General features: G+C 50.1%; 1 protein-coding gene across 1 annotated transcript; it reads right to left on the bottom strand.

Moving 5' to 3' along the window:
- Positions 1-22,914: 22,914 nt before the first annotated feature.
- Positions 22,915-48,515, bottom strand: RIPK4 (receptor interacting serine/threonine kinase 4). The gene is made up of 8 exons (XM_068972433.1): positions 48,334-48,515; positions 38,392-38,683; positions 33,416-33,564; positions 31,514-31,563; positions 29,100-29,258; positions 28,245-28,348; positions 25,782-26,043; positions 22,915-24,074 (listed from the first exon to the last, which is right to left on the bottom strand). The coding sequence occupies exons 1-8, from the start codon at positions 48,513-48,515 to the stop codon at positions 22,915-22,917; spliced, it is 2,358 nt and encodes a 785-aa protein (XP_068828534.1).
- Between the last annotated feature and the right edge of the window lie 23,153 nt (positions 48,516-71,668).

Consider the following 71,668-nt stretch of genomic DNA (forward strand, 5'->3'; position numbering starts at 1 on the left):
ATGATGAAAACATCCATTTATTCCATACCTGTTACGAGGCTGGGACTCCTTCTGTAGTATTTTATTGACTGTCTGGGATCTTGCAGGGCAAGCATGTGTGGGCCCCATTTTTGAGGAGGACCCCAGGGCTCAGGGGGGTTGGCATCAGCAAAATCCACACAGCAGGCGTGAGGGTCGGAATGCAGGGCTGTCCACACCCTCGTTAGCCAGGCCTAGGTCACCTTGCTCTGTCGACACCTGGCCAGGACCCCAGGAGAGGGAGTGCCCTTCAGGAAGACTTGCAGGGGGCCCTGCCATGGTGTGCGAGTGTGTGCACATGTGCATATGCACACAGTGGGACGAGGAAGAGCCACACACCCTCAGAACTGCCTGCTTTGGTTTTCATTCAAACCTACGCAGGGGAAAAAACAAAACCAGGATGCCCAGTTAAACTTGCATTTGGATGTCAGATAAACAGATACTGCATACAATATACTTAAACCAATAAATTATTTGTGTTTATCTCGAATTCACATTTAACTGGGTGTTCTGAATCTTACCACTGGCTCTCATGGGCTGTCAGCTGGTCTATTCCTTGCATTAAATACCATTAAATACCATGTTTTAAACATTTAGAGGGGTTTCTGTATACCTAGTGGGTTGCTGAGTTATACTCAGGGAAAATAATCTGGACAGAAATACACTAAATTGTTAATAGCCCTTGTCTCTGGTTAGTGGGCTTACAGATGGTTTTATTTCCTTATTTATACTTTTCTATGTTTTCTAAATTTTTCAGCTCACATCTACTTCACAGAAAATATTTTAATGACTCCAGTAACAATTACTCTCTCCTCCTTGGCACCTGAGTCCAAAGGGCAGCTTCTGCCAGCATGGAGGAGGGGACGGAGTGGACTTTGGCAGCTGTGGGTCCCAGGCCATGTGAATAATTGACCCTCAAGAGGGAGTCTTGAGGAGCTGATGAGGGTCTGAGTGCCTGGAGAAATGGGGCTGTGATGAGAGCAGTGATTGGAAAGAGTGGTTCAAAGGCAGTTCACGAATTGGCCACTTTGGATGAGAGGACTGTACAGGGGGCCGCCCTGCCAGGTGCAAAGGCTGCTACCCACCTGGAAACAAGGAAGATTCAGGATGCTCTCTGGTGGAGAAGCTGAACTGCACCCAACAAGGGGCACACGTGCAGTAGGAACGCCACTAACATCGGCTACAGAAGCATACTCCCTGACAAAACTTCCACTTCTTCCTAAAAGAAAAACGAAGATCACAAGACCAGGTGTGGATTACAACCTCTTTTTTTTTTTTTTAAGGAAAGGGCGTGCATCCATCCCCTTAGAAAAGAGTCGCAAGGCTATAAGCAAAATGAGAACTTGTCCTCTCTGGGTGCCTCTGCAGACTGTCTGCAGGAAATCAGGAGCTGAGAGGTCCCACACGCAAGCCACGGGGTTGGGGGGCGGGGGTAGGCATCCTTCTAGGGGGCTGTCTTCATGCAAAGCCCATCCCTCTGCATCTCCTGGCAAAATACTCCTTCTGCCATTTGAGACATCCATCATTGTAATCAGTGCTTCTGCTGTAAATCTGTCAGTCTGTAATCTGATACATTCTTTATTGCCTACACACATCCCATAGCAGTCATCTAAAACAATGATGTATTTTTCGCTTGTTGGCCAAAGTCAGCCAATAAAATGAAAATTGCTCGTTTGTTATTCACTTCACAAATTCAGGTAGTTGATCCAGGCATCATAGAGTTCGTTTTTCACTTATTTCCATGTTAACCTTAAAATTACAAACAAAACATTAACTCTCTGTACTTGTGATATAATTCAATAAAAGACTTCAGAGTGGGTATCCTGAAGCTCCAGCTAGGTCCTGGCCCCTGGCTAAATGCAGTGGGCACCTCCTTCCAGATTGTGCCAGGTGGTCTGGTGGCAAAGCCTCCACGCTCCCAGTACAGGGGGCCTGGGTTCTTCCCTGATCAGGGAACTAGATCCCGCACGCCACAACTAAATATCTCACATGCCTCAACGAAGATCGAAGATGCCATGTGCCAAAACTAAGACCTGGCACAGCTGAATAAATAAATATTTTTAAAAGAAAAGTGTGGGGCAGGATCGCAGAGCCCACCCCTCGCTCATTCCCCAGGGCCTGGGGAAGAGGAAGCCCTGATTGATTCAGTTCTTGCTGGGGTGTCCACTCCTGAGAAGGGGTTAACCTCACCCCTTCAGAACTGCTTGGGCCAAATGTGAGTGTGTATGTATGCACGTGAGTGTGGTAGGGGAGGCAGGCCATCCACCGCAGAAAGAAGACACTTCAGGAAGCTCCCTGAGCCTGTTTCTTTTCTTTAAAGTGCTTGAGTGAGTGTCAGACAGTGGCTGTGTGACTCTGTTTTGTCAGTGATCAGGAAGGTGAAGTCACCCATGGCTTCTGGGCAAGGCGATACAAGAGCTGTGAGAATAGAAGCCCTTTGCCACTTGCCCCTCCCTGCACTGGGTGTTGCCCTAGGAGTATGTGATTCCTGGAACCCCTGCAGCCATCTTGCCACTGTGGGGAAAGCCAAGAAAATCTCACCAACCCAGTGCCCTCCCTCCATAGCTCATGAAATGATCGAAGGCATTGCTATCAACTACACTTCCATTTTTAAAATGCAAAAAAGCAAAAAATGCAAAACCAATATTTTTTAAAATTAAAAAAAATAAATAAAATGCAAAAAAAAGAAAGAAATTTTTTAAAGAAAGTTTTGCTTTAGCTTCTGAGAGTTAGAGATTCTATTATTTATGACCAAAAGCACCCTATAACTACAGCCATTCTGTTGACAGACAAATAAATGGTCAGGAGGCCAGCTTAGTCATCTGCGTAGAATTTGGCTGAGACCTGTTCTGACACCTTTCTACTCAGGTACTATAAATGAAAACTTTGCCCCTTGACATCTCCCCAGCTCCCCGTTATCACACGACGATAACCTTCTGTGTGTGAAATGATTCCCGGTTGCCATGGGGACCGGGACACCTGCAATGGAAACAGACTGCACAGTAGGGTTGAAGGTCAGTCTAGGAGTAGGGCGTGGGAAGGCAGATTCTCCTGGCCCTTCTCTTTAATGGCCTAATTGTTATTTCGCACACAATAGTCTACTTATTTCCCTAAGGTTGGGGACAAGGGCTTGCCTGGAACGACTTGCTGAGCTGTCACACAGGTCCCGTCCTTCGGACTCCTACTGTGCCTAGCAGGGGCTGGCAGCCCCCATAGCAGAGGTGGACGCTGGCTTAGCACCCCTGGAACAGCAAGGGGGGCCAAAGGGGAAGCTGCCCTTGATCTCACCCTCCACAGGACTGGACCTGGGCAGCATGGCTGGAGGTGTAAAGGTTCTATTTCTAGAACTCTGCAACCTGCCTGCCAACCTCCAGGTCTCACTGTAGGCAGGCAGGCAAGTGGGCAAGAACACTTAGGAGATGCCCACTGACTTCATCGTCCACCCCACTGCTCTCAAAGCAGGAAAGGCTCTTATAACACTTCCAGGACCAACAATCAAGCCTGATTTGGTTTCATCTGACCCCTATTCTTTCATTCAGCATATATTTATGGAGCATATTTCTCGGCTTTCAGGTGGGGATGCCTATGGTGGGCAGAATAAACCCCTCCTCCACCCCTCTCCACCCAGGGTTGATGATGATCCTGGCCCTGAGACCTGTGTCATTTCTTCTGGCAGCAGGGACCCTGCAGCTGTGGTTCAGGTAAGGATTGTGAGCTGGGAGATTATTCTGGATTATCCACGTGGGCCCAACGTCATCCCAGGGGAAGAGAGTCAGTGAAGGAGACCTTCAGGGAAGCAGAGAGGGAGGGATGTGATGGCTGGCTTTGAGGCTAGAGGAAGGGGCCAGAGAGCCAGGAAGGTGAGCAGCTTCTAGAAGCTGGGAAAGGATTCTTCCCCAGGATTTACAGAAGGAACCTCCCTGCTGCCACTTGACTTTATCTCAGCCAGGCCCCCATCAGACCTCTGACCTCCAGCACTGAGAGCTGATAAATGCAAGCTGTCTTAAGCCAAGTGTAACAGCAGCCGCGGGGAACCAGCCCAGTGGCCTCTCATTGACCTCCAACCCCAGACCCCACTTCCTCCCTGTGCTTCACACCTTCCTCCTGCCACCTTTAAATCCAGACTTTTCTCTCCCAATACAGCCTCTGATCAAACCAGTCCTAAAGGAAATCAACCCTGAATATTTATTGGAAGGACTGATGCTGAAGCTCCAGTACTTTGGCCACCTGATGTGAAGAGCTGACTCATTGGAAAAGACCCTGATGCTGGGAAAGACTGAGGGCAGGAGGAGAAGGGGGAGACAGAGGATGAGATGGTTGGGTGGTATCATGGACTCAATGGACATGAGTTTGAGCAAACTCCAGGAGATGGTGAAGGACAGGGAAGCCTGGCGTGCTGCAGTCCCTAGGGTCACAAAGAGCTGGACATGACTTAGCAACTGAACAACAACTCAAATACCACATAATTCACTCGTTTAAGGTGTTCAATGCAATGGCTTTCAGTACATTCACAGAGTTGTACAACCATCTCCCAGCCATCTCCACGGTCAATTTTAGAACCTTCATCACCTTCAAAAGAAACACTCTACCCTTTCAGTAACACCCTGCAATTCCCCTCAGCCCCCAGGCCCTGGAAAGCAAAACACTTACTGTTTTTCTATGTCTGTGCCTGTTCTGGACATTTCATATGAGTGGAGTCGTGTAACACATGTTCTCACCCTTCCTTTTCCTCCTCGCCACCTCCAACCCCCCACCACTTCCTGCACCCACCTGCCTGGCACTGTCTTCTCTCGATGGGGCAGTGGGGGGAGGGCGTGTCACCTGTTATGAGTGTTATTGTTGCCTGTTTTGGTGGTTAAGGGAGAGGTGTTGGGGAGATACTTTCACCGTTTCCTTCAATCCAGACACTCGGGAGAGTCCCACAAGTGAGGCAGGGCATTGTCCTATTGGCCCCAGTCACACCTGCATGTGGGGAGGACTTCCTGGAGAATGTGGCCAGGACTGTGTGGAGGAGGGGGGGGAGCAGGCCAGCCAGGAAGCTCCAGGAGGAGGGGCACGGATGTGTAAGAGGGGGTGCCAGCCCTTCAGGGGGCAGGACGGAGGCCCAGAATGGTAACTGGAAGTGGGGCTGGACACAGGCTAGAGGGAGCGGCCTTCATGGGGGCAAAAGGAGCACTGAAGGGCCTGGGGGCGTCAGGCCTGGGAAGGAGAGTCAGGTTCCTTTAGAGGCCGCTGGCCCCTGAAGGGAGAGAAGACAGAAGGTAAGATGGAAGGAGGCCGGGAGCCTCCCAGAGGGACATTCCTGGCTGCTGTCCTGAATTAACCTCATGAGTTAATTCATGCTCAGAGCACGGAAGAGGCCAAAGTTCCTGTCAGGTGCCCTGGTGAGCACTCACAGCCACCTCACAGAGTCCTCTGCACTTTGCACCCGGGACCTCAGGGACTCCAGCCAGCACACCCCCGGCAGCCCACACTCTCCCAGCTCCCTCCTGGGCGCTTTCTGGGTTCTGGCTCCACCCCAGGTGCTTTACCACTGAGTGCCGCACCCACTGGGGGTACCTGCAGATGGACCCAGGAGCCCCCACACCTCCCCCAACATCCTTGGTCCCGAAGTGGTGCCCAGAGACAAGAACAAGATAGCAAAGCACATTGTCTTTGTAATGAAAGAAACGTCAGCTCTTTGTTAATGGTCATGACCCTGATGCTGGGAAAGATCGAGGGCAGGAGGAGAAGGGGCAACAGAAGATGAGATGGTTGGATGGCATCACCAACTCAATGGACACGAGTCTGAGCAAACTCCAGGAGACAGTGAAGGACAGGGAAGCCTGACAGACTGCAATCCATGGGGTCCCAAAGAGTCAGACACAACTGAGCAACTGAACAACAATAATGACATCTGTGGGTTGCAGTAAAACCTATACAGTAAACTTACTGGAGAGAAATTCAAAAATTGAACTATTTAAAAACAAACCTTTTGGGGGGGATAAGTTAAGAGTTTGAAATTAGCAGAAATATATGTATGCTAATATATAAATTACAATATACAAAATAGAAAAACAACAACTGTACAGCACAGGAAACTATATTCAATATCCTATAATAACCTTTAATGGAAAAGAATCTGAAAAAGAAATATATATATATACAAGAAAAAATTTATATATAATATAAAACTGAATCGCTGTGCTATACACCTGAAACTAACACATTGTAAATCAACTATACTTGAATAAAACAAAAAACAAGAAAAAATTCAAAATTTAAAAGATAGAAACAAAATTTTATACTCTTTAAAGAACCAAGAATTACTAAGAGGATGTTATGTAAGTAAGGTTGCCAGATAAAATGCAGGGCACCCAGTTAAATGTGAAATTCAGATCAGCAACAATTTTTTAGTATGACTAGTCCCTGATAGCTCAGTTGGTAAAGAATCCACCTGCAATGCAGGAGACCCCAGTTCGATTCCTGAGTCGGGAAGATTCACTGGAGAAGGGATAGGCTTACCCACTCCAGTATTCTTGGGCTTCCCTGGTGGCTCAAGTGGTAAAGAATCTGCCTGCCATGTGGGAGATCTGGGTTCGATCCCTGGGTTGGGAAGATCCCCTTGAGAAGGGAAAGGCTACCCACTCCAGTATTCTGGCCTGGCGAATTCCATGGACTGTATAGTATATGGGGTCACAAAGAGTTGGACATGACTGAGTGACTTTCACACATACACACAGTCATAAGTAATAAAGTATAAAATTATAAACATTTTTGAGCTATTCGTCATTTTTTGTAAGTCCCATGCAATATTTAGGGTATACTTGTGCTAAATATTATGAATCATTTTAAAAATTTCAAATAGAACATTAGTAAAATTGAGAATTGTACATTTTAATAAAAAATTAATAAACGATATTATGGCCAACTTTTTATTGTAAGTATGTCTTGTGCAATATTGGGGTATTAAAAAGTGATCTTGGGCAATAGCTCCACCACTCTGGGGCCTCAATCGTTTTATATCCAAGGTCGCAGTCCAGCATACACACTCCCATCCCCACTTAATCAGGATTCTTCTTGTCCCCTGGGAGTGATGACACTGACCTTGGTTTTAACCAACATGGTCAGGGAAGTTGGCCCCTGGCTGTGATGCTCTGACTCAGGTCATCCTGGAAGCCCCCTTCTAAGGGGACTTGGGACCACAGGGAGTCATTCCCAGGGCTGAAGGTCAAGGGAGAACTGGGTTGTGAGAGAGGACGATGGGGAGGCCACCCCAGGAAGGTGTGTTCAGGTAGGTAGAAGTGATGATTTCCTGTGGCAGGTCCTGGCAGGCCGTTGCTGCCTTTGATGAATGAAGGAAGAATGTGGCCAGATCAGCAGAAGCGGTTTCCTGTGACTTGGCCTCCTCGGCGGCGCTGTGGTTGTCTACATTAACCTTTTCCCTCCTGTTGTTTCATCTCCAGAGAGGATGCGTGGTCCAGGTCTCTAGTGGGACTGCCAGGCCACCCTGCATCCCTGGGGAAGCCAATACCTTCAGTCTTATTAGTTTACCTGGATACAGATGGGGACAGTGACATTCACCCAAATGAACAGGGTTCCATGGGAACCTGGTGATGCTGAGGGGGCTCCAGCACTCAGGGCTGCTGGTAAGGGTGAGGAGAATGTGATGTTTCATTCTATGCATCAGCTGGGCTGGACCATGGTGCCCAGACATATGGCCAACATTTTTCTAGATGTTACTGTGAGAATGCTTTTGGATGAGATCAGCATGTAAATTGGTGGACTTGGAGTAAAGCAGATTGCCCTTTGTGGTGTGGGTGGGCCTCACCCCATCAGTCAAAGAACCCAATAACACAAAAGATTACATTCCCAAGAAGAAGAGGGCTGCTGCAACAGATGAGGAGAAGGCAATGGCACCCCATTCCAGTACTCTTGCCTGGAAAGTCCCATGGACGGAGGAGCCTGGTAGGCTGCAGTCCATGGGGTCGCTAAGAGTCAGCACGACTGAGCAGCTTCACTTTGGCTTTTCACTTTCATGCATTGGAGAAGGTGATGGCACCCCACTCCAGTATTCTTGCCTGGAGAATCCCAGAGACAGGGGAGCCTGGTGGGTTGCCATCTATGGGGTTGCACAGAGTCGGACACGACTGAAGCGACTTAGCAGCAGCAGCAGCAGCAACATATGAGCTTTGGACTTCAGCTGGGTCTCCAGCCACCTGGTCTACCCCATAGGATTTGGGACTTGCCAGCCTCCATAATCTCATGAGCAAATTCCTCATGATAAATCTCTTAATTTCCACATTTCCACATCCACTGTTCTGTTTCTCTGGACAGATGCGACGAACATGGGGCGCATCAGGCCTGCTCCCTCCCCCAAGACCAAGAGAAGCCGACAAGCATCAGACACACAGCTCCCAGGCTCGACCAGGGCTGGGAGAAGCCTTCTGGAGGGGCCAGATTTGGGCCAAATAACTGGCAGATCTCCCCCAGCTCCTCCGTCATGGGCCAGCCCCACCCCTCCATCCCTGACATGGCTACGGCCAGGGCGTGGAGATCATTACTGCCACCACCAATAATCCCCAGGAAACTCCACCCACCCCGGCACCCACACAGGGTTCCACAACAGCCAGGCCTCCTCTGACTCCTTGGGAGCATCTCTGTTTTGCTGTTTCAGAGTTGCTCCAAAGTGCAGCTCTGGGGGCCCACAGCCTGAGACGCCTCTGCCTCAGGAAGATGTGTCCTGTGAGTGGATGGTCATGCACGGGTCCTATTGTAGCGATTTCCCTGGGGACAGAGCCCTGCCAGCCAAGATGGAAACGGTGGAGGGCAGGGCGGGGGTGGGGGCCCCTGGACAGACTCTCTAGCCTGTGAGGCCTGGTCCTAGGAGCTCGTCCAACTTGTTGGGAGGAGCCCAGGATGGCTCATTACCATGCTGGGGCCACAGTATTCTAAGCTACTGCCTAGCTGACTCCAAAAAGGGGCAGCATGGGCTGCTCCCCATGTCTCCACACCCCCTGTTTCTGACCAGCATCCAGATCACTCCCAGCACACCAGCCCATGACACACCTCAGTCCATTGTTCCCACCTGCAAGGGGTTTCCTGGTCTCCCTGACCTCCCAACACCATCACCTAGCCACCTGAGGGCTGACTCCCCAGGCAAGGAACTTCCAGGCCTCCTCCCTCCCCTTCTCCTCTGGGCCGGCTCCCTCTATCTCCCACTGTCCTCTAGAAGGTGAGCAAGTGTCAGAGATGCTAGAGGGCTTGGTGCCCTTTGTGACCAGGAGAGCAGGAGGTGACCCACACTGCTGGGTGGGAGCTTGGTCTGTGCAAACGATGGAGGAAGTGAAGGAGCAAAAGGTGGACTGAACGGATGCCTTAGTCTGACATGTCCATGCTGCACAGCTTCAGTACATCTACAAAAGAGACGCAGTGAATCATAAAACAAGACAGAAGTCAGTGTAAAATAAGGACGCACCAGGCACCGCCCAGGTCCTTAGCAGGACCAGAAGAGGAAAACGCAAGCAAGTGGCCCCTTGCTGGCCTTAGCTCAGGGCCTGGCAGCTGCAGGACTTGCTTCTGTTGAGGGACCTTGTTTTTTTTTTTTTTTTAATGTATTGAGATGAATACACACAACATAAGATTAGTCATGTTAGAGGCAGTTGAGCAAACATCTAACACATTCACAATGTTGTTTCAACCCCGTGTTTCCTTCCCTCCAAAGGAAAACCCTGGAACTCTCAGCAGTTTCTTCCCAGCCCTCCCCCGAGGCCTGGCCACCACATCCAGGACATTTCCTATCCATGGAATCTACAGTATGTGACCTTCATGTCTGTTGTCTTTCTCTGGACGTAGTGACTTAGAGGCTCACTCACGCGGTAGTGGGCATCCATCCGTCCTTCCTTCCTGGATAACACGCTACTGTGTGGAGATGATACACTGGGTTGATTCAGGTGCCCACAGATAGACCCTGCACTCTTTCCCCTTTGCTGGTTGTGAACGAGCTGCTCTGAGCACAGGTGCATTTGCTCTTCTCTGAGTCTCTGTTTGCAACTCTTGGGGTGTAGACCACCAACAGTTCACAGTTCACAGGACTGTGGATATCCAGTTTTCAGGCATCATACCTTCACCACCCACAGTCAGGAGCAGAGGGCCGGCTTTGTATCCAGGTCTCCAGACTGCATGTCATTCTCCCTCCATGTTGAGGCTGCTCTGAAGGTGAAGAAAGGGAACAGAAGGTGTATCTGCTTGCCTTAGCAGGTGGGCAACACCCACCAGGCCAGGCCGCAGGCAATGTTGTTGGAGGTGGAGCCCACATAGCCTGCCACCGCCCACCCGTGCCACATGAAATAACCAGGTTGGTCCACATGCCGGGGCAGCTAGAGGAAACCTGGTTAGCCTCAGACAGAGATCAAGGTTCGGCGTCTCACGGAGAGAGGCAAAGCCCGAGTCTGGGTGGAGGGAGGGAGGGGAGCCAGGAGGAGCAGGCTCATGAATGAAGCCTCACCCAGTTAGTCAGTGGCAGGTAAAGTTTGTTATTCCCACTCGGGGCTAAAAGAACGAGAAGGAAAGTTCCCTGATGATGCCACCATCCCAAGAAGCCACCATCAGCCTCTGAAGGTGGGTTTGCGTGGACAGAAAAATCTGAGTGGGTTAATTACAAAGTCAGTGGGTCAGATCTTAAGTCAATAGAGAAGTCTTCAGGGTCGATTTCATGGACATCACTGGTGTACCTTTTCCATTCTCCCTCAGGAAAGCCCAGAGGTTCTCAGCTCCTAGCTCAGGCGCTGGCACTTGGGAAGGGCTGAAGAATGCTTGTTGGGTGGATGTTGAAACTCCAGGCAGCTGCCTTAAAAAGTGAAAGCAGAGCCCTCAGAATCCTGCACTTGGGATCTTTCAGAGAGATGGGTCTCTGCCAAGATACCCGGCCTTGTTCATTCCCAAGCCCCCTGGGGCCCTCTCATCAGCAAATCAACATGTGTAGGCATGTTCATGTTGCTGTTCAGTCACTAAGTTATGTCTGACTCTTTGCGACCCTATGGACTACTTTGCGACCCTATGGACCGTAGCACACCAGGCTTCCCTCCCCTTCACCATCTCCTAGAGTTTCTCAAACTCTTGTTCACTGGGTCAGTGGTCCCATCCAACCATCTTATCCTGTCACCCTCTTCTCCTGCCCTCAACCTTTCCCAGCATCAGGGTCTTTTCCAGTGAATTGGCTCTTCACATCAGGTGGCCACAGTATTCCTTGTGTGTTTTTTAATCAGATCAGTAAAAATACACAGTGCATAAAGTAAAGAGGCCCAGACAAGGGAGCGGAGCACAGCTGTCCCCTGCCTTACTGGTCGCCCACTGCCAAACTCCAGCTCTCACACAGTGTGGCAGCCACATTCAAGTCCTGAAGTTCGTGACTTCCTAGTGATCTAGTGGTTAAGAATCCACCTTGCAGTGCAGGGGACATGTGTTCAATCCATGACTGGGGAACTAAGGTCCTATAGAACACCTGAGACTGTGCATCAAAACTACTAAGCCCACATGCTCTGAAGCCCGAACACCACAACTAGAGAGTCCACGTACTGCAACAAAGATCCTACATGCAGAGACTAAGACGGAGGCAGCCAAATAAATTTAAAAAAATTTTTTTTAACTTGAAGTTCAAATCTTTAGTGTTCATCCTGTCCTAAGTGATCACTGCTGTTCATTTGTGTTTTCTGTTTAAGTCTTCATTCCTGACTACAAAAGATGAAGGTTTAGCCCTTTCGTAACAGCCCCACCCATTTTGCTTTTTTGCATTTCTTTTCCATGGGGATGGTCTTGATCCCTGTCTCCTGTACAATGTCACGAACCTCCATCCATAGTTCATCAGGTACTCTATCTATCAGATCTAGTCCCTTAAATCTATTTCTCACTTCCACTGTATAATCATAAGGGATTTGATTTAGGTCATACCTGAATGGTCTAGTGGTTTTCCCTACTTTCTTCAGTTTAAGTCTGAATTTGGCAATAAGGAGTTCATGATCTGAGCCACAGTCAGCTCCTGGTCTTGTTTTTGTTGACTGTATAGAGCTTCTCCATCTTTGGCTGCAAAGAATATAATCAATCTGATTTTGGTGTTGCCCATCTGCTGATGTCCATGTGTAGAGTCTTCTCTTGTGTTGTTGGAAGAGGGTGTTTGCTACGACCAGTGCATTTTCTTGGCAAAACTCTATTAGCCTTTGCCCTGCTTCATTCCATATTCCAAGGCCAAAGTTGCCTGTTACTCCAGGTGTTTCTTGACTTCTTACTTTTGCATTCCAGTCCTCTGTAATGAAAAGGACATCTTTTGGGGGCGTTAGTTCTAAAAGGTCTTGTAGGTCTTCATAAAACTGTTCAACTTCAGCCTTACTGGTTGGGGCATAGACTTGGATTACTGTGATACTGAATGGTTTGCTTTGGAAATGAACAGAAATCATTCTGTCATTTTTGAGATGTCTGGGGAGGCCTTACAAATAGCTGTGAAAAGAAGAGAAACGAAAAGCAAAGGAGAAAAGGAAAGAGATAAGCATCTGAATGCAGAGTTCCAAAGAACAGCAAGAAGAGATAAGAAAGCCTTCCTCAGTGATCAATGCAAAGAAATAGAGGAAAACAACAGAATGGGAAAGACTAGAGATCTCTTCAAGAAAATTGGAGTTACCAGGGGAATATTTCATGCAAAGATGGGCTCAATAAAGGACAGAAATGGTATGGACCTAACAGAAGCAGAAGATATTAAGAAGAGGTGGCAAGAATACACAGAAGAACTGTACAAAAAAGATCTTCATGACCAAGATAATCATGGTGGTGTGATCATTCACCTAGAGCCAGACATTTTGGAATGTGAAGTCAAGTGGGCCTTAGATAGCATCACTACCAACAAAGCTAGTGGAGGTGATGGAATTCCAGTTGAGCTATTTCAAATCCTGAAAGATGGTGCTGTGAAAGTGCTGCACTCAATATGCCAGCAAATTTGGACAACTCAGCAGTGGCCACAGGACTGGAAAAGGTCAGTTTTCATTCCAATCCCAAAGAAAGGCAATGCCAAAAAATGCTCAAACTACCACACAATTGCACTCATCTCACAAGCTAGTAAAGTAATGCTCAAAATTCTCCAAGCCAGGCTTCAGCAATACGTGAACCCTGAACTTCCAGATGTCCAAGCTGGTTTTAGAAAAGGCAGAGGAATCAGGGATGAAATTCCCAACATTTGCTGGATCATGGAAAAAGCAAGAAAGTTCCAGAAAAACATCTACTTCTGCTTTATTGACTATGCCAAAGCCTTTGACTGTGTGGATCACAATAAACTGTGGAAAATTCTTCAAGAGATGGGAATACCAGACCACCTGACCTGCCTTTTGAGAAACCTATATGCAGGTCAGGAAGCAACAGTTCCAATTGAACATGGAACAGACTGGTTCCAAGTAGGAAAAGGAGTAAGTCAAGGCTGTATATTGTCACCCTGCTTATTTAACTTCCATGCAGAGTACATTATGAGAAATGCTGGGCTGGAAGAAGCACAAGCTGGAATCAAGATTGCTGGGAGAAATATCAATAACCTCAGATATGCAGATGACACCACCCTTATGGCAGAAAGTGAAGAGGAACTAAAAAGCCTCTTGATGAAAGTGAAAGAGGAGAGTGAAAAAGTTGGCTTAAAGCTCAACATTCAGAAAATGAAGATCATGGCATCTGGTCCCATCACTTCATGGCAGATAGATGGGGAAACAATGGAAACAGTGTCAGATTTTATTTTGGGGGGCTCTAAAATCACTGCAGATGGTGATTGCACCCATGAAATTAAAAGATGCTTATTCCTTGGAAGAAAAGTTATGACCAACCTAGATAGCATATTCAAAAGCAGGGACATTGCTTTTCCAACAAAGGTCCATCTAGTCAAGGCTATGGTTTTTCCAGTGGTCATGTATGGATGTGAGAGTTGGACTGTGAAGAAAGCTGAGTGATGAAGAATTGATGCTTTTGAACTGTGGTGTTGGAGAAGACTCTTGAGAGTCCCTTGGACTGCAAGGAGATCCAACCAGTCCATTCTAAATGAAATCAGTCCTGGGTGTTCTTTGGAAGGAATGATGCTAAAGCTGAAACTCCAGTACTTTGGCCACCTTATGCGAAGAGTTGACTCATTGGAAAAGACTCTGATGCTGGGAGGGATTGAGGGCAGGAGGAATAGGGGACAACAGAGGATGAGATAGCTGGATGGCATCACTGACTCGATGGATATGAGTTTGAGTGAACTCTGGGAGTTGGTGATGGACAGGGAGGCCTGGAGGGTTGCAATTCATGGGGTCGCAAAGAGTCGGACACAACTGAGTGACTGAACTGAACTAACAGCCCCACCCACACCCACAGTCACCCAGGGTGGTTATGTCACCAGCCACCATGAAATTAAAATTCACTGTTTGTACATCACTATGCCTAGGCCAATAGGCTTGGACCTGCCCCTATCCTGTGTGGACCAGACATGAAGACTTGCCTAATACACAGCTAGAAATATTGCATAAAATGTGAGAATCCTTTACATGGCTATCTAAATGTACCAGAAAAAAAGGGAGAAAAATTTCTAGGCACCAAAGGAGAAGAGAGAAATGAAGAGCAACCTGGTAAATGTAGCTGCCAGTCTCCATGCCTGGGGAGTTGGGTCAAACATCCCAGGACACAAGATAAGGCTGGGGCCCATGCAAGGCAGCTGTTGCAAGTGAGACCCTTGACAGCTCCCTCCAAAGGAATATGTCTACCCGCCAACAAAGAGAGAAGACCTGGAAACATGTCTATCTCAGCCTGAGCCAGAGAAGAGAGAAGTGAAGTCACTCAGTCGTGTCTGACTCTTTGCAACCCCATGAACTGTAGTCTGCCAGGCTCCTCTGTCCATGGGATTTTCTAGGCAAGAATACTGGAGGAGGTTGCCATTTCCTTCTCCAGGAGATCTTCTCAACCCTGTTATCAAACCCACATCTCCTGCACTGCATGCAGACTCCTTACCAGCTGAGCCATGAGGGAAGTCAGCCTGTGCCATGGGTGGTTTAAACAACCAAGCAAAGAAAGCAAAAACAAAACCAGTCTTGAGAACTTGTAGTGGTCAGCCTGTCCTTTTCAGGTGTGAGAGTCAAATGTGTACTACCTGCATAGTCTAGGACTCACAAAGCCCTGAGCTTAGCATGAAAATAATCACTGACTGCCAGTACAAATGAGAATCTTGCAAACACAAAATCTCTCAGGAAAAACGCATCCTCAGCTTACGCACAAACTATTCCCACAGGCAAAGCCCTACTGAAAATGAGCTCACAGCCCAAAAACGTAAGACACGAGAAGACAATCCACCAGCAGACCCCATAAACAGGGAAATGAGATTCCTCAGAACCTCAGGTAATAGGACTATCAGATAATAGCTTTAAACAAACATGTTTAAAGCGATTATAGATGTGAAAACAAGGAACTGAACCCAGGTACTGCTGGGAAAAAAAAAATCATATTCAGAACGAGTGGAATAGAACATTTAGAAATAAAAAATACAGTGAATGGAATAAAAATATCAACGGATAAGTTAATGACAGGTTAGGCACAGCCCCATTCTCACAAAGTCAGCTCAACTCTGCAACTAGAAGGCACAGCTCCTATATAGGGGCCAAAGATGTAGACCATAGCAAAGGGAGAGAAAAAGGTGGAGAGACAAACAAAGCTGACAGTTAAAGGAGAAAATTCACAGGCGTGCTAGACTGAAAAACCACCTTCCAGGGCACTTCTCTGGCAGTCCAGGGGTTAAGACTCTGCGCTTCCACTGCAGCGGGTATGGGTTTGATCCCTGGTTGGAGAAGTAAGATCAAATGCTGCTGGGCAGTCAAAAAAAGAAAGGAAGGAAGAAAAACACTTTCCTTAGAATGCTGACGGCATTGCTCTCTTGTCTTCAGTTTGCCCTTTGTTGTCTAGCAGTCTGATGCCACCTGACTCAGAATCCCCCACCCCGATGCCCTGGCAACCCCCCGGAAGTTTCCAGCACCACCTCTCCATCCCCACCCTGACCTTGCAGGGTGCCATGCTTTGACTAGCTGTCCACCCAGACGTTGCCCTGCACCAAGTGATGGCCCTTCCGTAGCTGAGGCACCTGTCCTTACTTTGGGTGTCTTGGCTTCCTTCTCTGCTTCTGGACATTCTCTCATTGGGATATTGGGCCTCCTGGAATGATTCTGACCTTCTCTCCTTCTGTTAAGAGTTTCATCTTTCCCACCACATTTAAAAAATTTTCAATTTCTGTTCTCGAAATGTTCACGCACACACTCCTGTTCTGGTTGCCGTTTGTTTGAAGTCTTCTGCTTTCTCTCGGAGGTAATTGTAGCTTGTAAAGTTTTCCCCTGCTCCATACTTTGTTTTCTCTGCTTGTTGGGCTAGCTGAGGGTGATGTTTTTCTTTTTCTTTCTTTTTTTTTTTTTTTTGGTGGAGGGTAGTGTCTTTCTTTGTCTTTCTTCTGAGAGGCTCACTGTTTATCTTCCCAATGTGAGTTAGTAACTGAAGTCTGGAAGCCCTGTGTGCAGGGGCAGGGCTTACCAATGAGCAGGTGTCTCTGCAGGATGACAGAGGGTGGGGACCTTTAACTGTCAGGGCCAGAGAGCTTTTCCTGGCTAGAGGTGCTGAGTGCTGAGAGAAGGGAGGGAGGCCTGGGGGAGGGGGCAGGGGAGGCACAGTTCCTATTTGTGAGTATAGAGAGTCACAGAGTCCAGGCAAAACTGGTTCAAACGTGTCCCATGTCCCGTCTTTGATGGAGCAGGGGGCAGGGCAGGGAGAGGTCTGGGTCTAAGGGCTCCTGGCAAGAGCGTTGAGCAGTCCACGAGTCTGTCTCTGCCTTTCAGAGTCTGGTACCTTCACCTCTGAAGACTGACATTTTTAATGTCAGATTCAACGCATCCAGTTGGCTTTGTTCCTGGAGGCACAGGGAGAGGTGGACGGGCAGGGAGATGCCCTGCCTCCTGGGGAGGTGGCTGGTTAATCAGCAGGGCTCTTTCAGGTGGCTCTAGAGGTCAAGAATCCACCTGCCAATGCAGGAGATGCAAGGGACACAGGTTCAATCCCTGGGTCAGGAAGATCCCCTGGAGGAGAGCATGGCAACCCACGTCAGTATTCTTATCTGGAGAATCCCATGACAGAGGAACCTGACGGGCTACAGTCCATGGGGTCACAGAGTCAGACACAACTGAAGTGACTTAACATGCACGCACACACAGCTGCCCAGAAAAGACCAAAGAAAAAGGAGTTTCTGTGGCCACAGCCCACCACAGCCCACGGAGGAGGCAGTGGCCTGCCCAAGAGCCAGTTTCCTCTTAAGCAGGGGCCACCTCCCCACCAACCACACTCACTGTCCCCAACAGGTGCCACTTCACCTGGGGCTCATCTTTCCGGTGGCCCAGCCGGCCCAGGCAGTGACTCAGGAGGGAGGAAGCAAGGAAGGAGACCTCATTCCCTTTGGTTGCCACAGAGGCGCCCAGGCTTGATGAAACCTTCAGGCTGTGAGCCAAGTGGCAGCAGCATCTAACTCAGACACGAGTCTCAAAAATTGAGTGTCCTCCCCCAGCCCCCTGGACCCTCACTCTCTGGGGCAGCGCCCCACAGACTCTGGGAGCATCCATCTGGAGCTACATGCAACTATTGCTCTCTAGTCACTAACTTTTGTTGTATGCACTCTTTTGCAACCCCATGGACTATAGCCTGTCAGGCTCCTCTGTCCCTGGGATTATCCTGGCAAGAATACTGGAGTGGGTTGCCATTTCCTTTTCCACGGGATCTTCCCAACCCAGGGATTGAACCTGCGTCTCTTGGGTCTCCTGCATTGGCAGGCAGATTCTTTACCACTGAACCACCTGGGAAGCCCACAAACAACTCTACAGTCATTTTTTCCCTACACGTGCTTGTGGGTGTGAAATGGCCAGCAGGGCTGCCTCCTGCCCTAGGCAGGCTTGTCTCCTACCGCATGTTTTCTCATCCTCATCCAGCAGCTAAATGCTTTTTTGAAAAATGTGGGTCAGCTGGTAAAAAATCCGCCTGCCAATGCAGGAGGCATAAGAGATACAGGTTCAATCCCTGGGTTGGGAAGATCCCTCGATAAAGAAAATGGCAACTCACTCCAATATTCTTGCCAGGATAATTCCATAGACAGAGGAGTCACAGTCCATGGGGTCACAGAGAGTCAGGCACGACTAAGCATGCACACACACATACGTTACTTCTTTAAGTGCAAACATTTTTATTATGGATATTAGCACTTTCCAGTAGTCACAGAGGACACTTATTCTTTGTGAAACCCCTTCATCATCATGGCCCACAGCCACCTGGGAGGTTCTGGATTGTTCTTCCCTCCCGCAGCCTGTAGAGGCGGCCACCTGAGCCACCCTTCGGCTACTCGGTTGCTTCGTCCCTTTCAATCGGGTGGGCACTCTCTTGGATCCAGCTTGGCTTAGGGAGGGCAGGGGCTCGGTAACTAGGAATGACTCTTCTTCCCTCTAGCTATGCTGGGAGTTCACAGAGCCTGGGAACAGGGGTTCCTCCCCCACCTCTGATGCGTCGAGTGGGTGGCCCCAAGATACTCTCTCTGACCCAGTGGCTGTGGCTTGGAAGCCACTGGGTACCTGTCCAAAGACCAGGCCAGTGCCTTCCAGAACATCCCTGCTATTTTCCTGGGGTTTCAAGAAGGGCCTGGATCAGGGAGACTTCTGTCCAACTCCTGAGATGCCCAGACACACATTCCACAGACATCTCAGGCCCCCAGGTGGCTCCAGCTCTTCTGAGGGCTCTTTATAGGGGCTTCCCTAGTGGCTCAGATGGTAAAGCGTCTGCCTACAATGCGGGAGACCGGCTTCGATTCCTGGGTCGGGAAGGCCCCCTGGAGAAGGAAATGGCAATCCACTCCAGCACTCTTGCCTGGAAAATCCCATGGACAGAGGAGCCTGATAGGCTACAGTCCATGGGTCGCAAAGAGTCGGACACGACTGAGAGACTTCACTTTCACTGTGTGGGGAAACCTGTGACTGTTAGTTGTTCAGCTTCCAAGTCGTGTCAGACTCTTTGTGACCCCATGGACTGCAGCACACCAGACCTCCCTGTCCCTCACTATCTCCCGGAGTTTGCCCAAGTTCATTTCCATTTAATCGGTGATGGCATCCAGCCATCTCATCCTCTGTCATCCCCTTCTCCTCCTGCCTTCAATCTTTCCCAGCATCAGGGTCTTTTCCAATGAATCAGTTCTTTGCATCAAGTGGCCAAATTATTGGAGCTTCAGCTTCAGCATCAGTCCTTCCAATGAATATTCAGGACTGATTTCCTTTAAGATTGATTGTTTGATCTCCTTGTTTTCCAAGGGACTCTCAAGAGTCTTCTCCAGCACCGCAGTTCAAATGCATCAATTCTTTGGTGTTCAGCTTTCTTTACTGTCCAACTCACATCCGTACATGACTACTGGAAAGACCATGGCCTTGACTGTACAGACCTTTGTTAGCAAAGTGATGACTTTGCTTTTTAAGACACTGTCTAGCTTTGTCATAGCTTTCCTGCCCAGAAGCAATCATCACTACTCAGCCTCTAATCCACCTTTCCAGCAGGAGTGTCCTGGTTTTCCTTTAGCAAACTACCACCCTCAAGCTTGGGGTGAGATCAACCACCTGACCCAGCCTGGGGTCCAGAGCATTCGCTTGCCCTGGCCACCACAGCTGGTCTTAGGAATGGGCACAGCCAGGCCGTTCCTAAGGGGAATGGCCACTGTACTACATCAATTCTGAGATGCCGTGAATGATAAAATGTACCCTATCTAGAGCACCTCCAAAAGAGAAAAAAATGTTGCCAAGTTCAACTGTAAGATGCCATCCACTCTCGCAAGAGCTGTTAAAATGTGAGGAGGGAAAAAAGTAAGTTTCTGTGTATGTGTGTGTTAGTCGCTTAGTCGTGTCTGACTCTTTACAACCCCACGGACTGTAGCCCACCAGGCTCCTCTGTCCATGGGATTTCCTAGGCAAGAAAACTGGAGTGGATTGCCATTTCCTTCTCTAGGAGATTTTTATGACCCAGGGATCAAACTCACATCTCCTGCTTTGCAGGCAGATCCTTTACCGCCTGAGCCACCAGGAAAGCCCAAGTTTCTATGAATGACATTGAATTTGGGGTTTGAGAAGGGGCAGTGGCGATGAGAACACTCTTTCTACTGGGATCCTCAGGCTGAGGTTAACCTTGGAGATGCCAGAGCCATTTGTGTTTTTGTGCATGGAACCTGCTTGCACCTTAATGAAACCACCAGTGGGGAAGGGTGACACTTGTGAGCACTGGATCCAGCCATTGCTCACACTGGATCATGGTACAGTGTATTTTTCTTTGCCAATTGGGCCCAGAGTGATGACTAACACCCCTGCATGGTACACTGCCCGTGTGGTGCCTCTCCTGATTCAACAGTCCCCACCAGAGCCACATGTCCCTGATCACGACGTCAATGTGTGGATACAACAGGAAGCCTGGAGCTCCAGCACCTGGGAAGGTCGTGCCGGTGCTGGAATGGCAGATCCTAACCCCCTGACTTCATAGGATAATTGTAAAGGAAGGCAAGAGAAGAGAGGGAAAGAGGGGGATAAGGATGGGAGGGAGAGGTGGGTGGGGGGAAAAGACTGAGGAAAGTGGGAGGGGGAGAGGGGTGGCTGAGTGGGGAGGGACCCTTGCCCAGGGTTAAGATCAGTTTTCCATAAGCTGGCCAGCGAAGTGAAAGCTCAGGGAAAGGACCCTGCTGAATGTCAGCTTCTCCAATACCGGTTTCCGCTCTGCTGCTGCGTCAACAGGAGGCCTGAATCAAACTGCCCACCACACCCAAGTAGCTGAGGCTGGGCGGTGAAATGCCTCCAGCCAAGGCCCCGAAGAACCGGCACCAGGCACAGTGACCTGGAAGAAGACGGCAACTCTGGGTGAGTCAGCACTTGGGTGTGGAGCGCTCAAGTGGAAAACCAGGAGCCCATGGTGCCCAGGCCCACGTGCAGTGGGAAGAGCACCAGGAGCTGAAGGGCGGTGCCCTCAGCCCAATGGGGATCCAGAAGAAATTTGCACCCGGCTCAGAATGTCCTCACAGTTGTTGGACATGGAGTTGGGAAACCACAGAAATGACAGGGCTACGCCAGTCATGGTCAGGGGTCTGACCTCTCTGCTCAGAGTGAGGCAGCAGGCAGGCCTCTAGGGGGGACACAGTGACAACCAGGTCACGAGACACCTGAGCCCACGGGACCACATCTCCAGGGCTGGGGCTGAGACGCAGCAGACACAGCCAGAGGATACTGTGTGCTGGGTGGTCCCCGCCCTGGCTATCCTGGTCGGTAACAAGGGAATGTTTGCCGCCAGGCCACCCCTGGTTCTGACCTCAACTCCAGGCTGCCCTTCTAAAGGGCGTCTCCACACCACGTGTGACCGCCTCCACCTCTGGTCTGTAGAAATCTGATTATCTGAGCTCATGTATAAAAAGATGTAGTCTCATGGGCTTCAGAGAAGTAGGAAGAGAACTCAGCTTTATTGACATCAAGCAGACTTTCTTCCACGCGTTCTACATCCAACAGTAATACAACATAGTGAAGCACAAGGCATATTAAAACATAGCCAGTTCTAAGCAGTTGGGATATTTCCTGTTATAGAAAAGAAGTAACCTGCCCACAGATTCACATTAACATACACAGTACATTAATATCAACCTCTGCTTCATACACCAGGCCAAGGGGCATGTGTACACACAGGCTGGGGTCCTTCAGCAAGCTGACTCTCACAACAGCATCAGCGGGAGGCGTGAGACACACCTGACAATGAAAGAACAGTGCTTTTATAGCCAAGACCATGAGGCTGTCTCCTGGAGTCATCTCGGGGGTCACACCCCGAAAGCTGAGGCCCCTGCACAGTGTAGCTGCTTGTAAAGCAAGTCAGGAGCCCCCTGGGAGACCCCAACACAGCATCACTCGTCACAAACCACCGTCTCTCAAAAAACAAGAACCGGAGAGAAAATGACATGAAAGGTGGGTCACTGAACTCAGTAACACTGTTCTGAATCCAGAACTGAGGCTGTCAGTTCATTTTTCTTGACTTTTGGACAGCTGACTTTAGAGTTCAAATATTTTATGCAACATGAAATGAACAAAGGCAGGTAGCACGGCTGGCATCCATGTGTGGCCGCCCACAAGGACAGAGTGACGGACAATCAAGCTTGGGTGTAAAAGGGCCGGTAAGACGACTGCTTTTGTTTTAAAAACCCAACTTTATCAGTTTATGCTCGTTGCCCACAAACTAGATTACCTACTTTTTATTTAAATTTTCATTGTCCACTTGGAGGCGCAATGTCTTAGCCATGCATGCAGATCTTCAGTCGTGGCGTGCGGGATCCACTTCCCTGACCAGGGCTCAAACGCAGGCCCCTTGTATTGTGAGCATGGAGTCTTAGCCACTGGACCACCAGGGTGGTCCCCGAAGTGAGTGCTTTTAACAGATTTCAAGCGACAGCTGACACTCTTCATCCATTAATGATATTCTATAAAACAAGAATCCCACTCAAACTTTGTGGAGCAAGCTTCTTCACTGCTGCAAACGGAAACAAAAGATTCAGCTCCTCCCACACCTGTGTTCCCGTGCACTCCGGGCAGCCGCTCAGGACAGGTGGGCTCACGGTTCTGTCAACGAGGGACCAATATCAGGAGTGAGGGACACAACCAAATGCCTCCGGCCCACCATCCCTCCGACACAGGGTGCCCACCATCAGTGGCCAAGCACTCTCTGATCAACCTCATCGGGAGGGCGGGTAACGCCTAAGCTCGGTCAGTGTCCCGCAGGCCACGGATGGGACGAGCAGAGCACTACACTGGGACAGGAACCCTGCTGGGCCCCGTCTCCTGGGTCAGCAGGCTAGGTCTTGCTCCGCCGGAGGAGCGTGGCGGCAGGACTGGGGCCGCCCTGGAATTTGAGGCTCTGTAGGTTGACGTGGGCTCCGTGTCTGAGCAGAGTCTCCACCGTTTTGGCATGTCGGCCCCGGGCGGCCAGGTGCAGCGCGCTGAGGCCCTGCTCATCAGACAGGTTGAGCACATCGGCGCTGACCAGCTCCTCTACCACCTCTGAGTGCCCGCCGGCAGCGGCCAGGTGCAGCGCCGTCTGGTTGCGGGGGCCCCGGGCCAGCAAGTTGGCCCGCTCCTCCACCAGCAGCTTGACAGTTGCCAGGTGCCCATTGCGGGCGGCCAGGTGCAGAGCAGTGCAGCCCTCTGCAGTCACCGCCTCTTTGTGGGCGCCCCGGTGGAGGAGCAGCCTGGCCGTGCTCGTGTGGCCCGTCTCTGCGGCCACATGCAGTGGCGTCTGTGCCAGCAGGTTGCACACGTTGACATCGGAGTGTAGGTCAATGAGGACGCGGGCCACGCGGTAGTGCCCGCGCTGGGCAGCCAGGTGCAGGGGTGTCCTTCCGTCCAGCGTCTGGGCATCCACACTCACCCCTGGCTGCTTGGCCAGCAGCTTGACAATGGGCAGGTGGCCCTGCCAGGCGGCGTAGTGCAGCGGCACCCAGGCGTCCTTCCCCGGCAGGCCTGCATCCACGCCACGGCGCAGCAGGATCCGCACGACGCCCTCCTGGCCGTGCTGGCAGGCCACGTGCATGGGCGTCCGGCCCTCGCAGTCTGCCTCGCACACGGAGGCATTCTTCTCCAGCAGCAGCCGCGTGCTGCCCTCATCCCCGTTCTGGGCCGCGAAGTGCAGGGCCGTCCACTGGTCCTCATCCGCGGCGTTGACACTGATCTTCCGGGCCAGCAGGAGCTCCACGATGCCCCGCACCCGCTTCTCCACGGCCACGTGCAGTGGGGTGGAGCCCCTCCTGTTGGTGAGGTTGGGGTTGGCATTGTTGAGCAGCAGCCACTTGACACAGTCCTCCTGCCCGGCCTCCACAGCCAGGTGCAGCAGGCTGGCACCCCCATCCAGGACCAGGTCCACATCCTGGGGCTGCAGGATCTTCATCAGCCTGCTGGTGTCCCCACTCACGATGGCGTCCACCAGCTTCTTCTTCTGGATGTCGGTGGTGCCAAGGTCTGCGGGGAGAGCAGATGCAGGGGTCAGACGGGGCAGCTCCCGAGGTCTGGCCGGTGTTTGAACGTAGCTACTGTTTACCTGAAATCACTTAAGTGTTTGTCCATGCAGTTTAAGATCTAGTGGGGAGACCTCAGGCAGGTCAATGAATATCCCCAAGGTGCTCTTTTGTCAAATTGCAAAATGGAAATCTTTCCAGCTATCCGATAAAGTTGTGATTAAATAAAGGATATAAAATTCAGGCCCTTGCTGGTGCTCAGCAGTGGCAGTGACTGCTCACAAGGGGGAGAGGGCGGTGAATAGAGCAGGCAGGAGCCCCCAAGCCACCGGAGAGCTGGCAGCTCCCACCCTGGGGCACCCCTCCAGGGCCAAGCAGCTGCCTGCAGCCCAACTTCCAAACGATGCCTCTTGTCCCGGTACCACCACCTAGGACGCTTTCTAGAAAAGTCCTCCAAGGACTGAGACTCCCACTTTAGAAGGACTGTTACTCATGATGTAAACATGTAAATGTTTGATTTACAGAAAAACCGCACTATGCTGTCTAGGGTTCTGATGTGCATGAAACAAGACGCCTTTAAGGGAAACATGCTCAAGGCCTTGCACAGGAGGAGGGGGTGCCGGGTGTACCAAGAAAACAGAGTAAATGCAGCTGGGACTTGGTGTTTCAGCACAGGCTCCTGAGACGGGCCAGTGACTGATCTAAGCATGAACACGTCACCTGAAGGTATCAGGCCCTGAGAAGAGAGAGTTCTAATGACTTTCTCCATGGGAAACAGGTGCTTCCTTCTTTCCAACCTCAGTGCTGACTGCTCACCTCCAATGCAGCCAGGCCTTCCCTACCTCTGCATCTTTGCAAGGTGTCTCCTTACTCAAAATGCTCTCTTTAATTCCAAACACACCACTCTAAAAACCCAGGAGGGCCAAGGCATTTAGGCAAGGAGCTCATTCCAGGAGGAATTCCCGATTCCCCAGGAAGAGCAAGCTCCCCTTCCTCCTGAGGTCTGCACCCACCCCACAACCCTCCGGCCACCCCTGTGCTGCAGCCCTACGCATGAACATCCGTTTTTTCCTCATGGAAAGGAAACCTCACATGTTGTCCTCACAGGAGACACAGTGAGGCCCTCACAGGAGGGCCCCCAGGCCCGAGGGCCAGCAACTGGGACAGAGCCGGAGCAGGGAAAAGTGCCTTCCAGAGAGAAAACTCAAAGTGTATAGTCAGGACCAGGCAGTTATGACCGCCAGCGACAGTGCACCCATCAACACACACAGGCCCAGGAAACGGGAGCCCACAAATAGGAAAGAATGGGGTGTGTACCCAGCGTTGCCTGAGAAAGGGGGTGCAGGGCTGACATTAAAAAGAGAGAGAGCTCTCCAGGAAGAGGGGGTCCATCCATTCACGGGACTACCTGGTACAATCCAGCTTCTTCAACCTGTCAGTCCCTGCACCCAGTGTTGGCACAGGCGAGACCCTCCCCACAGCCAGGGGCAGGACCCACTCCCCTTACACTTAAGTGACACCTGCTCAGCCCGTGTGCCCCTCCACTGTGCACTGACACCCAAATCCAATAAGCAAAGGGCTGCAGAAAACACAGAAGAACTACAGCCGGGCCAAGAAACAAGACGCCTGATCCTTTTCTGTTGCTCACACCGTGCCTGACCCCCCGCCCAATTAAACCCATTATTTCCCCGGTGTGGGGGCCCCTGCTCACCACTCGTTGAAGGCTCCCGCTCGAAAGACAAGGACAGTGACCCTCTCGAGGAGAAAGCAGAATCCACAGAGGACACCCCCGAGAGCCTCTTGCCGCTGCTTGCCGACGGAAGTTTGGACTCGGAGGAGCTGCGGCTGAGCTCTTCCGGGCCCTCAAGGGTCTGGGAGATGCCCGAGTCCAGCTGGGACAGCAGCTCGGAGAGGCTGTAATCGTTGTCGAAGGTGGGGGCAGAGGCACGCTTCAGCGGGGTGGGCACAGGGGCCTGTGGAGACAAGAAGACAGAAGAGATGAGGCTCCGTCCATGACCGGATGGGGCAGGATCAGGGGAACACGTGGGTCCCCCGTGAGCCACACAGAGAATTTAACTCCTGTTCCCAGATGGTGCTGGTGCTAAAGAAAGTGAAAGTGTTAGTCACTCAGTCGAATCCAACTCTTTGTGGTAAAGAACACACCTGCTAATGCAGAAGACGTAGGAGACATGGGTTCAACCCCCGGGTCAGGAAGATCCCCTGGAGAAGGAAATGGCAACCCACTCCAGTATTCTTACCTAGAGCATCCCACAGACACAGGAGCCTGGCAGGCTACAGTCCACAGGGTCACAAAGAGTTGGACACAACTGAAGCAACTTAGCACGCAGCATGCACCACGGCTGCACAGTGCCCAAAGACTCCAGCAGGAGGACATCGTAAGACAAGATGGTGGGAACAGATGTCCGTCACCATGCTGAGCCCCAGTGCACCGCCATCCAGACGGAAGGTGAGTAAGCTGCAGGAGGTGAAGCCTGCATGCTGGCCAGGTCCACCCAGGACAGGTCAGTGCCAACAGGAAATGGAGGAAGGAGATGGCTTTGGGTAGGGTCCTAACACCCTGAACCTTCCTTGGGGCCATGCAAGGCTGGCTTGGGGGCTGCGGGTGCACAGGTGAGGTGTGGGGCCCAGCCCTGGGGAGGGCACGGCGTTCCAGCTCAACCCGTGCTAATAGGCCCTTCGCAGGCTCTGTCCTGACAGCAGGGAGAAAGGCAGGTCCTGGTGAGGGATCAGAGCCTGCGAAGGATTCACAGCCCTTCCCCAAATCCTCCGACCCAGTGGCCTGGTGTGCCGAGTCACGCCCATGTGCTGGGCTGCTTTTTCTTATCGGGGGCCAGGTCCCCTCCACCGTCGCTTTGCCCCCTGACCTGACACACACGGCCTTCGTGCCTAGACAGCAGACATACCATAAACGGTTACTTATCTGCCGGCCTTACACCCCAGCCAGGGATGATAACACCAGATAACACCTTATAAAGTCAGTTTATCAGCCTCCTCTTTACAAGTCCTACTGCCTTAAAGGTATTTATTTAGTTAGCATAGTTAGAATTTCTTATCACATCTTACATAACCCGTGTGGCACTCGTAGAGGAAAAACATTTATGGGCAGTATGACCAACCTAGATAGCATATTCAAAAGCAGGGACATTACTTTGCCAACTAAGGTCCGTCTAGTCAAGGCTATGGTTTTTCCTGTGGTCATGTATGGATGTGAGAGTTGGACTGTGAAGAAGGCTGAGCGCTGAAGAATTGATGCTTTTGAACTGTGGTGTTGGAGAAGACTCTTGAGAGTCCCTTGGACTCCAAGGAGATCCAACCAGTCCATTTTGAAGGAGATCAACCCTGGGATTTCTTTGGAGGGAATGATGCTGAAGCTGAAACTCCAGTACTTTGGCCATCTCATGCGAAGAGTTGACTCATTGGAAAAGACTGATGCTGGGAGGGATTGGGGGCAGAAGGAGAAGGGGACAACTGAGGATGAGATGGCTGGATGGCATCACGGACTCGATGGACATGAGTCTGAGTGAACTCCGGGAGATGGTGATGGACAGGGAGGCCTGGCATACTGTGATTCATGGGGTCGCAAAGAGTCGGACATGACTAAGCGACTGAACTGAACTGAACTGAGAAAGGCGCCAATCCCCAACCTCAATGTGCAGAAAGACACCCAGACCCCTGGAGCCCAGACCTCTCTCCCCAATGTGGCCCAGCAGGGGCTTCAAGCAGCTACCCTGGTTCAAAGAGCATCTGGCCCAGCCTTCCCTGGCGGTCCAATAGTTAAGACTGTGCCCTTTCAATACAGGGGATGTGGGTTCTGTCGCTGGTCAAGGAACTAAAATCCTATGTGCTGTGCAGTGCAGTCAGAAAACACACACACACACAGTATCCAGGCGGCGGCTACTTAATGTCAGCCATGGGCCCACATTGCCCTTCCCTAAGCACAGACAGCAGGTGGGGATGGGATACTATCAGGCAGGAAATCAACCTGGGGCCAGCACACCATGGGCCTACCCCTGCCCTGAGATGGAATTCTGCAGCCGGCCCAAGCCTCAGAACCGGGCAGGTGGTCCAGGATGGCAGGGCGTCTGCAGGAAGCAGAGACTCAATCCCTGAAGTTGATGTGGCAGAAACCAGGCCCCGGGAGGGCCCTCATTACCTCGGCCTCGGCCTCAGGCGGTTCTCTCACATCTGGGTCTTGAGTTGTCTCTTTCACCTCCTCATCAGGTTTTTCACACAGGTCTTCGGTTTCAGAAGTGATTTCTTTGGAGGAAAACACAAACGGGTGTGTCACTCAGACAATGAATTAGCAAATGAGCTATTTAAGCCTGTGGCCTTGGAGGGGACCAGCACCTGCGGTGTTCAGTCTGACCAGTCAGCGCTGTTCACGCTGCTGGCCCCTGGCTGAGCTCACGGCGGACCCCCGGCATCCCCATCAGCAACCACATGTGGCGTCTGGCCAGGCTCTAAAAGGAGCCACCGTGTCACTGTTTCCCCAAGAAGCCTTCATCCAGGGAGCCCCGCTAGCCAGCCCAGCCAGAGCTCGTACCCTGACGGCCTGGGCTGCCAGCACCAGGCTAGAAAGCCCCCACCTTGTTCATACTCATTTTCCTTGTATGTTTGAAATGTCATGATCAGTTCCAAAGGCATCAGGATCACTTTCCTAACCAAAGGACACAGCTGTTCCCTGGGGATGAGGCCCCACGAGAAATGCAAAGGCCACAGGCCAGCGGTCACGTGGTCCCCAAAAGATGCGCTACTGTATCTGCACCCGGAGCACCAGGCCGCAGCCGGGGGTAGACAGCTGGAGATGACCAAGTGGCTCCAGCCGCCCCTCCCTGGCCCTGGGCGGGCACAGCCTGCAGGAGGCGAGCTCACTCTGGCACTCCTGTCTCTGGACAGCCTCTTCGTCCCGGCTGCCGCCTGTCCCCCTCCTGGCCGTCAAATCCGTCCCCTGGGACAACAGCATGAGTGTCGGGCAGCAGGGCTCCCGGAGCCCAGGGCAGGTGCTCACCTTGGAAGCTGGGCCGCTCCCGGGGGTCCCCATGCCAGCAGCGCTGCATGAGGCGAAGGAGGCTCCCGCAGGCACGCGGCCGGGGTCTGCAGACAGGCGGCAGCTCCGGCCTGTGGCCCTTCACCACTTTCACCATGATGTGCAGGATGTTTTTCTCATCTGCAAAGGGAAGGCGCACGAGTCAGGGCAGCTCCTAGGGGCTGAGGTTGGATTTCTTATCCTTAGGAGGAGCAATGACGACCGTGGGAAAGTTTGGGCGCCCGCCTGGGAGACACGGTATTATTTCCTCTTTAAAGCACAGAGGTTTCTGAAATCCTTAACCTTGCCGGACACACCTGTCCTCTATTCTCCAGATGTTGGAAACCACCTGTGATCTACTGAGCAGAATCACTTTCTTGTATTACAGAGATCTTTCTGTGCAGCGAACTCAAAGAAAAATCAAGTTTAAAGGAGAAAAATATCTAATGGGGCAGATTCCAAAGGGGCCCAAACAGAGGAAAACTGATGAACTGTGGAGTCACACTGCCCAGCCCCCAAGTGGCCCATAGCTCCCCGCAACGACGAAAAAGTCTTTCTGAATTCCTACCCCAAAGCGCAGGTGCCTGGCAATGAGCCAGCTCCAGTGATGGTACATGGCTCTCAGTCCCTTCACACATGGGCTGTGTAAACGGGGACCCTTCTCCTGCAGTTTGTAATGTGGGGCCCCACCTGGCCTCCTTCCTAACCCCCTTCAGAAGCAGGCACAGACCCCTCACCATCATCATCCTGGTCAGAGAATGAGGGGCCCAAGGTGACCCTCAGGGCCCAGATTTCCTCAATCAGCCTAAAACCACACCAGCGACCAAGCAGGAGTGCAAGCTTTTGGTTCCCACCACGCCCACACCAGGGGACTCCCGAGATGCCGAGCCACAGGGGTGGAAAACTGGCCCAAAGTCACTGATGGCTGCCAGGAGTCTGCTCTGATGTTTTGTTCCACTTTCCCGTTAAATCTTATGCAATAACGAGCTCAGGTATCTACATGTTATCTCCACAATAACTCAGACTTCCAAAACCCAGCAGGTCCTCTGGATAAAACGTTAGTCATCGTGGAAGGGTTTCTGCTGCCAAACACAGATGGAACAGGTTCATAAGCTGCCTCTGCACACCCTGGGTAGCCCATCGACCAATCAATAAAGCAGGGGCACCTCAGCTCCCACATTCCTTCCCATCGTGTGTCTGACCCCAGGAGCCGTGTCCAGCAGATGGCTGCGGTCAGACGGGCACACGGCCACACTGTAAAGAACCCAGACCCTGGACCTCTGCAGATGAGGCAGTATCATGGAGACACGGTAACAACTACGGACAAAACCCTACAAGGATCCTACTCTGCTTCTCAACCAGCAGACCTAGGGCTGCACGCTGACTCTGATCTGCATTTTTAGAACTTAATGGTCAAACCAGAAAAGATGAAGTAGCCCAGATAGGCTTGGAGAGGAAGAGGAAAGCTTTCCAAATAAAGAGAAAAAGTACTTGACTTTTCCAGTAAACCAAGTCAAGGTACTGAAATCTCAAGGCCAGAAATCCACATGGTGGGTGCCTTGTGGGTAGGGTGGGGGGAAGGAGGAAACCCCCAGCTCTCAGGCTGGGCAGGCTGACCCAGGGACTCTGATCAGGGGGCACCCCTCTGCGGCAGCATCTACACAGTGATTCTGGAGACTGGCTGCCCCACAAGAAGAACACCTTCACACGACTACACAATACACTTCAGCACAGTTCCAGTAGTCATTTCTGTTAGACATGTGTTTTACAACCAAAAATTACAAAATTAAAAAAATAAATAAAACTAGCTGGAAATACATACAACAGACAAACCCATAGAAACAGAAAACAGATGAGTGGTGATCAAGGGTTGGGGGCAGGGGGTTGGGAATGACTTGCCTAATCGCCAGGGGGTCCAGGTGGTGACGATCGTACGATACTGTGAGCTTAACACCACAGTGTATAGCTTAAGCGATTAAAAATGGGAATTTTAGCAACTAAATGCTAACAAGAATCACTTCTTAAAAATTGCAATGGGAATTATATGCTATGTATATTACATCACACAACATAAAAGAATGAGCTGGTACCTAACAAGATCCACTGACTGGACCCCATCAGATCTGTGCCTTTCCCTGTATGTGAACTGCATGGAGAGATCACCTTTCTGGCATATATGAAAGCCCACAATGAGGTGGGCCATGGGTCTCTGTGCTGACCTGCTGGGCTGGACAGAGCAGCCTCACCACCCCACCTGCCTGGACAGCCCACCAGCTCCACGAGCCTGGGCAGCCCCTCTGCAATTGGCAGGCCCTCCTTACACAGAAAGGACCACAAAGTGCGCCCTTCACGGTGCCAGGAGAGACGGCTGCACCACCCCCAACACGTCCACTCACCTGCAAACGGCTTCTTCTGCGTGAGCACGCCCCAGATCACGATGGCAAAGCTGCAAGGAGACGAGCACATCAGTGCCTGCAAGTCAGATTCTCAAACAAAGCCAGAACCCCCTCCCCTGACACTGCAACAAGCTCAGGAAAACCACCCCCTCAACCAGGGTCTTCAAGAGACAGGGGAAGAGAGAGAGAGAAGACATGGAGGTATTTTTCATGAATGTCTTAAATGGGGAAATACTCTCATTGCGGAACAAGGCATGCTGGAAGCTCAGATGTCAAACAACAGACAAAACTCCATCAACTGAACTGCCGGTCCAAACAGTAGGAAGGGGTCCCTGAGAGGGAGCCACCCTGTCCCTGGACCATCAGCTTGTGAGAAGAACACCGTGACTGCTTCATTCGCGCCGTGTTCTTGCAGACACGTCCACAAGATGCTGACTACAGCTCTCGGTGACTTGAGTAACCTGCCCACTGATGTCATCCAAGTGCACGGAAAAGATGAGCAGAAGGCCAGCTGAACTTTCCACAGCCCTTTGTGGTGATGAGAAGCTATATATACTTGTGTGGTAATACAGATACAAATTGGGTTGGCCAAAAAGTTCATTTGGGTTTTTCTGTAACATCTTACAGAATACGTGAACGAACATTTTGTCCAACCATATAAATATACATACATAAATGTGTGTGTGTGCGTACGCACATATTTTTATATATGCACACATATTTATCTATATATATAATATACACACACACACACACACAATCTATCTATATAATTGCTCTGGATATACCCCCCCAAAGAGCTCAATCTGGTAAATTGAAAAAAAAAAAAAAAGAAGTCCAAACTTGGGCTATCAGCTGCACTGGGTTAACAGCACCTGTTTATAGAGACCCAAAAGTCCTCAGTGAAAATTAATTGAAATCTGCCAGTTCAAAAACTGAAACTCTGAACTCTGAATAAAGAGAGAATCTTATTCTCCCTAAACCCTACAAGCCGGGCCCAGTGCCCCCTGTACTGCTGACTACAGATGGACATGGAGAAGCCCAGCAGAGCACAGATAGGGCGGCTGTGGTCAAACCAGTTGGCTGGGACTCCAGGCAGCAGCGATGACACAAAGGCAGGGCTCGGGGTGACAGTCATCCGTGTGGACAAGAACCACAATGACGGGGCTTAAGTGCCGCTCGCACCCGCCCGCCTGCTTTTCTTCTTCGAGAAGTCTGAGGGATTAAGACCATGACAATTAGGGAAATGATGCTACCACGTGATTCCTGATTGTTCTCTGGCTCAGAAATCCCCGATGCTGGCTTGTGAACAGCCTCCAGGTGTCCATGTTCCTGTCACAGGTCAGTGATGCTAGGAAGGGTAAGTTCTGAGCCAGAGGGACTGGATTTGGAAGCCTGAATTCACATGCAGACAGCCGCACAGGCCACTGAAAGCAGGTGCTCTCAACAGACAAGTGAGAAAGCCCACCTTTCCTACAAACACTGAAGCTCTCACCAGGCGGGAGCTGCCCATCTGTTACGTAACCAGCCCTGACTGACACCAGCCATTCCCAACCTCCATCCTGAGTGGCATCACCCACAGCAGAGAAGTTCCTCTTGTAAGAAAGTTCTGGGGTTGGGACTTCCCTAACGGTCCCTGGTTAAGACTCTGAGCTCCCCATGCAGGAGGCACGGGTTCGATCCCTGGTCAGGGAACTAAGACCTCCACATGCTGCACAGTGCAGCAAGGAAAGAGAGAAGAAAAAAAGAAAGTTCTGTGGTGGCTTGTGCCCACCGACTAAACGCCCTCTCATCTGGACTGAGCCTCTTATCTGACGGCACCCAGGAGCCCTTGGGAAAGCCTCATCCAAACCCGAGGAATGGAGGTGCAGGGCCAGCCGGGGCTGTACACCTGTCGCCCACCTGTACACATCATGCTTGGTGTCGAAGAGCCGGCTCTTCTCCCGGATGCGCTCCGGAGGGAGGTAGGCAATGGTGCCGAACAGGCCGTCCATGCTGAGGTCATGCGAGTGGGACAGCCCATTGCACTTGGCCAGCCCGAAGTCGGAAATCTGGAACAGAGTGGCGAGGAGGGAGCTGGTCAGGCTTGGCTGGCAGCGTGCCGAGCGAGGCGGCCCAGCTGCCGCTTGATGACGTTTATCATCATGTCCCTCAGCAGTGTTGGGGGGGTGCGGTCCCCCAGCCTGGCTGTGCAGGCCCCTTGACCAATCAAGATCACAGCTCTCACATCAGCTGCGCTCCCCGAGCAGGCGGGAAAGCCCGGCCGGCCAGGGAAGAGCCAAGCCTGAAGACATTAAGAGCTTGACGGGCAGGGAAAAGATTACACTATCAGGAAGGAATTCACTGGGAGAGGGAACTGAAGAATTACAGCTTGTCTGTGGGGCGTTGCGTCTGCCCCGTCACACAAAGGGAGGAAGCGGCCCTCTGTTTTCAGGTGTTGGGGCAAAGCAGTTATGCAATCTCACAGCTGGGGAAGCGGGCAAGTGGCGGCACGTCCTTTAAAGGGAAATATGTCTTCAGAAGCCCTTTAAAGCGAGCAGAACACACACAGCCAATCTGTCCTCCACGCAGAACGTTCTGGGGACAGACACTTGCTGGCTGCAAACACACAGCATCCCAGCATCCTGCACCTGGCTTGTACACCGCAAAGCCCACCAGTCCAAGGCCACCTGTTCCTAGGTGGCTCTCACACCCCTCTGCCTCCTCGGCTCCTGGGACAAAGGTGCCCACCCTGAAGGTCTGGGGAGGCCACAAGGGGGAAGTCACTACAGGGACCCACCGCCCTCCAGCCCCCCACCCCAGCTGTCAATTAGAGCCCTTGGTGGTGTTAAACGCCCTTTGCAGTTAAGCCACACTTGCCGGCAGGTGGAAAATGGCCCCTTAATAAATTCTTCTCTGAGGCTCATGGATTTTCTAAGCCTTCTAATTAATTCTGGGCTCCTCCTCAAACACACCCCTGGAGTGATCGGAAATGCGGCTGAGTCAGACCTTTAGTCCTGGGCTCACCTGCCTACAAGGTGAGCCAGGGGCCTGGTGTCATCACTGCTGAGCAAGGGAAGTTCATGACTGGGGACCCGGTCCTCACATCTGCAGGGGGTGGGGAGGGTGATGGGAAGAAAGCCTGCAAGACTGGACCTGGCCCCCTATTTCTGTGGCCAGGCTGTGCCAGGGTGGGTGTGGGTCCATGCGAAGGAGGCCAGTCTGGCCATTTCTGGGCTTCCAGCAGCTGTCTGTTCTCTGGCCTCCAAGACACTTTCCACTCTGGAGAGCAAAGCACCAGACCCATGACCCAACCCCGCAGCTTGGGAGGAGGGAGCAACACAAGGTAACAGCTGGACAAGTGGAAAGTGTCAGGACCAGACTCTCAGAAGCCTGCTGGCTGCCCTTTCTTTTCATTTCTGCTGTTTTCAGGCACAGCCAGCTGCTTCACGATATACGTGGTGAAAAGACAAGAACCACAATTCTATGTGAAAGCCCTGGCGTCAAAATCAAACTCAGGAATGAGAATCCTCTGATGCCCACTGACCCCCCCGGCCCCCCAGACTTCTCCACCTGACCTTTCTCATCTCCCCGTCCATCCCCAGGTTCCTGGAGAGAGGGACAGTGTGGCAATCCCGGTGAAAAGCAAGCGTCTACAATTCACAAATGAATTGACACTTAGTGTCCACCTTGGTACTGCCCAGAGCCAGTGTTCACACAGGCCCCGAGACACAGCCCTTCCCTGCTAGGCCCAGCTGGATGAGACTAACAGAGAGTAACCGAGGCCAGGGGCAGGGCTGCGCCACCTTGGGGAGAAGGCCATTGTGGACTACAATGTGGCTGTCCCTCTGAACACAGTCTGGGCTGAGCAACCTGGGCCTCAAGCATAGCCTGAGGTTTTAAACCGAGTTATTTCATTATGAAATTGAAATGGGTTTACGGCTTATACTAAAATTAATATTTTAGTAGTGACACTTCGTATACTTAATATCAAGTATTCATTTAATATTAAGCGCCTTGAATACTCATTCCAAAACACAGTGGTTGCTGTGAAATTTTCAGTTCCAATCCTCCTATCTATGGACATAAATGTAGTCTGGAGGGATCAAGGGAAGGGGGTGGAGTGACAATTTATCATCTTATTTCAAGATTGCAGATTCCAGCTATATTCTGCAAATGACCATTAACCAAGAGCTGCCCAGAAATCCAGCGGATGACTTAGAACCTCAGACCAAGCTCCCGCTGAGCCACTCCTGAGGATGGAAGAAGCCCAGCCCATAAATAGATTTTCTGCTGGTCTGGGGCTATGCGTGGTGGCTGCCCCCCTGCTTGAGAAGGGAGTCACGGAGAAGTCCGTTCCTGACCTCTCCGGGGAAGTCGGGTGGTGCCCTGGCCACGTCCTCAAAGTGGCAGCATCCCCTCCCCACCTGTTCCCAGCTATCGCAGGTCCTCCATGACAAGCCACATGGTCCTTTATGGAATGTCCAACCACTTCCTAAAACTGTCACAAAGCACCAGGCCTGCCAAGCCAAGGGCTGCCAAGTGCAGGAAGAAGAAAGCGGAGGGAGAAAGTGCTCAAACCGAGGAGCCTCAGAGCCGACATGGAAACAGACCACAGGGGCACCAGCCCCAGGTGCCGGCGAGTGGCACTCTCCACCCTGCTGGGTGAGTGTTTGGTCCTTCTCTGCGCCCAGCATCATCGGGACCATCCCTGCATGGGTCAACATCCGGTATGGACAGAACAGAGGGACTGTGTCCTGGCCATTCCAACTCCCAAGGACAAGGCGCAGGGACCCCCCAACAACAGGGCTATCATCCCACCCACCAAGGGCAGAGCACGGGAGGGCTGTGCTGCCGAGGAGGGTGCTGGGAGGAAGGTCACCGCGGTCCTACAGGGCGTGGCGTCGCGCCCCAAACGCGGCTATCAGCAGAGCAACCTGCACCATGGGGAGGGAATGAGCTGAAATACAAGCCCCGCCGGGCCCACTGTGGTCCATGATGCTGAAAAGACAGCTCTGAAGGCCGGGCTGTGCCCACTGGGGACTCCCTAAGAAAGGCGCATTTTATTCCAGCGATGTCTCAGCAACCTTCCCACATCCTGTACCCTAATCCGACTATGTCTGTTTCCCCTGCCCCTAAAACCCAGAATTTCCGATGATTCCCTCCACCAAAAGGCTGTTCCGTGTATGCTCCCCAATCCTGACTGGTCCCCTCTGGAGACCAGTCCCACCCAGCGACACCTCCACCCTGAGCTGTTCTGTGTGGCCCCCAATCCTGACTGGTCCTCTCTGGAGACCAGCCCCATCCAGGAACACCCCCACCCTGCGCTGGAGTTACAGTGTCTCCTCACACTGCACCCCAGGGGCTGCCTGGACACCTACCAGCACTACCCCCTCCACCCCTACGTGACAATGCCTGCCACCCATTATGTCTGTGAACATCCCATGTGTGGCAGCGGGTAGGGTGAGGGTCCAAGGGCTCCAGGGCCCCCGAATCTGGTTCTAACCTCTGCTCAACCATGTACAGTGGGACAACACGGGCCCTTGACTCAACCCTCCGAGCCCCAGCTTGGCAGGAGCCACCGTCCACGTTGTGCTTCCCCTGGGAGATGCGATAGCTCCTGCAAGTCGGGTCCTCTGCACACAGCAGGGACCTGTCCTCACCTCCCCATTCTTGGGCATATGCAAGTTTGAGATCCAAGGTCTCACACTGATTGGGTGCCCACCGACCCCAGGCTCCCAGTCACAACCCTGTAATGTTCATGAGGGACAGAGGGTCCACACGTGAAGCCAGCACCCCAACCAGAAGGAAGCAGGACTGCAGGGGTGCGAGAGCTGGGCAGATCAGGAACCACCCACCTGATTTCTGTTTTCTCAATTCCCTGCTTCACTTTAGCAGGAGCGTACTTCCAATTTCTATTAAAATCTGATCATTGAGCAACATCTCCTTAAGGACACATTGTAACTAAACATCTGATGTGAAAACCGATTTCCCCACCGGCCACAGGTGGACTTGGCCGGAGCTCTGTGCCTGTTGCAGAGTCAGGATGCGGGAGGTGGGCGCGGCATGCGGGGGTCCAGCCTCCCTTCCAAGGGTGAGCGAGGATGCTGAGGAGCCAGAGGGGACCCAGGCCATGGTGTGCGGGTCTTCCTGCCAACTTGCCTTCCTGAGGCATGGGGAGACCGTGGCGGCTGGGTGAGCCCTAGGACCCAGATCACCTCGTGCCCTCCATGGACAGAGACACCCAAAGAAATGCAATCCTGACCACACTAACAATGGCCAATCCCAGCAGGCGGCCCCTGGTTTTTAGTCATATTATACCTCATGCTTTTCTCCTTTATAAACTTACCGAGAAAAAGATCAGAACTAACAGGCCTTGGGTGAAGCCTACAGGAGTCCCTCCAGGGCTTCTCTCTATGACACCCCGAGACTCATCATCCCAGGAACCACCAAGGGGAAACACAGCCCCAACAGGCCTCACACAGAGTCAGCCAATCTGTGGTCCACTTTCTAACCTGATTTTGTCAGATGGCCAATAAGCCCGGACTCCTAGAGTCCTGATCCAAAATGTGGGGCAGGGTAACCTGTATTCCTAAAAGCCCATTTTCCAGCTACACCATCGGGGCATTCGGACCAGCCACACACGACAACAGTGGGGATCCTGATGCTGAGAGAGCCTCTGCTTCGAGCTCTTTCCTGCAGGAGAACCACCTCCTCTTCCGCCTTCTTGCTGGCCCTGAGGTTCCACCACCTTCCCCACCCCACCCCCAGAGCACCCAGCCCTCCCTGGGCACCCCCACGTTGATGTGTAGTGGGCGTCCAGCAGGATGTTGGAGGGCCTGAGGTCCAGCCTCCCCTACTGCACCCCCAGAGCACGAGCCCTGCCCACGCACCCCTACCTTGACATGGTAGTGGGCGTCCAGCAGGATGTTGGCGGGCTTGAGGTCCAGGTGCAGGAGCGGCGGGGCCATGCAGTGCAGGAAGTTCATGCCCACGGCCGTCTCATGGATGATGCGGAAGCGCAGGTCCCAGGGCAGCGGCTCGGAGGCCAGCAGCTTCTCCAGGGAGCCAGTCTCCATGTACTCCATGACCAGGCCCACTGGCTCCCGGCAGATGCCATACACGGGCAGGATGTAACGGAACTTGGCCATCTCCATCTTTTTGGCTTCTTCCAGAAGTTCCATGCGCTCCCTGGAAAAGTTCAAAGACATGAGGAACATGGCAGGCAGCAGTCGCCTGGCCGCAAACACGGGCACCGCAGCCAGGAGACAATCAGCTCCATATGGCTGACTAAATTGCTAAAATGCACGTACACATATGTACAAATGCATGGATGTGTGTGCACACATACACACAGGGCTCACTTTAGTGTCAAATACAGTGAGACCCCTACTTACAATAGAGTTCCTTTCGAGAGCGTGTTCGTAAGTCCAACAAAGTGAGCCTAGGTACCCAACTAACACAATCGGCTATACAGTACTATCCTGTCATAGGTTTATAAATACTTTTCAGAAATAATATATTAAAAAACAAACACAAATAAGAAAGAAAACACCTTCTGACCTTACAGTACAGGACCTTGAAAGCTACAGTGCACAGAACAGCTGGCACACAAGGGCACATTCACATCGTTGAAAGTCGGCAACTTAAAGGTTCGTGTGTAGGGGACTTTCTGGGCCCTCCGAGGCCTTCAGTTCCATGGTCATTCAAACACAGCTACATGTTTTGGGGTTATCAGAGGTGAAAACAGAGACTGATTATGATCTGAAAACTCTCAGGCAGCACTGAGCCAGTGCAGGCTCTGGGCTTCAGAGGCGGCAGCCGATGCTGACAAACCCTTCTCTTGGAATGACAGAAGGGATGTTCAGGTTAAAACCCAAGGAGCTCAGCCCTCTTCTTTTTGAAGCCCATCACTCCAGCTGGCCTCATCATTCCTGACCGTAACCCCACACTGAAATCCACAGAGAGAGCACTGGTCTCGAGCAGGGTCTGCAGAGACCACTGTCCAAAAGCCTCCTTCTCTTTAAAGCCACTGTAAGTAAACTACACGTAACACAGTATTTATCACTGTGACCATTCACAAGTGTGCAATTCACAGGCATCAATATCCATTCACGAGGTTGTACAGTCAACACTACTCTCTCCACCCAAACTCTGTCATCATCCCAACAAAAACCCCTGTGCCCACCCCAACCGGAACCCTCCTCACAGCCCCCAACCTCTTTTCCACTTTCCAGGACCTCTATGGACTTCACATAAGTGGATCACATAATACTTGTCCTTTAGTAACTTGCTTATTTCACTCATCATGCTTTCCCCGTCCACGCATGCTGGAGCACACACCAGAAGGTCACTCTTCTCAGAGCTGAGTAACATTCCACCGTAGGAACCAACATGCTGTGTTTATCTGTTCATCTGCCGATGGGCACTCGGCTGGTCTGCACCTTTCAGTTACTGGGACTAATGCTGTACATTTATACACACAGGTGGTTCAAGTCCCCGCTTCTACCTCTTGGATGTACTCTGAGAAGGAGAGTTGCCCGGTCATTTGGTATTTCTACGTCTAACCTTTTGAGAAACTGCAGAACTGCTGTCCACAGCCAGTTCCTATTTTGTAAAGGAACTCTGACTGGCTGGGAGTCTTGCCCATCCATTCATGTCCTCAGGGGCAGGGCAGCCTCCACACTCAAGGCAGAGATGCGCGGCCAGACTCCATGGACTGCAGAGCCTGAAACATTCGCTCTCTCCTGTCACAGAAAATCGGCCAATCCCGCTCTAGGTCACTTCCTGGTGCAGCCCATGGCCTTACAGCCTAGCACCCAGGGCCTCGGTCAGGGTTAGTGTGACGGGTCAAAGTCTCAGGAGACGAGGCTGAGGCCCAAAAGGACAGCGTCTGGCCACCGCAGAAAGGACCTGGGGGCTGGCTGAAATGCAGATTCCTCAGCCCTGCTCCTGGGGAATGGGCTCCAGGTGGGTGCCAGGAACCTGTTTTCTCCGAAGCTCCTTAAGGGACAGTTCAGAAGCACACAGCCCACGGAGGGCTGGGAACTGAAGCAGAAGCAGTGCAAGAGGCCGCAGGGACACCCCACCCCCCCCCCCCCAAGAAGGCAGACTGCCACACCAGCCACCGCACCCAGACCCAGGATGGCTGGTTCCCACCACAGGGGCTCTTCCAGAGTCTGGGTGCACCTGCCCACCCCACCTGTCCCTGGTCCCGCTTCTCAGCCTGCTGCAGAATCAGAAACTACCAAGAAAAACGAGTCTGTTTCTCACTGAGCAGCCTCCCCTCTGTGACCACAGCTCACTCCCAGGCTCCCCTCACAGGCACGAAAGCACTTCCCAGGGTGGGGCCACCAGCAAGGAGGAGCTGTGACACGCTGACACCAGCTCTGGCTCTGCCCTCAGTGGGCTCGGCTGGACAGCATCTCAGCACCTCTGCCTACCTGTCCAGCCCCTGCATTTGGGAGGGGAGCCCCCCGCCCCATAAACACTCACCAAGGTGGGCGTCTCAGGGAGAGGATCTCTGGGTGTAGACCAGTGGTTCTCACCCAGGGGCAACTTTGCCTCTGGGGATGCTGGGCACTGCCTGGAGACATGTGGGTTGTCACAGCTGGGGGCTGCTGGCATCCAGTGGGGAGAAGCCAGGTACACCGCCCACCCCACTACCCTGCATTGCACAGGACAGCCCCCAAGGCCAAGACTTATCCAGCCCCAAAAGCCAAGGTTTAAGCTTGACAACCCCTGCAACAGAGCTAAATTTTTAGCCAAATTTAAAATAAACCACTACAGCCTGGAATCACCCACTTCAGTACTCCCAGCATTTGCTTTAATTTTAATCTGTATCCAATTAAAATTCATTTACTGACATATATTTACTGCACATCCTCTACATGTTAGAACTGATGACAAGAAGACCCTTCCCTGCCTTCAGGATATTTACCTTCTAGAGAAGATGGAAAATTACCCCCAAAAAAGAGGTGTTGTTGAAAAATCCGAGATCTTTGAAGGGAAAGAACAGAGACCTGGGGAGGTTTAATAGGCGGGTCCCTAACTTGGGTGGGCAGAGGGCAGGCAGCAGTAAGGGCTTATGAGGAGGTCACACCCCCACTTCTGCAGGGGGTCCCGGGCTAGGAACCACCGGAGCAGAGGGGCTACACACACTCAGGGTGGGTGACCCACTCAGGGAGGTCACCGGGGCCCTGGCTGCCAGAAGTAGAGGGGGAGCAGGCTGGTCGACGTGGGGCTCATTTCTGAATGAGAATCATTAAGGCTTGGTGACAGACTAGATGTGAAGAGGGAGGGAACAAGGATGGCCCTAGAATGCTACTGGGAATCACTAGGCAGCTCCCCATTCAGGGAAGCAGCAGGAGGTGGGAGGTAGGAGGGGTTGGGGTGGGTTAGTTCTAAACAGGTTCGAGGAGCAAGAGAACCCCACTGGCCTCAAACAGAAGTGTGACAGGCATCAGGAGTAAATAAAGACACAACTACAAAACAAAACTGAGCTAAGTCGCCTTAGTTTGATGCGCTTCCTTAGCACTCTGGTTAAAGAGCCAACGAATGGACAGACAGCAGGATGCCCGTGAGAGCCCCTGTGGGGGCCCCAGGCTGGGCTGAAGCTTGGGTTCAGATGCCTGGCCCCAGCCAGCCCCTCCCTGCAGCCACGCTGCTCGTTGGGCTCCAGGATGACCTGCAGGCAGACCCCAGCCCTGTACCCAATCTCGAGGGACATCTATACTGAAAAAGGGCTGGATCAAGCATCATTTAAAATAAAGGTAGTAAAGGACAGGGAAGCCTGATGTGCTGCAGTCCATGGGGTCACAAAGAGTTGGACACTTCTTAGCGACTGAACAACACAAGTCACTTAAGGATCAGCAATGGCACCCTGGGCCCATCCCCTTCCTCCTCCTCCGGGGAGACCTCACGTCACCTACACTAACCAGTTCAAGCACCCTCCTCGGACACTCACTACCCAGTGGTGGGGATCAGGACTGGGGCCGCTCCTGTTTCCCACTGAAGAATTGGGTTTGTGACTTGTCTGGTCCTCCCGCCTTCCTTCATATTCTTTTAAAGTGACTGGTGTGCCATTGCTCCCCACCCGCACGAGTCCAGCACGCAGCGCTCACGTGGTCCTGACGTATGTTTGGCCACGGGATGGACAGAGACACACTTCCTCCGGGAGTGCCCCCCAGGCCCGCAGGCTTCCCGGCACTGCTGGCTCCAGAGTTTACAGGCCAGTCACTCAGAGGACATTCTGAGAGCCAGCCCCAGCCCCACCCCCCTGCCAGCCTGACAACAGCCAAGGAGGCTGTCAATTACACTGAGGCTGAAGGTCTTGAGAAGAGCGGCTCTGTGCCTCTCAGCAAAAGCGTTTGCTTCCTTTTGCCCAAAGGGCTGGATACATAAGACCCAGGTGACTTCTGATGGCGGAGTTCGTGAGGCTCAGAGGAGCCGCTGGTGGCAGATAACTCGCGCGGGGCCCCACCAGCCGAGGTCAGCAGGTCCCAGGTCCCCAGCTCATTCCCCTGCCCCGGGCCCTTCCTGCCAAACTGAGACCCCATTAACCTGACTTTGTTTAAGTGGGGTTGGGGCGGGGGAGGGGGGGTGGCCCTGCAGCTGTCTGCTCCAGAAAGTTGACTGTGGCTGGAATGTTCTGAGACAGCCTGTACCCATGCGGGAAGCAACACCAGGCAGGCTTTTTGACTGACACAGGTCAGTGTGACCACTGACCACACATCCCAGGACAGTTGGAGGAGGAAGGTGAGATATCTTGGAAATGAAGTCTGCATTTCAAGGAACAAATCACCTTCTCCATGACAGCTCAATCAGAAATGCCTTAAAGCGAGGACCCTACCCTGGCACCTGCACCCACCAGGGAGGGGAAGGGGGTTCCAGGACCACACAGCAGGGGAATCAAGGGAACTCGGAAAGAGCCCCTCACATGGGCCTGGGGCGGGCTGGCCGAGCCCCCTAACCACCCGCATTGTTCAGGTCCAGGAAGGTCTGCACAAAAGGTGTCCATCCCACTTATCCTCTAGGTCTTTCTTCCCCGGGCCTCTGGAACAATGCCAGGACCCCTTATACCCACCCCACACCTGGCAGTATCCGCAGTTCAATAAGTCGGGGCTGGGCTGGGAGCTGCTGGAAAAGACAGAAAAGTGCTTCTTACACAGAATGAAACCACCAGTGTGTTTTCATCAATTTAAATGCACTTTTCCTCGAAGCAGTGTTTCCAGTTTATGTTGACAACACACAAAGGATGGAGATTGGATATTGTGATGGCTGCTATTACTTAAAGACCAGGAGAGACTGTCAAACCCATCCCAGAGCCCAGGTGCAGGACCGGGCCAGGGGCCTACAGGTGCCCAGACTCCTCACCATCAAATCCCATTTCACCCAGTGAGGGGTGAAGCTCCAGCCACCAGAGTCCACTGACATCAGTTCAGTTCAGTCGCTCAGTCGTGTCCAGCTCTTTGCGACCCCATGAATCACAGCACGCCAGGCCTCCCTGTCCATCACCAACTCCTGGAGTTCACTCAAACTCACGTCCATCGAGTCGGGGATGCCATCCAGCCATCTCATCCTCTGTCGTCCCCTTCTCCTCCTGCCCCCAATCCCTCTCAGCATCAAAGTCTTTTCCAACGAGTCAACTCTTCGCAAGAGGTGGCCAAAGTACTGGAGTTTCAGCTTTAGCATCATTCCTTTCAAAGAACATCGACATCAGTCTTCATTAAACCCTAAAATGGTGACGTGCTAAAAGCGTGTCTACAATTAGGCATAATTCAGTAGGGCTGGCATCATGTTTCTCTTCTGTAATCATTTCAATCACATCTCCTTTCTTCCATTTGGGGAAGGGTTGCTGTTCCCCAGCAGGAATGGGGGAAAGCACCTCCGCGCCACCCCTCTTGCTCCAAGAGGGAACACCAAGCCGGGGTCCAATTTGTTAAAGTCACTTACTCAGCAGCATTTAGGTCAGTACAATCTTTCTTCTGGCTGAAACCCATTTCCCCCACCCCAGAGAAGACGTGGGGTGGGGAGAGATGAGAAATCTCACCAGACTGATCATTTCTTTCTTTCTTTTGATATTCATTTGACAGTGTCGGGTCTTAGTTGAGGCATGTGGGATCTTTTGTTGCAGCCTGAGCTGAGCTGCCTTTCAGCTAGTGGGATCACAGTTCCCTGCATCCCTGCATAGGAAGGAGTCTTGGCCACTGGACCACCAGGGAAGTCCCAAACTGATTATTTCCAAAGGACCTTTTTAGGAGAAGCTGTGGGGTTCTCCTCCAGTCTCAGGCAGAAATTCCAAAGACATCCAGCCATATCTGGAGGCAAGTACTTTGTGGGGAGGAGGGGAGAAAATGGGTCCTGGGACTCAGGCTTCTGAAAAAGGAGCCGCAGGACACTGCAGGCAGAGGAGGAAGGGTGGAGGTGCAGGGAAGGCACCTGGTAACAAAGAGCTCCTCAGAGGGAGAGCGCTGGGAAGCACCTATGGGAAGAGGCAGCAGGAGCACCGTTTAATCATTCCTGAGCCTCCCGGCCGGGCCTCCTCTCTGTGCACCAACCCAATTACGTTCCCAGGGAGCCTGCAAGGGGTTCCCACACTGCTATTTTTAAAACTGACAAGAACCGGGCTTGTCAGATTGTCGGCTCTGTATGTACAAACCTGGGGTTTGCTCAGGCTCGCCCCAACGAGCCTCAGCCAATCACCCAGCAGCTGCTGGTGCTCAGCTATCCCGGGCTTCCTCTTAGCCAGGGGTGGGGGCCAGAGGAATGGGCCTGCAGGGCTAGTTCTCACCTAAATGGGAATGCCCCCCGCAACTAAACTCTGCCCCAAACCTCAAGATCCCCTAATGAGGGTCAGCTGGGAGGACACACGTCTCCCCTAAGCTACCAGCCTACCAGACGTCCCCATGAGAGGAGGAGATGCATTTCTCCCAGGTTCCCCTTGGAAGCTACGTGGCAGGTGTTCCTCTGCCTGCTGCAAACTTCAAGGGGTGTCTGGGACCAGGCAGCCTCTGACTTTCTCCCAGAAAAGTACCTGCTCACATGGTCTGGGGCAGCCTGATACTCTGAGGAGCCCTCGTTGGGTGCTGGGGATTAGGCCCCACTGTGGCCAAGGCGTGGCATGAAGACTGGGGCCAGGAGACCCCAGCCTCCCTAGAGGGAGAAGCAGCTGATGAGTGGGTCCCAATGTAACCAGTGGAAGAGGCCCTTGGAAGGAAAAGTCAGGCTCTCGTGGCAGGGGTGAGAAGTACCAGCCTAAAAACAGGTGAGACAAGACTTGGCCAGGAAGGGCACGGGCCTGGGGGCTGCACCCAGGAACTTCAGTCAAATCAATTCCCCACTCCAGGAAACATCTTGCAAACAGAAGAGTCAGGATGGTGCGCAGCTAGCTCATCAAAAGAGCATGGAGCCAACCTGTGGAAATCTGGCCAGACCCTCCACCATTCCAAGATAGGGATGCAAGCCTGCTCCCCCTGCACCACTGAGGGAGGGGCATGAACTCTCAATCCAAAGCGTCAATAATTAACTCTGAAGAGTTTTCTTTACAAAGAGCAGGGGTTTGACCATCTTCTCAATCAGAGGAATCCGCTGCTAATGCAGAAACCAGCCTGGTCCACTCAGCCTGGCAAAGCGCAAGAGGTGAATTCTTCCTGCTGGGCAATGCTGACCTCGACCCAGCTGCCCAGCACATGCCTCCACCTGCCTATTTCAGGCAGGGCAGGAAAGCCTTCCAGTTACAGGACAAAACACTTTTCAACCAGGCCATGCAAGATCCTAAGTGGCCTGCCTCACATGGAGAAACCCGACCTCCAAATGGGCCACCCAAGAAACAAGGGCCTGGACGCTGGAAATAACAGATCCTAGGGAGGGCTTGATGAGTCAGCCTGGGGACCTGCTTGTTTACTCTGCTTTTCCAACACAATAAGGTGATGTTAAAAGCCTTTGCTGATGAAGAAATCTCGGCCAGAAGACTCCAGCAGACAAATAAATGCCCCCGAAAGCGTAAAAATATCTACACAGCGGCAAGAGTCTTGCCTTTCAGGATCTAACTACTGGCTGGCATTCAAAGTGATTCAGATTTCATCAAAATAACCACAGCGCCCCTCCCAGACTGAGAAGCTCCCAGGATCCGAGGCGCAGCTTCTCAGGCAGCTCACCTTTGAGCTGATGATATTTGCATGACACTTGTCACCACTCTACTGAAATTTGAGGCTTAGAGCAAAAAGCCACCAATAGCTCTGCTGTATGTATAATCTCTTAGGCCAGGATGAAAACGCAAAAGATGCCCAGGGCTTCCTCCTATCCAGGACCATGGGCTGTGGCAGCACGCACTGTGATTCTGTGTACCTCAGTCCAGGGGACGCACATGGCCACCCTGGAAATGAGCATTGCCACCACTGGGGAGGGGGGGTGATGGATGAGTGGAGGGGGAGAGGAGCTGGAGTTTGTAGACCCCATCACTCAATAAGCCGAGGATTAGAAACCAGGTCTCTGAGATGGCAAAGGAGTCACCTTTCTAGTCTGTGTCTGTTCAGGGCTGATTATAGCGACAGCTCTCCAAGAATCCGCCTGTCAATGCAGGAGACCCAAGAATCACTGGGTTCGAGCCCTGAGTGGGGAAGATCCCCTGGAGCAGGAAATGACACCCTGTTCCAGTATTCTTACCTGGGAAGTTCCATGGACAGAGGAGTCTGGTAGACTATAGCCCATAGGGTTGCAAAGAGCCCCAACTTTGCAACAAGCATTGTGTGGCATGGCTCCATACGAAACACAAATGCCACTCAACTTCCAAGTTGAATGCAAACTTCACCAAAGGCTAAGTAATTTAGATGCACTCAATTAAAGCTTATAAATTATTAAAATGCAACCATAAAGAGTGAACAACACCCAACCAAAAAGAGCTGCTTCTCAAGACTCTCCTCCCACCTCCCTCTCCCCTAAAATTACACACAGACCATAATCCACCGGCTGAATTTAACTGGGGCAGCTCTGGTCCTTTCCGACTGTCTTTATTGGAGCGCCCCTGTTACCGAGGGACAAGCAGATATCCGCCCAGCTTTGGATGGGGAAACCGGGGTCTAGGAGGGCGCCGTGGCCCCGCCACAAAGTGGGTAAGTGCAAGGCCGCTCCCCAGAGGCCTTGTCTGGAAATGAAATCAGCCTAAAAGACAGTGTGCGACCAGAAGGCACCGAGTGTTGTAACAATGCTCCCGGGTCACTTGCCGGACCCACCGCCAAGCCCAAGCCAGGCAGCGACTCTCAAGTGCTAGGGCGCCGAGGAAGCCTGGCCAAGCCAAGTCCAGGGCTTCCGACCGAAATAATTACAGTCTTACACCAATTTGTGCTCCAAAGTAAATTACTAAGTAAGTCGAACGGAGTCTAACTCACTCACAAAGCCCAGATCCCCACACGGCAATTTTTCTAAGCCGGGCGCAAACCGCAGCGCCAGGGTGGGACCTGGGTGGACCGGACACGCCACCGAGGGTCGAAAGCAAGGCGAGCCCGGTACCTTGAAAATCCGGGGCTCACCGGAAGCCGGGTAACAATACAAAGCACTTAACAGCTCCTTAGGCGAACGCAGCTCCCCGAGGTTCTCCCGTAGGAGCCGCATCCCGGGACCCCAGCGGGAGCAAATACACCCGGAGCTCGCCAAGCCGCCTCTCGCGTCCCTCCCACCCGGCCAGCGGCGCCGACCCCGCCGGGGGCTCACGGCCTCTCCCGGCGCTGGGTTTTCCTGCCGAGGCTGCTCCGGAGGCCATTCGGGTGGAGAGAACGGGAACGCCGGGAACCCAAGCTCCCCACCGCCTGCCCAGCGCAGCCGCCCCCGCCCGGGCCGCTGACCTGTCGTCGACGTGCAGACTCGGCGAGCACTTTATGGCGAGCCACGTCTTCCAGTGGACGTGGCGCACCTTGTACACCTGCCCGAAGCCGCCCGAGCCGACCTTCTCCCAGCCCGCGAACTCGCCCGCGTCGAAGGTGCGCAGCAGCCCCAGGGCCCACGGGCCCCGGCTCTCGCCCTCCATCGCGCGCGTCTAGCCGCCGCCCCGCGCCGCCGCGGCCGCCCAGGTGCCAGGTGCGCGCCCCGCGCCCCGCCCGCTGACATCACGTCCGCCATCGGCCCCGCCCCCCTCCGGCCCCGCCCCCCGAGCACCAGGTTGGGCAGAACGACCCACCGGACAGGTGAGGTCGCAGGGCGCCCAGCGTAAGAAGGACCTGGCGGCTCCCGCGTGTGTGCTGCGGGCCTGCGAGTGTGCGTGTATGTGTGTGTTTAGATCATCGTAGAGCCATACGCAGTTGTAAAAAATAATTCACTCTGCCAAAGTGCTATCACTTTACAAAATTTTGCAAAAATAGAAAAAAGTAGATATTGACTTTGATACAGTCCGCCCATCTTATTCAGATTTCTCCTATATTCTTTGTTAGTAAGAAGTCCTATACAATGTTACCACTTGTGTAGATTCGTGTATCCACCAGGACAGTCAACATTTGGGACATTACATCACGCAAGAACCCCTTCTGTGGCCCTTTTATAACCGAACTCCCAAGCCCTTTTCACCACTAATTTTCTTCTATTTCTAAAATCCTGTTATCTCAAACTACCTTATGTTCCCACACAGGAATCACAGCGTGGGAACTTTTGGAATTGGCTTTTTGCACTCAGCATAATTCTCTGGAGATTCATGTCTCGCTTTTTCACACCGAAGTTTCCACTTTGAAAGTACCTTTTTTTGTTTTTCAGTTACCCCAGCAGAAAATCTAAAGTGCATTCCTAAGACAGCAGAGGTTCCCATCTTTTCCTAGAGAGCAGCATCTTTTTACATATAGAGGCGACCATTTGAAAAGATGCTTTTCCACCTTTGGGAGAGAAAAAAAAAAATTCCCCTCCTGAATGCTCCCTGCTCTTGGAAAGATATCTGGATCAGAGGTCAAGAAGCGTGATTGCGAACTTCATGCTTAAAATACCACTCATCGAGTGTATGGCTGAGCAGTGAGAAATTTATTTTTTGGCCAAAGAGATGAATAATGGGGGTAGGATGGGGGAGATGAGAAGGAGCATTTTAATGACATCAACTGTATTTTTGTGTTAGTCACCAAAAAGGAGAGGTTGATTTTGGGCAACATATGGAAGCCTTAGCTCTCACAGACCTTACCTGCCCACAGGCACATAATCTTAGTTCACAGCCAGTACCTGATCCCCATTTCATCTTCTCTTTGGTGAGTACTCACATACTGAAACAGGGCAGTACTGGTTCCGGGGCCTCTTGGGAAGACCAGGAGGCTGTATCCTTTTCCATATAATCTTGAAATCAACACTGATCTCCCTGAGACTAGCATGGCAAATAGTTATCTCAAGCTTGCTCATGGCAAATGTAACTAACATTTTAAAAATAATTGGGATTTAAGATATATAAAGACAAGTTGAAACGTACAACATGGTCATTGTTTTGAGGGGGAAAAAAACAAAATTGAGTAGAAAATGAGTCTCTTGGGCTCCTTCTGCCACCTTTCTCTCAACTTCCTATCAACTCTGGAGTCTCAGCTACAGGAAGTTCAGCAGGCTTGGTGACTAACAGTCCACACCAGTCTAGTAATAAAACACACCAATTTCATTTCTTTAATCACCCGCTTGCTTCACTTGACAAATATTTATGGAGTGTCTGCCGCAGGCTCAGTGTTGGCCTCCTGAACTGGGGATCCAGAGCCCACAGGGCCCTGCAGAGCAAGCCCCCAGCTGCAAGTAGATGGAGCCAAAGATTCAGGCCAGGGCTGGCTGGACTGGCCCGGCTGCTCCTCCAGCTAGCTATACTGGGGTCCTCAAGCCTGCTGCTCATCCCTCTCTGAGGGTCAGGGTTTTCATCTGTAAAAGGGAAACAGTTTCCTTTACATGAACTGTGAAGACAGGTGGGTTCTAGACTTTTGGGGAATATAGGAGAGTAATCATTATTTATGTTAATGGTATTTATGTTATTTATGTCATTTATAGTATTTATGTTAATGGAAGGTAAGGCTGATATTTCCAAACACAAAAGTAACTTACAATCAAAAACAGACTCATGTATATATATAGAGAGAGAACCAACTAGTGGTTACCAGTAGGGAGAGAGGCAGTATGGGTTAGGTGATTAGTCTCTCAGTCTTGTCCAACTCTTTGCGACCCCATGGGCTATATATAGCCTGACTGGCTCCTCTGTCCATGGAATTCTCCAGGCAAGAATACTGGAATGGGTAGCCACTTTCTTCTCCAGGGCATCTTCGTGACCCAGGGATCGAACCCCAGTCTCCTGCATTGCAAGCAGATTCTTTACTGTCTGAGCCACCAGGGAAGCCCCTGTATGAGTTAAGCATATACAAGTGAAATGCAAAATGTTTAATGCTAGCTTTAAAATACAATAAACCTTATTAGAATATTACAGAAGAAATGCATACTGAAGTGAATTTTCCATCTTAAAAGAGCTGTAGCGAGTTTCTTAGTAAACAGAGAAACCTTATCTGTATTTTGTAAGCATTCATATTCAAGGAAATGATTGAACTGACTCCAGCTTCAATACTTTTTATATCACTGGGAACTTTTAATCAAAGCATCAACTATCACTTTTAATACATTTAAGGTAAAAGTAGAAGTGGATTGATTTAAAGAAAAATATTAGGTGGATAACAGTGCAAGCCTTGCATCTCACAGTTGGCAAGTGGTGATCGTGAGAGTCCCTGCCACCGCATCTTCACAGTGCCTGGGCGCCCCGATGCGGTAGGGAATCGGTCAGCCCAAACGGGGGCCGCCCCACGAGGGCACTGCGCTGGGCACATCGCAGGGGTTCCAGGAAGAAAGTTTTTTGTTAGCAGAGCCCCGAGGGCTTGATGCTCAGATAAGAAACAGCTGACCTGCCTGGGAGCCGAGCACGGGTGAGCAGGGGAGGGACAGTGAGGAGGAAACCCTCAGGGAGGCTGCTGGTCCTTCTCGCTAAGAATTCCTAAGTCTGCTCCCTCCTTCTTGGGTCCTCGGCTGGTGCATCTCAATAGGCGGTCCCTCAGGTTGTGCTGAGCTGCGAGGAGATGTCCCCTTCTCCACGTAGCCATTTAGCACCATGCGCTGACCCTGTGGGTCAGCCTGGGGCTGGGAACTGCCTCTGTCCCACTGTGGGGACAGGCCGACCCTGCAGGCAAAGGACAAGCAGCTGCGAAGATTCTCCCGGGGCAGGGTCCCAGCGCCACTACTGTGGATGAGTTTGCCGGCTCCTGAAGTGTGGGTCCCTGCCTCAGGTTGGCGAGTCTCCAGGCAGTGCACCTGGCAGATATCCGGTGATGGATAAACTGTGTCAGCTCTGAGAACGTACACCTGTCTTTGTCCTCCTTAGGGTCCCCGGAGCAGTGCGCCCCCTGACACAGACTTCCCAGGCAAATGGCTCACTTAGGTCCTGGAGCCACCGTGGTCCCCGGGCCCAGAAGGAAGCCAGAGCCGCTAATATCCTCCCGCTGGACCGGCCCACATGGAGAGTTAGGAAGTGGATCCCCTGCCAAGCCAGGGCATCCTCCACACCCCGTCCCCGCCCTCCCCCTGCCCCTCCCCATCCCTCTCCCCACTTCCCCATCCTCCCTGCCCTCCCAGGGGCTCCTCTCAGGCCTGCCCCTTCTCTGCCCTGCAGGCTCCTCCCTAGGAAGGTGTCCTTGTTCACCTGGAGCTGCAACTCCTGCAGCAACCTGCGTGGCCACTTTTGAGAATTCCCTGCATGATTTGAAAGTTATTTGCAAATAGAACATAACTTGTTCACTGCTGGCGATACTGCCTCCCTGAATTCTGAAAAAAAGTGATTTGGAAGAACGGGGCACCAGGAGCCAGATTCCTGGCAAGGATTTCCGCAGCTGCCCCAGGGGTTGTGTTAGAAAGGAAGGAGGGAGAACTGACTCCCAATTTCTAGCTTTTCTCAGGACTACTGTGTCCTTTTTACCCAAACTCCCTTTTCAGAGACCACCTCCTCTGACCCTAGAGGTCCTGTATATGTCCTCCCTTGGGTCTTCCTGTGAGGTCAGGGTCAATGCCCTGGTTGACACTCAGGTGGAGTGCAACATTAAGCCCTTGTTTGTTGAATTACACTCGTGGTAGTGCTCTGCCCGCTGGTATTTAAGTGCTGGGCTCCGTCAAGCCCCATCCAGGCCCTCTTCTCCCTCACTGGATATTCCTCTCTTCATCCCTAGTCATCCAGGCCTCAGTTTCCATCTACTCAACAAAGATTCCTGTATGTCTAACTTCAGGCCAGACCTCTCCTCTGAGCCTCAGACCCCCATATCCAGCATGGCACCCACACTGGAATATCTTTAAGCCACCTCAACACATTTAAGATGAGCTTATAATTTTCACCCTCAGACTGGTTTATCCACCCATCTCTGTGAATAAAATGCCTTGTGTTCTGAAGGCCAGGAACAAAGAAGTGTGTGAGAGTCTCACACACCCTCCATCCTACAAGATCCAGTCCACCGCCAACAGCCCCACCCTACACATGGACCACAGAGCTGCTCCAAAGGGCTCCTGTCTGCCCTTCTTAGGCCTGCCCAGGGCCAGGAGAGGCTCACCCATTGACATCAAGCTCTGGGCACCTGTGACCTGAGAATTCCCAGCCCAAATGTCCCCATGCCCACCCATCAGCCCCTGCATGGGGCTGTCTTCCAGAGAATGACCCCGCTGCTGAGATTTGCCTGGACTTGGGCTCTCCAGGGCCTTGTGAATGTGGGTTTTTCAGAGCAGAAGGACAGAATACATTTTAAAAAATTATTTTATTTATTTATTTTTGGCTGTGCTGGGTCTTCGCTGCTGTGTGGGCCTTTCTCTAGCTGCAACAAGTGAGGGTTACTCTGGTTGTGGCGCATGGGCTTCTTACCGCAGTGGCTTTTCTTAGCGGGGTGGCTTTTCTTACTGTGGAGCACAGCTCTAGGGCATAAGGGCTCCATAGTTGTGGCACATGCGCTTAGTTGTCCCAAGGCCTGTGGGATCTTCCCGGACCAGGGATCAAACCCACATCTCCCGCATTGCAAGGCAGATTCTCAACCTATTCAAGGAAGCCCCAGGATATATTTTATTTAGTATTTTGGTAGCTTGGTTTATCATCTTCACCAGTTTAGACAATTAGCATGTAGATTTTGATCTGAACCTGTCCCTCGCAGAAATGTCAGCGTAGTCTGATCACTGACAGTAGCTCTTCCCTCCTGAGAATCTCCCAAGAGAACTCCTTCCATACCAGCCCCTGAGCTATTTGGTTATTTCCCAGCAGGGTCATTACAGCCCCTTCCCATCTTCACACTGTAGCTGATGTTTTGAAAACACAAATCCAGGACTTCCCTGGCAGCCAGTGGTTAAAACCAAGCCTTCAATCCAGGTGGTTCAGGTTTGACCCTCGGTTGGGGACTAAGATCCCACATGCCTTGCAATCAAAAATCCAAAACATAAAAAGCAATCGAAGCAATATTGTAGCAAATTCAACGAAGACTTTTAAAATAGTCCACATCCAAAAAAAAAAAATCTTAAAAAAAGACTCAAACCCCAATCTCACTGACTGAGGATGGAAATGAGCCTGCCCTTCTAGCTTCACCCTCTAGTTCCCCTGCTCTTGTCCTTGGTGGCCCCTCCCCAACCCTGCATCACCCAGGTCCTCTGACCCAGTCTCCCCAGGGCCTTTGCACAAGTTGTCCTGTCTGTCTGGAAAGTTCAGCTGATGCCTGCTTAACTCCCACTCAGCACATCTCTCTGTTTTCCCCAAGTCCCAGACTCGGTCACATGCTTCTGTTACAAGCTCATGGGGCATGTGGCTGGGTGTATCATTGTGTTTATTGGGGGGCTGCTGATTAATACCTGGCTCTTCCACTCTGGGCCCCATGGGGACAGGGAAGCCCCTCCCTCTTCCCTGGCAGAGGCCCATGTCTAACGCCACCCCAGGCACTTGTGTGGGTTCATCACTGGCCCCCAACCACTCTCTGTCATAGCCACTGGCCTTTCCCCCTCAGCCCATTGGCAGGTGGGGCTCCAGGTTCTAGGCTGCTCTGGCCCTAATCCTCAGTGGGCCTCACCTTCCTTCACCTCTTTCTGTTCAGTATCACCACCTCACTGAGGCCTTCCTGTCTACGAAAGTGCTGACCCACTCTACCTGGATGGCACACCCTCAGAGCCACAGGGGATGCTGGTGACTTTGTTATCTCTCTTGCCCTTAATGAGTTCAGTTACTCAGGAGTGAGTCCTGCTTACCTGGTCTCCAAGCCTCTAGTGCCTGGATGATACAGCTCCCTAAGTCAGAGGCTCCCAAACTTCTTAATATCTCAGTGAGCCCCAAAGAAATGCCCTGAAGTTTCGTGTATTAAGCTTGCATCAAACAACCTGAAAAGTATTTATGGGAAAATCATATAATCTAGCAACTTCACTCCTAGGTATATACCCATAAGAATTGAAGATAGGAATTGGAACAAAACTTGTACAAAGGATCCTAGCCAGGAGGAGGCCCTCCTGTCTCCACCACCACCCCCCTCCCAACACACACACACACACACACACACACACACACACACACACACACTCCCTCGGCCCAAGGGCCCACATCCCGCTATTTGCGTTGCACCGGGGTCTCTCCTATCGCTGCTCCAGATCAGACCTCACCAGTCAAGGCTTTCCTCTCCAAGCTATCTGTGTGGAAAGGAGCTCTCCTTGGGTCCTGCTTCTCACACAGGCCCAGGTGGCTTCGCCAAGTTCTTCAAGGAGCGTCCCACAAGGTGGACGTCTGCCACCTGTGGGCCGAGCGCGGGAACTGCAGCGGCGGCCGCTTGGGACATCCACGTGTTGCGCGGCTGTGTGCCGGGCTCCGCTGTGGGCACGGGTGGCCGCGGCCCCGCTTTGGCCCTCTGGATCTCTCAGCCTGGGCTCCAGTGGGCCGCAAGGGCTGCTTCGTGGTGTCTGGCCTGCCTGCCTTGCCACCACCCAGCAGGTGACAGTTTCTCCCTCTATAGGAGGAAGGTGGAACTGCGGCTTCCGACCGCTCAGGACTGAGAATTCAACAGACGTGACCCCAGGACAGTGTCAGCAAGAGTGTGGGCTCTGATTGTCTTTTTTCTTTCAGTCTGGGGTGCTTTCAAGGGCTTTCAGTGATGCACTGAAAACTGCTGCTGTTAATTCCATCTGGTGTGTCTTCCCATTGATTTAGGTTTCTGTTAAAATATGATACTATTTGCAAAAGCAAAATGTTGGAAGCAACCCAAGTCCCCACTGTTGGGCACTCGGTGAATTACTGTCATTCATCCCCTTGGGTGGGGCTTCCCTGGAGGCTCAAACAGTAAAGGGTCTGTCTGCAATGCAGGGGACCTGGGTCAGGAAGATCCCCAGGAGAAGGGAGAGGCTACCCACTTCAGTATTCTTGGGCTTCCCTGGTGGCTCAGACAGTAAAGAATCCTCCTTCAATGCAGGGGACCTGGGTTCAATCCCTGGGTCTGGAGGGACTGAAACCCTGGAGAAGGGAATGGCAACACTCTCTAGTACTCTTGCCTGGAAAATCACATGGACAGAGGAGCCTGGCAGGCTATAGTCCTTGGGGTCACAAAGAGTCAGACACAACTGAGGGACTAACACCCACTGGTCATAAACACCCTCTTCCAACAACACAAGAGAAGACTCTACACATGGACATCACCAGATGGTCAACACGGAAATCAGATTGATTATATCCTTGCAGCCAAAGATGGAGAAGCTCTATACAGTCAGCAAAAACAAGATCGGGAGCTGACTGTGGCTCAGATCATGAACTCCTTATTGCCAAATTCAGGCTTAAATTGAAGAAATTAGGGAAAACTACTAGACCATTCAAATAAAATAAAATAAAATCCCTTATGATTTATACACTGGAAGTGAGAAATAGATTTAAGGGACTAGATCTGATAAAGTGTCTGATGAACAATGGGTGGAGGTATGTGACACTGTACAGGAGACAGGGATCAAGACCATCCCCAAGAAAAGAAATGCAAAAAAACAAAGTGGCTGTCTGAGGGGGCCTTATAAATAGCTGTGAAAAGAAGAGAAGCCAAAGCAAAGGAGAAAAGGAAAGATATAAGCATCTGAATGCAGAGTTCCAAAGAATAGCAAGAAGAGATAAGAAAGCCCTCCTCAGTGATCAGTGCAAAGAAATAGAGGAAAACAATAGAATGGGAAAGACTAGAGATCTCTTCAGGAGAAGGCAATGGCACCCGACTCCAGTACTCTTGCCTGGAAAATCCCATGGGCGGAGGAGCCTGGTGGGCTGCAGTCCATAGGGTCACTGAGGGTCGGACACAACTGAATGACTTCACTTTCACTTTTCACTTTCATGCATTGGAGAAGGAAATCGCAACCCACCCCAGTGTTCTTGCCTGGAGAATCCCAGGGACGGGGGAGCCTGGTGAGCTGTAGTCTATGGGGTCGCACAGAGTCGGACACAACTGAAGTGACTTAGCAGTAGCAGCAGAGATCTCTTCAAGAAAATTAGAGATACCAAGGGAACATTTCATGCAAAGATGGGCACAATAAAGGACAGAAATGGCATGGACCTAACAGAAGCAGAAGATATTAAGAAGAGGTGGCAAGAATACACAGAAGAACTGTACAAAAAGGATCTTCATGACCCAGATAATCACGATGGTGTGATCACTCACCTAGAGCCAGATATCTTGGAATGTGAAGTCAAGTGGGCCTTAGTAAGCATCACTATGAACAAAGCTAGTGGAGGTGATGGAATTCCAGTCGAGCTATTTCAGATCCTAAGAGATGATGCTGTGAAAGTGCTGTACTCAATATGCCAGAAAATTTGAAAAACTCAGCAGTAGCCACAGGACTGGAAAACATTAGTTTTCATTCCAATCCCAAAGAAAAGCAATGCCAAAGAATGTTCAAACTACCACACAATTGCACTCATCTCACAAGCTAGTAAAGTAATGCTCAAAATTCTCCAGGCCAGGCTTCCACAGCACATGAACTATGAACTTCCAGATGTTCAAGCTGGGTTTAAAAAGGCCGAGGAACCAGAGATCAAATTGCCAACATCCTCTGGATCATTGAAAAAGCAAGAGAGTTCTGGAAAAACATCTACTTCCACTTTATTGACTATGCCAAAGCCTTTGACTGTGTGGATCACAATAAACTGTGGAAAATTCTGAAGGAGGTGGGAATACCAGACCACCTGACCTGCCTCTTGAGAAACCTGTATGCAGGTCAGGAAGCAACAGTTAGAACTGGACATGGAACAACAGACTGGTTCCAAATAGGAAAAGGAGTACGTCAAGGCTGTATATTGTCACACTGCTTATTTAACTTTTATGCAGAGTACATCATGAGAAACGGGCTGGATGAAGCACAAGCAGGAATCAAGATTGCCAGGAGAAATATCAATAACATCAGATAGGCAGATGACACAACCCTTATGGCAGAAAGGAAGAATTTCTTGATGAAAGTGAAAGAGGAGAGCAAAAAAGTTGGCTTAAAGCTCAACAGTCAGAAAACTACGATCATGGCATCAGGTCCCATCACTTCATGGGAAATAGATGGGGAAACAGTGGAAACAGTGGCAAACTTTATTTTGGGGGGGCTCCAAAACCACTGCAGATGGTGATTGAAGCCACAAAATTAAAAGACACTTACTCCTTGGAAGGAAAGTTATGACCAACCTACACAGCATATTGAAAAGCAGAGACATTACTTTGCCAAGAAAGGTCCATCTAGTCAAGGCTATGGTTTTTCCAGTAGTCATGTATGGATGTGAGAGTTGGACTATAAAGAAAGCTGAGCGCTGAAGAATTGATGCTTTTGAATTGTGGTGTTGGAGAAGACTCCTGAGCGTACCTTGGGTAGCTAGGAGATCCAACCGGACTATCCAAAAGGAAATCAGTCCTGAATACTCATTGGGAGGACTGGTTCTGAAGCCGAAACTCCAACACTTTGGCCACCTGATGTGAATAACTGACTCATTGGAAAAGACCCTGATGCTGGGAAAGATTGAAGACAGGAGGAGAGGGGGACGACAGAGTATGGGATGGCTGGATGGCATCACTGACTCAATGGACATGAGTTTGAGTAAATTCTAGGAGTTGGCGATGGACAGGGAGCCTGGTGTGCTGCAGTCCATGGAGTTGCAAAGAGTCGGACACGACTGAGCAACTGAACTGAACTGAACACTTAGTTATCCCTGTGGAGGAGCAGCAGGCAGTGGGGAAGAGAGAGGAAGTCAGTTCTGAGCGGTGGCCCTGGGGTGATCACAGAGATCTGTAAACAGAACAAGGGGAAGGAGCTAATGAAGCCCAAAGTGTATATCACAGTTTTTCCAGGACAGGTGGGGAACGGGAAGGCAGTCAGCTATCATCATAATACCTGTCTATCATCATAATCAATATATTGATCATATCTTTTGTTCAGTGGCTAAGTCGTGTCCAACTCTTTGTGACCCCATGAACTGCAGCATGCCAAGCTTCTCTGTCCTTCACTACCGCCCTGAGTTTGCTCAAATTCATGTCCTTTGAGTCGGTGATGTCATCCAACCGTATTGTCATCTGTCGTCCCCTTTTCCTCTTGCCTTCAGTCTTCCCCAGCGTCAGGGTCTTTTCCGGTGAGTCAGCATTTCGCATCAAGTGACCAAAGTGTTTCAGCTTCAGCTTCAGCATAAATCATATAATCATTTCATATAATCATAATCATTTCAATCAGCTATGTTGTTGTTATTTAGTCCTTAAGTCACGTCCCACTCTTTATGACCCCATGGACTATAGCCCAGCAGGCTCCTCTGTCCATGGGATTTCCCAGGCAAGAATACTAGAGTGGGTTGCCATTTCCTTCTCCAATCAATCAACTATGCCTCAATTATTTATCATCTACCCATCAAGATTTATCAACTGTCTACCAGCTCTCAGCTATCTATCATAATCTGTCAAGTATTTATCAACTTGTTATTGATATTATTCTGGTGTTATTATTCTGGGACTGATATATGTCAAGGGATAAAGCAAATGAGATATTCAGATTCTATCAATACCTGTGATGTGGAGGTTTTTGTTTTGAGAGGGTGGAAGTTAAGGAGCTCTGAACTTAAAAGGAATATTAGCACAGAGTCATCAGCAAAATTAATCAGAATGGATAACAGAAACAAGCTCTAAATCAGGCTGGTTAGCCATCATAAAGTAGTGTATTGGGGAATCGTTCCTTCAAATAGCGAAGGGCTCTCCTCCTCTGCTCCTTGTGTTGACTATGTTTATATAGTCTCCCATTTATATAAGACTCCCATTTCTACCAAAATGAGAGGCACTGTTTACTGCAGTGAATCTTCAGGCCATCCTAAGAATAAAAGGTGAAATAGATTATTCAGAGTTTGCTTACAGTCTCAAAATGCCAAAACCCTCCCCACCTGATCGGTTACTTCTATCCGTGATTGATGATGAGATTATCGTAATTTTTAATTTTTCACTATTAATTGTAAAAGTCAGCAAAACGTTCACTCTCTAGAATAACATAGCATTTGAAAGCTATCAAACAACAGTAGGTTACATGCAACCAGTAAAATCATTCTGCAGAAATCAGGGTTTTCATGCTTTCAGTAACTGACTCCCCTTTGGATCCGAATTTCTGGGAGGGGACTGGGGTGAAACTCTGCTGCTGATTCAAGAAGGCGGGTCACGTAACTTTCCCACATGCTTACCTAGGGCAGCATGTGCCGTTGTAAAACTGGAGTGAACTCAGATGAAGGTCATTAATGCCACCCTTAAATGATTCTCAGACCCACCTCTGCTTTATGACAAGTCATTTCATTTGTGATTTAAAGATTAAACAAATGCTGCCTGATTTAAATGCTCCTTTTTGATTTGCAGAAAGAAAAGTCAATATTAATTACTAAAGATGTGGCTGAGATACAAGTCCTGTCTAGTGGGAAAGAGAAAACATCAAATGTGTGACTCCAGAGTACATGACAAAATTAGTTAACTTTTATCAGACTTTATCCTTAAGCTGCATTCCTTCCTAAGGTCTGGAGCACTTGTCTTTCCCCTGTGTGTACACATGTGTGTTTGTGTGTGTGAACCTGAACCAAGGTCTCCCCTCTCAGCTTCCCCAGGACCCCCTCCCTAGGACACTGTCACCCAGACATGCCCCCATAACCCACTCCCATCACACAGATGACCCCACATTCTACACACAGCACTTGAGGGCCTCTGGGAAGGGACTAAGGGAAGAGGCCAAGCTCACACCCAAAGAACATTCCAGACTGGCAGAGATTTGAGAAAAGCCTCCAACGTGAAAGCAGTAAACAATTTTAAAAAGGGAACTCAGAAGAAATGGTTCAGAGACAACTATGTGAAGCCTGGGGCGGGGAGGGGGACATGGCTTAAAACAGGAGGCTTGCACGTAGCCTTAGGTCCAATGTCTAACTCACAGGAATTCCAAAACAGGAGGAGAGAGAAATGGACGGACAGAAAGGTTGTCAGATAACACAGAGAACGGCCAGGACTCAATGGACATGAATTTGAGCGAACTCTGGAAGATGGTGAGGGACGGGCGAGACTGGCATCAGGAAGACGGAGTCAGAAAGAGTTGGACACAGCCTAGCAACTGAACAACAGCAACAGCCAATGAGTTAGTCTTACCTAATAATCTAAAATTAACGTTTGAATTGAGTGACTACTAACTACACACTGAAGATAGATTGTTTCATTTTAGGATCCATTTCTAAGTACTTTCACTTTCTGTGGAAATTGTTTTTTCTGCAACCAGCTAGTCTCCATGTACAAGTCAACAGCATGCAGAAGGCCAAGAGGTGAGTGCATGGATGGGAGCCAGGGGCACCTTAACTCAGTAAATATTGACAGGCTGGTGCCTAGAAGGGACGGCAAGATTGGCTGCCATTCCCTGAGAGCCCTGATACACCTTAGGTTTAGGGTTCAAGGACAGGTTCCTGCCTTTCATGCCGAAGGCACCTGTAAGCTCTCCTTGGAGATAACTTTGAGTGTATTACATTAAAAAATACTCATTTTTCTTTAAGGTATCTGGCATTAACATATACCTACTACAACATATGATAGGTGCTTCCCAGCTGTCTCGGTGGTAAAGAATCTGCCTGCCAATGCAGGAAATGCGGGTTTGATCCCTGGGTAGAAAAGATCCCCTGGAGAAGGAAATAGCAAACCACTTCAGTATTCTTGCCTGGGAAATCCCATGGACAGAGCAACCCCATGGGCTACCGTCCATGGGGTCCCAAAAGAGTCAGACACAACTTGGCAAGTAAACGACAACAGCAACAATATATAAGATAGATCATCAACAAGGACCTACTGAATAGCACAGGAAACTAAACTCAATATTCTTCACTAATCTATAAGAGAACTGAATCTCAAAAAGAATGCCTACTTCTTATATGTAACTGAATCACTGTGCAGTACACCCGAAACTAACACCACATTGTAAATCAACTATACTCCAATATAAAATAAAAATTAAATAAAAAGAGGTATGGCATCTAAAATAAATCCTCATTAGGAATGTTAATGGAAAAAATATTAAATTACACAGCCCTTTGCCTTTCTCTCTTCTGTTGGTTTTGTTCCATATCAATGTTAGATGTTAAGCAAAAACTTAATATTTTGTTAATTCAGATTCATATGATCATTTTCGTACTTTAAGATTGCACAATATAAATCAGAAACACTTTTAAACCTTTCCATCATATTGGAAACTTGAAGTGCTGAAGATCATTCTTTTCTTCATTCAATAAAGTCTTATTGAATTAAAAAAAAAAAAACTATCTCATTTACTTTTTTTCAAGCTGGTAAGAAGTTGTGTTATAATTGAGCAGATAACACCTCCCACGTGTATGTTTTCCTGGCTTGCTACTCATGTTCCCTGAGTACGTACATGGGTGCTAAGTTGCTCAGTCGTGTCCAACTCTGTGTGATTTCATGGACTATAGCCCACCAGGCTCCTCTGTCCATGGGATTCTCCAGGCAAGAATACTGGACTGGTTTGCCCTGATCTCCTCCAGGGGATCTTCCCTACCCAGGGATTGAACTGGCATCTCTTTCGTCTAACATGTATTGTCAGGCAGGTTCTTTACCACTGGCACCACCTGGGAAGCCCTCAGTTACTTTTGTCCAGTTGTCTTCTCCTTGATCCTGTCTTGCTATCACAGAAACGAGAATTCAAGAATCATTTGTCTCAGAGATGAGACATCGACACAAACCACAGGGCACAATGGTCAGACTGAGTAGCTAATGAAAAAGAAATCAGTAGGAAGGTTAAAACAATCCAGTTAATGTGAGTCAACACCTTAATTCTTCGATTTGCAAAACAAAGCAAAAGGCTTTGCAAGCACCCGCCATGATGTTTGCCTTACTTATTAAAAGGTAATTTGTTAGCAAAGATGTTGAAAATAATGTCAACTGTCTTGAATAAATATATGTTCTGTATCCAACAAACCCCAACTATTTGGCATGTTTCTTAGCAGTGGTTTAAAATACTTTAACCCACAGCCCCAGTGGACCAGCCATTTCCAAGACGGTCTCTTCAACAATGAGAAGGGGTGGGCTCCGTACATCCCTTCTGCCCTCAACGACCCCAAGCTGGCTTCCTGTTCCCTTCCTCACATTGACAAGGGAAGGCTGGACTCGATAGGTCCTGCTAGCTGCCAGGGGCTCTCCCTGGCCACTCAAAGCTACAGGGAGAATGAAGAGTCCCACACATTGTAAAAGATTGCAGATGGTCTTGGTCAGAGGTAGGGATTGAGAGAAATTGTAGTTGCTATGGAAACCATACAGTTTGCTATGCTAAACTGCTCAGCATCAAATCATGGCCAGGTGCCCAAAAATGAGAATCACCAGAAAAAAAAAAACCTCATTACAAGGAAATTCAGAATATAAAAGTTCCACTTGTTTCTTTGTTTTTTTAAAGATGAATTTGTCATATGAATCTCTAGGGATTCATCTCCATTTTTCTTTCCTCAGCTTGGGTAGATTCTAATTAATCAAACTCCCCAACTTGATATTTTACCCTTTTCAGAATAGACTAGAACTGCTATGGTTTTTCCAGTGGTCATGTATGGATGTGAGAGTTGGACTGTGAAGAAGGCTGAGCACAAAAGAATTGATGCTTTTGAACTGTGGTGTTGGAGAAGACTTTTGAGAGTCCCTTGGACTGCAAGGAGATCCAACCAGTCCATTCTAAAGGAGACCAGTCCTGGGTGTTCATTGGAAGGAATGATGCTGAAGCTGAAACTCCAGTACTTTGGCCACCTCTTGCAAAGAGTTGGCTCGATGGACGTGAGTGTGATGGACAGGGAGGCCTGGCGTACTGCAATTCATGGGGTCGCAAAGAGTCAGACATGACTGAGCGACTGAACTGAACTGATGCCAGCAACAGGTTTCATTAGGGGTCATGAGAGCCTAGCTGTAGATTGCTGATCTTACAATGTGCTCCATATGCTTGCTTTCCATTTGTTGTTCATTTTCCAGTCGTGTCCGACTCTTTGTGACCCCATAGGCTGCAGCACGCCAGGCCTCCCTGTCCCTCATCATCTTCTTGAGATTGCCCAAGTTCATGTTCATTGCATCGGTGATGCCATCCAGCCATCTCATCCTCTGATGCCCTCTTCTCCTTCTGCCCTTGATCTTTCCCAGCGTCAGAGACTTTTCCAGTGAGTTGTCTGTTCACATCAGATGACTAAAATACTGGAGCTTCAGCTTCAGCATCAGTCCTTCCAGTGAATATTCAGGGTTACTTTCCCTTGATATTGACTGATTTGATATCCTGGCAGTCCAAGAGACTTCCCATTTAGAAATGGACGTATCAGGACACTCCAGCCCACTCTAATTCAGTAGAGATATTTGGGACCCAAGCAGTTTACAAGGACCTCAAGCTGCCCCAATCCGTACAAAATCAAGAAGGAAGGTTCCTAAGAGCTAATGCTTTATCTATTTTTTTTTTCTTTCTTTCTTCTTTTTTAGGCCACTTGAGTGCAGCATGTGGGATCTTAGTTCCCCAAGAAGGAATGGAACCTGCCTCCCCTGCAGTGGAAGCTCAGAGTCTTAACCATTGGACCACCAGGGAGGTCCCAAGAGTTAATGCTCTAGAAAAGTGCTAAATTCTTTTCTTGCTAGTGAACCCAGAGGGCACAATATGACCCTGATCCCTTACTTAATCTGAGACTGCACCCAATTTGTCAACACAAAAGTTTATGTCACTTGTAGGTCACCCACAGTTATGATAAGAAGATATCAAGGAGTTTTTCAGATAGGCTGAAGCTACAATTAGATGACCTCCAAAAGCAAATGCATTCAATTGCAAAAAAAGTCTCTCTTTTTTTTTTAATAAATGAAGAACAATAACCACAGAAAAATATGCCATTCTCTTTTAAAAACAAATTCTAAACTTTTCCAAAACCTCCAATTTCTAAACATTCATTTTCCCGTCTTAACAATAAGTGATACACTTTCTAAACCTTTCTTAAAAGAACTTCAAATCTAAATATAATGAACCTGAGGCACTTCCTTGGTGGTTCGTCGGCCAAAACTCCACTCTTTCAACACAGCAGGCTGGAGGTTCCATCCTTGTTCAGGGAACCGAATTCCACATGCCACATCTAGAAGACTCCGCCTGCTACAACCAAGACCTGCCACAGACAAGTAAATAAAATACACACACACACACATAAAATGAACTTGAAGAAAGCCCTTGTACAGAGTCACACACAGTGTGTTCACAGTGACAGGTTAAGAGAAAGGCCAGTGTTACACATTTTACCTATGTAGGCGTTTGCCTGGACCCTGAGCTCATCTGATATTACCATTACTGACCATAGCCTACAACTTCACTGTACAATAACAACACAGTGAAGTTGATGTCACTGTCTTGTCAATTCAGTTTAACTCTAAAAGAAGTTGTTAAAGACCTACTGAACTGCGGTGATCAACCGAGGAACAGTCTCTCCAGCTGTCCAGAAGAGCTGTGTATCATATGTACACAGTCTCCTTTACTTCAGATCCAAAAGGAAGTGCCAAGTTAAAGCATATTACTGTGGTGGTCCACTGGCTACAACTCCATGCTCTGAATTCAGGAGACCCAAGTTCGACTCCTGTTCAGAGAACTAGATCCCACATGCCACATCTAAGGGTTTGCGTGCTGAAACAAAGATCAAAGATCCCTATTGCTGCAACTAAGACCTGGTGCAGCCAAATATAAAAAATTAAATAATCAATTTTTTAAAAGCATGTAACTATGATTCAAAAGCCTTCAAAACATCATACTTTTAACCTCTGGATTGAATCTGACTTTCGGAAAATAAAATATATGGCAAGAATATTTACTTTGTCATCAAAAAAACAGCCATGGACTTACTGTCTTCTGGAACCTGGGATTTCACAAGATCAAAAGTTTACATTTGGGGAGAACATTCCTGGACGAGCAGGACAAGCCAGAACTTCCTCCTGAGGGTGTGTTCTGAGTGCCCGCTGGGTTGGTGCCTCCTGTTCTCCTGGCCCCTGTCTTAAAGGTATGTCCTTGCAGGTTATTAAGAGATCCCCTTCAGCTGGGTCATGTGATAAAAGTAACATTATTTTTTGCAAGGCATTCTAAAAGTGAAAGGGAGATGATTAACTTAAGCAATATTTTCAGCCATTGTCTAGGGGAGAGCTCTATTTACATCCACTTGAAAAGGAAGACAATTACAAAGCACACATACAAAGTAATGTGATTCAAGTTACGGATCCTGAAAGCTTTATTCCCCGTCTAGTCAAGATGGGACATACGGAACTGGATTTTCACTACTAGCGCACGCTCTTTCAAAGAACAAGCAGAGACTAGGAAAAGTGTGTAGCCCAGGGGCACGCCAGGCCTCAGTGTGGGCCAGCTCAGTTTAAGACATGATTCGGAAGTCCATCCAGATGTAACCACAATGCTTAGGGGATGAGGGGTACATTAAAAAGCTAAATTCCCCCAAAAACCTGAAAAATAGATCATCAATGAAGTTAGGTTCAGGGACTTTCCTGGTGGCCCAGTGGTTAAGACTCTGTGCTTCTTCTGCAGGGCCCATGGGTTCAATCCTGAATGCTGCATACCTCGGTCCAAAGAAGTTAAGTTCAAAGTTTATATGGAGTACATGTTTGGATGAAAACAAAACCTCAGAGGACTTCCCTAGCAGTCCAGTGGTTAAGACTCGATGCTTCCGATGCAGGGGGACTGGATTCGATCCCTGGTTGGGGTACAAGGATCTCATGTGCCATGGGGTGTGGCCAAAAAACAAAACACAAAAAGAGACAGATTACAGAAAGCAAAGCCGCAGGAATGCACAATAATGAATTGCTTCTGTTCAAGAAATGAAAATCAGAATTGCACAAAAATGAGCATAAGCTTGCTGTCCATGAACAAATAGAGAAACAGGCAGCTTTCCGCTTGGCTTCATCATTGTCCGTTTTATTAAGAACCATGCAAGGACTCCATTTCTTATTTTATCTTACTACAATGTTGTGTTAAGGGATCTATTTTTGAGCAACGTTCTTTGTGCAAGACCTTTCCAAGACCAGCTGGGCTCTCCCGACAGTTACTCTTTATCACCTGAGCTAGACTCAAGCCCCCAGGGAGGGTCAACATGTTCAGTTTTGCTTCTTCAGGTCACAGAAAAGGGGTCTAGACTCATCATTGTTTCAACCCCCGAGGAAAGCGAGGATTTTAAAAAGGCTATCATCTCAGGAATGTCCTGCAAATTTCATCACCAAAGACAGAACAGTCAGTCCATTCTACAAACTATCTATGTACTTTGCTGTTGTTTAGTTGCTAAGTCATGTCCGACTCTTTGTGACCCCCTGGACTGTAGCCAGCCAAGCTTCTCCACCCATGGGATTTCCCAAGCAAGAACAGTGGAGTGGACTGCTGTTTCGATCTCCAGGGGATCTTCCCGACCCAGGGATGGAACCTCCATCTCTTGCATCTCCTGAATCGGCAGGCAGATTCTTTACTGCTGAGTACTTAAGTCAGGTTTAATTGAAGTAAGATGATTCGGAGTTGCTAATTCACTAGATACAACCCTTGTCAGGAAGATCCTTAACTAGAATATGCAAAATAATACTTTTGGGTTTACAGTCAAAAGTATTTGGAACCCTTGAAGAGAATATAGGCAAAACATTCTTTGACATAAATTGTACCAATTTTTTTTTAAGTCAGTCCCCCAAAACAATAGAGATAAAACAAAAATAAACAAATGGGACCCATTCAAACTTACAAGCTTTTGTACAGCAAAGGAAACCATAAGCAAAATGAAAAGACAACCCACAGACTGGGAGAAAATATTTGCAAACTATGTGACCAAAAAGGGCTTAATTTCCAAAATCACAAACAGCTCATACAATGCAACACCCAAAAAAAACCAAAAAAACCCTAATCAAAAATGGGCAGAAGACCCAAACAGACATTTCTCCAAAGGAGACATATAGATGGCCAGCAGGCACATGAGAAGACGCTCAATATGCCTAATTATTAGAAAAATGTAAATCAAAACTACATGGAAATATCACCTCACATCAGCAGAATGGCCATCATGAAGAAGTCTACACACAATAAATCCTGGAGAGAGTGTGTAGAAAAGGGAACCCTCCTACAGTGTTGGTGAGAATGTAAGTTGGTGCAACCGTTATGGTGAATAGTATGGAGGTTCCTTAAAAAACTAGAAATAGAGTTACCATATGATCCTGCATTTCCACTCCTGGGCATATCCAGATGAAACTCTGACCGAAAAGATACATACTTCCCTATTTTCACAGCAATACTGTTCACAATAGCCCAGACATGGAAGCAACCTAAATGTCTATTGACCAATGAATGGTATATATACTGTATATATACCATGAAGCATTAGTGAAGTGAGTGAAGTCGCTCAGTCGTGTCCGACTCTTTGCGACCCCATGGACTGTAGCCCACCAGGCTCCTCCCCCATGGGATTCTCCAAGCAAGTGTACTGGAGTGGGTCAGTTCATTTCAGTTCAGTTCAGTCTCTCAGTCGTGTCCGACTCTTCACGACCCCATGAATCGCAGCACACCAGGCCTCCCTGTCCATCACCAACTCCCGGAGTTCACTCAGACTCACATCCATCAAGTCAGTGATGCCATCCAGCCAACTCATCCTCTGTCGTCCCCTTCTCCTCCTGCCCTCAATCCTTCCCAGCATCAGAGTCTTTTCCAATGAGTCAACTCTTCTCATGAGGTGGCCAAAGTACTGGAGTTTCAGCTTTAGCATCATTCCTTCCAAAGACATCCCAGGATTGATCTTCTTCAGAATGGACTGGTTGGATCTCCTTGCAGTCCAAGGGACTCTCAAGAGTCTTCTCCAACACCGCAGTTCAAAAGCATCAATTCTTCGGCGCTCAGCAGCCATTTCCTTTTCCAGGGGATCTTCCCGACTCAGGGATGGAACCCAGGTCTCCTGCATTCCAGGCAGACGCTTTAACCTCTGAGCCACCAGGGAAGCCCATGAAGCATTACTCAGTCATAAAAAAGAACCAAATAAGGCCATTTGTAGCAACATGGATGGACCTTGAAATTATCCATACTAAGTGAAGTCAGGAAGAGAAATACAAATATCAGATCGTACCATTCATATGTGGAACCTAAACTATGGCACAAATAAACCTATCTATGAGACAGAATCATGGGGAACAGACTGGTGGTTGCCAAGGGGCAAGAGGTTGGGCAAAGGTTGGAGGGAGAGGTTGAGGTTAGCAGATGCAAGCTTTATAAACACAAGGGGCAACAACAAGCTCCTACTGTGCAGCACAGAGAACCATACTCAGCATCCTGTGATGAATCATAAGAGAAAAGAATAACTATTTAAAAAGAATGTGTGTATATATTTTTATAACTGAATCACTTTCTGTACGGCAGTAATTAACATATTGTAAATCAACTATAAGTTAATTTAAAAAAATTGGAACCCTTCAAGGTTCAAGGGTAAATCGAAGAGGAGAAAACATCAAGAACAAAAGTCTGAAGAGTTAGGGCAGGTTATGGAGTTAGTTTGTGGGTTTAAGAAGTGAAAGGTTATTGGACAAAATCCTGTGATTGGCTCTTCTTGATCTTTATCACGAACAGAACAAGGAGACATATCCTCCATTATCTGACACAGGGATGTTTTTTGCACAGAAACAACTGTGTGATGAAATCTCTTCCACTCGCCTCATTAGCAGTAAAATAAATCACGTCTGGGGGAGTTTAGTTGTGTTTCTATTCTTGGTTTGAAATACTGATGCCGAGCAGCAGCTCAGGGCTATTAAAATCTGAGTTGTAGCAAGCTGCAGAAAAGCTGCTCCGCTGGGTGTGAGTCACCAGAGCCAGGGAAGTTCTCACAGCGATTCACACGGCAAGCCAGAGGTGACGGTAAGCTCTGGGGTGTCACAAGTCTGACTGTGGCTGGTGACTAAGCAGTTGAAACATTTAGGCTGTGACTCTACTTGAAGGCAGGTGTGGGGTAGGGGTGAGGGGTAATTACAGCCTGAGTGGGAAAGCTGAGCCCTGTCTGACAAACTGTTGGAAGGGAGCCAGTAAAGTCATTTAACTTTTTTTTTATTGTTGCCTTTGCAGTTAAACAGGGAAAAACATAGTATGGAGGTTCCTCAAAAAACTAAAAATGAAGTTGCCATATGATCCAGCAATCCCATTCTTGGGCATTTATCCAGACAAAACTAGAATTTGAAAAGATACATCACCCCAACATTCATAGCTGCTGCTGCTGCTGCTGTTAAGTTGCTTCAGTCATGTCCGACTCTATGCGACCCCGCAGACGGCAGCCCACCAGGCTTCATAGCAGCACTATTCACGATAGCCAAGACACGAAAGCAAGCATGGCACCACTGACAGATGAATGGATTAAGAAGATGTGGTGCAGATATACAGAGGGATATCAGCCTTGGAAAAATGAAATAATGCCATCTGCAGAAATGTGGGTGGACCTGGAGATTATCGTACTAAACAAAATAAGTCAGAAGGAGAAAGACAAGTATCATACGGTATTGCTTGTACGTGGGATCTAAGATATGACAGAAATAAACCTATCTATGACACAGAGATGGACTATCTTAATAAAACAAAGTTGAAGAACTAATGAGTCATCTCATCAATAAGATTGAGTCATTGGAGACTAGGATTTCCAAGTCCCTCAAAGACTCCGAAGTTTCAAGTGATAATTCCAACTAGATAAAATAAATTTCTATTTTGGGGGCTTAGTGCTTCAAAGCTTTGGTGTTCAAGGAAGTACGTTGTCTCCCTCGATGCTTAGGAAAAATACTTGCCTATTAATCTCTACTGCGGGTCAGGCTCACTGCATGGGGCTGGGGGTGGCTCAGAGGAAAATGATGAAATGATGAGAAAAAGCAGTCTCAACTGAGCAACTAAGCACACACAGCCTTTTGGAGCTTACTGAACGGCAGGGAGGCTCAAGTATGAACAAAGTCATATAATGAGTAAATAGTGGAATTGCCAACTGATCAGTGCTGTGCTTGCTTTCAGATGTGATATGAAGGTGACTCCAAGAGGCGTCTCTGAGGAGGTGGAGTTTGAGGCGAGATCTGAAGGACACGCAGATTTAACCAAGTGAGGGTTGGGTGCTAGGTGGGTGGAGACCTTCCTTGGGAGGCGGTGGAGGAGGGAGGCAGGACAGCCGCTGCAGGCTCGAGGCCGCAGAAATGATCAGGGTGTGTCCAGAGACAGAGTCTGTTGGAGGACACGAGCATCGATGCATGGGTGACCATAGCGTAACACCTCCACAAGGGCCACTGAGGCCGCCGTGTGGAACAGGGGAACGAGGGGGGCTGACCGGCCCCATGGGGTTGTCCACTGGAAACCTGGGGGGACAGTCACGGAGATGGTGACACCCAGACAGATCCAAAGGCGTTGGGGGTCTAAATGCGGCTCTGGGTTCTTGCCTGTGTGAGTAGGTGGCGGGCCAGGCTATCGGCTGTGAGAGGTGACAGTGTAGGGGAGGCACCAGGTTTGGGGTCGGGGGTCGTAGATTCCAGGGTCAGACGTGCAAGCCTGACAACCCTCGGGGACATCTAAGTGGAGATGAGTCCGTGGACTTCCTGGGAACAAAGGACGGCGATGCAGGAGCCACACAGCGCCGTTCCCCCACCTGCAGCCAGCCCCCTGCCCCCACCCTAGATCGTCTAGGAAAAG

Source organism: Capricornis sumatraensis, chromosome 1 (genome assembly GCF_032405125.1).
Source record: "Capricornis sumatraensis isolate serow.1 chromosome 1, serow.2, whole genome shotgun sequence".
Classification (NCBI taxonomy): domain Eukaryota; kingdom Metazoa; phylum Chordata; class Mammalia; order Artiodactyla; family Bovidae; genus Capricornis; species Capricornis sumatraensis.

Excerpts from the sequence above, each read along its gene's own strand:
- RIPK4 (XM_068972433.1), bottom strand. The coding sequence starts at position 48,515 with ATGGAGGGCGAGAGCCGGGGCCCGTGGGCCCTGGGGCTGCTGCGCACC. Across the intron at positions 33,565-38,391 it reads ACGCCCACTACCATGTCAAG|ATTTCCGACTTCGGGCTGGC; the intron begins GTAGGGGTGCGT and ends ACTCTGTTCCAG. Across the intron at positions 26,044-28,244 it reads CGCCTGAGGCCGAGGCCGAG|GCCCCTGTGCCCACCCCGCT; the intron begins GTAATGAGGGCC and ends TTGTCTCCACAG.